The sequence below is a fragment of the Ambystoma mexicanum genome, chromosome 4p (genome assembly GCF_040938575.1).
Source record: "Ambystoma mexicanum isolate Mex_15411 chromosome 4p, UKY_AmexF1_1, whole genome shotgun sequence".
Classification (NCBI taxonomy): Eukaryota; Metazoa; Chordata; class Amphibia; order Caudata; family Ambystomatidae; genus Ambystoma; species Ambystoma mexicanum.
The window spans coordinates 240,609,606-240,681,694 of record NC_090927.1 but is presented as its reverse complement, the minus strand read 5'-3'; positions in this window follow the sequence as shown (position 1 = coordinate 240,681,694).

The window sequence follows — 72,089 nt, the reverse complement described above, 5'->3', positions numbered from 1 at the left end:
ATGGAAGAAGGCACTTGCACAAATAATTTCTCAGAATTTGAAACAATAAAGATACGCCCATTTTAATAGTATTTTATCAGATTTTAAGCTATGAAATAAGATTGTAATGATTGGTATCAATATTAAAAAGGGTTGGATTCAACATATAATGATAATTAATATTATATCTTATCATAATTATTTTAAATGGATTTTATAATGATCTTATGCAAAGTTAACATACTGGTGTGTTCTTATGCATTTTAATGTGAAAAAATGATCAATTGAATGTCTTTTTCAATCTTTGAGATTTCATACACGTGGAAACATACATGCACTCTCTGCAACCTTGTTTCACAAGAGCACATCCCTAATGAACGATTTGTATATGTATCCATACCAAATTGTCAATCCATTCCATTTCACCAGCTTCGGCGGAATGCAAATCGTGGCATATTATGCCTTTTTTGCAATTCAGAGAATTGTTAAAGCACACAAATAAACTCACATAACCAATATGTCATGCTAATAACTGTAAATGCCCTAGCTTTACACATGGCCAAGTATTTGTTGTCAAGAAAACCTTCACAACACTAGGCATACTATACCACACTGGTGCCACAACCACTTCAGGGCACTATACTGTCATCCGCCGTGCCGAGTGGCGGTTACTTCCGCGTTGGCGGATTCATCGTGGACGAGTGCATCGCTAGTTCTGGCACGTTTTCTTTCCATACGTGCAGTGTAGGTCTAGTGGTTGTCCAATATGGCGGCCGCCGGGAAGTATTTGTTCGTTCTACTTCCGGCGACCGTTGCGTTGCAACCCCTCAGTTTAAGCTTTTGCTCAACTTTGGGTAAGACGCTAGTTTTCCTCTCTCGGCGTATACTCTGCCGCTCTCTCCCTTATTGGATACGCTCCTCTGACGTTTCCGTACCTCTTCCTCTCATCCTCTCCCCTTACTTATTCCTCTGTTGTTCTTTCTTGCTCCGCTCGGCACTGCCGCCTATTGGACTCTCCTTCCTCCTGCTGCTACATTTATTGCATCCCGCCATAGCCTCGGCGAGATCCTTCAGCTAGGAGCCGGGTCCTGTTCCGCAGTGGTTTTCCCATTGCCGGCTCCACATCCCGTAGCTGGTTTATTCCTCACCTCATTGGAAGGTTGTTGCTGCAAAAGGGTTTTTTCTGCCGTTCCGGCTTTTTCACTTTTTTCTCTGTCTGGCCACGGGAACGGGGCCACAGGACTGCTGGTTTCTTAGAGGTCACTGTGGCTTCCCCTCGCGGCAGGCACACACCACAAAAGAAAGAGAAAGACTACCTGACACGTCGGCACCACAGCCCCGAAGATTTGGAGATCAACTACTCAGGTGAGGGGAGTGGGGAGGAAGAAGGGCTAGAAGCTACAAATCAGGACATACACTGCAAATGTTGAAAAAAAAGAAGTGGTTGGTTTGAATGTAACGACAACTCCATTACTCCAAAACATAGGTTACCAGCAAATCTAACAAATGCCTACTTCATATTCTTTCAACCCAAATCTACCCACCAGTTATCTAACTACATCCAAAATACTACAATAGTACTTTTACGCACAGTGAACCAGCCAGTGAAACATTCAATCACTCAACCTGCACCCCTTATAGGACGTGTAAAAAACCCTACCCCGCCACTAACAGAAATGAAACTTTCAAGACAGCCGACTTCAGTGCAAAAGGGCAACAATGAGTACATCTCAACCAGCACAGAGGACCTACTAAATCTGACGACGTACACGGACCAGCATGATGAGGCTCGCACTGAGCAAACTCCTTTTTTTGACTCAAGCCTTATTATTGTGGATGAATATGTACCATCCACATATCAAAGTTTTGAACTAACATGCGAGGACATATCGGATGAATCAATGCTAGACGAGATATCATCTTCCACCAAACAATCGATCGGCGATGATTCTCCAGATGTTGTATCATTGCCCAGAAGAACCAGAGGACCCCACAAGACAAGCTCTAGGAGCCCCAATAAAACCATGTATGTCTCAGACTACGTCATGACTCCCCGACAAACATCAAAAGGACAAATAGAAGATCTGCACAAAACTAATCAGATCAGCTGCCCAGAGTTCATTAATCCAACACCAGATCGATCCCAATACATATTGCAGATAGAAAATCAAACCACCAAAAACAAATGTTTGATATTGAATTGAACCAACATGCTTTTACTCTTAAAGACAATACCTGATCTCAAAACAATCTCATCTCGAGACATCAAATTTATAATCTTCCAGGACAACACTCAACTTGACAGAGTATCACTGGAATTATGGGATCATGTGACAATGGAAATAATTCTTGCACAAGCAGAAGTCCTAGATATTCTGGGCTTCAGCTGCAACCAAACGTCATCTGAGACAACACCTGATATACCACGAAAGTGGAACAATTACACAAAGTCTTCATCTGCTAGAAACCAGGAGAGTGAACGTTCAATTCATATAAGATATGATCCTTCCTATAGGCCTCCTGACCATCCTGAATCTCAAGAAATGATACCAGAAGATACTTCTTACGAAAGCAACGAGAACTATCCATTCCACCATGATTACGCTGAGGACCTAGACACTACGCGAGATATATCCTCTGTATAATAACCACTAAAAATACAAGATTTCCATGAGGTCATTATGCAGTTGGAATACAAGGGGAAACTCCCACCTATTCAACTACGCAGAACCGGAATTCGAATTAACATCTATAGTGTACCTACAAGAAACTTGGCTTACGGACCTTCCAAGCTGCGATGGCTATATTACTCTCTTGAATCCTGCAATAAAAGGTGCCTCCGGCAGACCAGCATCCGGACTGTTGACATTCATTCAAATTCGACCACAATGGTCAATTGTCGTGAACAACAACATAAATCCTTGGATACAAAACACCATCATTCGATTACAACCTTGTGGCCATAACAACCTTGACCGCCTCATATCCATCATGAACCTGTATTGGAATCCAGCATCGTTAAACGATAGCAATTTCCTAGATGGTGTGTTTCTAACCATCGATCAAACACTCATAGGCCCTCATTACGACCCTGGCGGAAATCGCGGTGCAAAATGCACCATGGAGCACGGCGGAAAGCTGCCGATAGCGCCATGGGGGTTGGCGGATTTTCCGCCCCATTCCGACCTTGGCGGGGCGGTAAATCCCCATCCCCCATTTTACCCTTCCCCATTCCCATTTTTGCCCCATAGGGTATAATGGGAGTGGGGAAGGCGTTAATTACGCCACCTCAAAATACGGTGGCGTAATTAACGACAAGGTCCCGTAGCGCCATGGATTTCTCCGCCCGGAAAAACCAGGCGGAAAACACTCCATGGCGCTACGGAAACTCGTAGTAGGGCGGACGGGTCCGCCGCGAATAACGCTGGCGTAAACCCACTCCGCCAGGGTCGTAATGAGGCCCATAGAACATCAACATGTGGAATTCATTATATGCAGTGACTTAAATATACACCTATATAATATATTAGGCCAACGGATGGAGTTCATCGATTTGTCAATTCGGGCAAGAAAATGGCAAAAGGAAATTTTGATTCATAATCTGAAACAAGTAGAACAACCGAAAGATGCCACAGGGATAACCATACCGACATGGTATGGTGCTAATACGACAGCAATAATAGATTATGTATATCTGTCAACAGATCTACTGGAATCAATTACAGAGATCCAAATCAATCTATCAACAAGATGTGATCACCACCAACTAATAGTAACTGGTTCCAGATCCACACAACCAAAAAAGATTGACTTCAGCATACCGACAGAAGTCGCTGGCAACAATCGCCAACTGCGAATAACTCAACAGCAAATAAGAGATCTCACAGACCGATTACACTTGACAACAATGCCATATATTGACAAACTTAAATATGATACCTTTCTGATTCCCTTCCTAAAGCCGAGGAAGAACCAATCGAAACTATACAATCATTATTACGATACTATAGTTGCGCAGAAAAAATAAACAGATACGTAAGGACATTCACAATTTAAAACCCACAAATGGAATTTCAATATCTGCACAGAAGAAAAAAATAAAACAAAAATACACAAACTGGAGGAAATCATACCAGGCAACACTGATACAAAACGATGCAGAAACCATGATGAAATCTTACAAGAACCACAACCCAAGACAACTGTGGAATCTGTTGAACAATAATGAAAGCAACCAACAACTCTTGATAGCAAACGTGACCAAGCAGAAATGGATAGGCCACTTTGCAAATATATGTAATGATCCAGATAATACCATGCCGTGAGCACTACAGACTGTAAATAAAGCATGGAATGTTCGCTACGAGAAGGAAGAACTGATCCTGACGGTCTGTCCAACGCAATTCTAAAACAAAATGCGGAGCTGTGGATTCTCTTCATGATGAGACTCATAGAAACCATCAACAAACAGAATACAATCCCTCCATCATGGAGAACAGCGATAATCGTCCCCATATACAAACTAGGGGCGCGGGACAATCCGCATAATTTTAGACGGATCGCAATACTAGACCCATTGGGCAAGATCTTCGCCGCATTGCTCCTCAAAAAACTTAAGGAATGGGCTAAGAAAACAAAGCTATTGGCAGCGAGATAAACAGGATTCACTGCTGGCATTGGTACTAATATAAATCTCCTTATAATGAACTTGGTCAAATATGAAGCAATAGAAAAAAAAACACAGATCTATGCTGCTTTCTTGGACCTACATATGGCATTTGATTCCATACCAAGAACATGACTATGGGAAAAACTGTCAGCGTGGAATTGTCCAGTGGAGATCCTCGAGCCAATAAAACTATTATATTCCAATACAACAATAGCTGTGAGACTTTCAAAGAATGGCACAACTACACCCATGATAAAAACAACGAAAGGACTAAAGCAGGGTTGTCCTCTCGCAGCCACCTTGTATAATTTATACACAGCAGATTGCGAAGAACATCTTAATGACCCGGCTCTGAACCCTCCAAAACTGAACTCTGTCCCAATTGCAACGTTATTCTACGCCGACAACATAATCCTATTAGACAAAACCATCTCGGGTCTACAACGGAGCTTACATCTTATGGGAACCTACATGAAATCCAACAACCTAAGGATCAATGCGGCAAAGACTAAAATCATGCCATTAGTAAACGTCCATTCAAGAAACATCCAGCGCTAAAATTCTCTATTGATAACATTTGTCTACAAGAAGTATCGACCTTCAAATAGCTCGGCATTATTCTAAATCAATCTAAAATAGAGAAACAGTGGTTCAATAACCTGGAAATGAAAACCCAGACATTAGCCAGACAAGGCTGTGTCCTACACAGGAAATATGGCAAATTTTCCTTTAAACCTGTCATAACATTCTACAGGCAGAAAGTAATCCCGGTAATTACATATGGCAGCGACACAATGATCCACTCACAATCCAACAATTGGGCGAAACTAGAAGCTATATTCTGGAGAAAGATCTTAAGGTTCCCAGAATCTTATCCGATGGCTAGAATTCGCTATGAGGTGGCAACCCAATCCCTATCTTCGATAGTGACATGGAAACAGCTCGACCTACTAAGAAAACTTCTGACAAACGATGAAACACCAGCAACAGCAATTTTGAAAAATAATCCAACTGCTCTTCATAATACATTTTTAAGGAAATGGAAAGATCATTTGCACCAACAATTAAAGGATGAAGAAATATCACTCGAAACCCTCATGAACAGACAACAACATGCAAAACGCAAATTAGCAAATAACGACTGGATCTGAACATGTCATGCCAAAACCCTATATTTAAGAAATCTTCAAAGCCAATTGGACATTCGAGCACTAAACGAAATTCCGAAGTACATGGAACAATTTCCTGATAACAATATCCGTACAGTGTACATGGAAATTTGTTTAAATAACTTAACTACAAGAGACAAACTGCCAATGATACGACAAATCCCGAAAAGTGACAACTATTGTCGTTTCTGTAAAGATAGAGAAGTACCAGAAACAATGTATCATCTAGTAATGATCTGCCCAGAATTAACGACCAAGAGACTGAATTTTGGTAACTTTTTCAAAATATTGAGTCAACAGATGGACACGGATATGCGTTGGTCTTTATTATTGAACGGACGTGAAAACAAACTAATTTTTACGATAGCTCAATACTTACAACATATCTTGGGATTGCAGCCTGGAGTTCAACAGAAAGCCAAGTGAAGATACTGACGACTGGCCTAATTGATGCTGAAAGTGTTAACAAGAGATCTTCTTATTGTCTCTACATTCCTTTTGTTTCTTATCTACTCTCTCTAGCTCTCAATTGAACTGTTACATTTTATAATTTTGTGTATCACTGAGTTTTTAAAAATGAAATGAAAAGTTTTTAACAAACTAAACCATTTTAATAAAAAAATAAAAAATAAATAAAAAAAAAGTCAATCTAGTTAAAACACACCAACAGGTATCTAGCTATTTACAAACATACCCTTCATTGCAATGCACTTCAAATATGCCATCACAATTCTTGTTATTGAAAACTTCTTCTAAAGGCTAACATAGATAGAATACACCAACAGGTATCTAACTACTTTAAACATTCCCTTAATGACAACGCTCTTCAAACATACTATCACACTTACAATCACATCATTATAATAGTTTTCTTTTTTAATCCTGTATGGATTTTCTTTCACAATGACCCAATGATTATTTAATGTTAATACAACAACAGTGTATCATACAATAATGTTGCACCAAACATAGTACATAGAATGTACTATTTATCAGGGTCAAAAAAGTAAATGTATATGTAAAAGTGAATGCAATTAAAAATCTTAAACTATCCTGCTTAACACATTATACCATTTTCTTTTCCATTGAAAAAGAACCAGAGATTCTGGCTTCATTTCTGTATGCAACTAAGTAGCCACACCAAGTATAAACAAATACATACTCCATAAGCACTATCCTCAACTGCACTACAATTCATTTATATAATTCGACCATAATACAAACACTTCATACTCCCACTACATTACCTATAATTACTATACACATATTACTACTGTGGTGGTCATGGCCAGTGGCAGGATTCTTGGCCCTCAAGAATCTAGCCACTGGCCACAACCACCACAATAGAATAAAACCATATAACAAGTACATACAATACACCTTCAAAAAACAAAACTCACCCTGACTCCTGTGCAATTGAAATCATGTTTGTGGGCACCAAAACTTACCACAGACTCGACAGCATCTGCAAACCCTTTTTTCACCAATAAAAACAACTCCATATCATCTTTACTCCACTCCCCTAATCATTCCACTCCCTCTTTCAGCCATCAAATAACCTCAAATGTGTTTTCCAGGCTGTTCTTTCAAGGCGCTGTCCATGTACTACCACAGTGTCTGCAGAGCGAGCAGCACATGCACCCACTTTTTTTCACCTAGAAAAACAACTCCTTGCCATCATTATTCCACGCCCCCACCCTTTCCAGCCCCTATTTTGACCACCAAATAACCCCAAATGTGTTTTCCAGACTTTTCCCCCAGTGGACTGTCCGCGGTCAGCAGCAGCTGGCCGCGTATCAAACATGGTGACCATTTTTAAAAATATGATGCACCTCACTCTTTTTTACATCCAATCAGCAGGCGCGCCCGATATCTGCGGACATCATGCCGAACCATGATTAGTCCCGGGGAGTGTCCACAGACCGAATAGGTACAAAAGTTTTCAGACCAGACCCAGATATCACTAATTTCTTTGTACCTACTTTCAGTCATTTAAAAAAAAAAAAAAAACTACTGAACAGATTTACAACAAATTTACTAAAGCATGCTTTCAAGACCAAACCGCAGCTCTTGCTGCAAAATTTGGGAAAATCCATCCAGCGGTTTGGGCTTTAGGTGTAAACAACATTGCTTTTCCATTTTGTCTATTAAGGTTTTCCACACATTTTGGGACCCCCTCTATCACTTTACAAAACTGCACCAAACTTTGTAGAATCATTCCAAGGGGGCCATATACCTTTTTGGAAAGTTTAGTGAGGATTTGTCAAGGGGGGCGGGGGGCAATGTTATAAACCACTAAAAAAGTGCTCTTTCTATGAGTTGAGCAACTTAACTATAACTACAGGTCTGCTACCGCAGGCCCTGTAGTATTTATATATCCTACCTCCAGAGCCTTGCCTCCGCCCAAAGCGAGTGGCCAATGACACACCCCAACGGGAGCTGTGGTGGGTGTAGGGGTAGGGAAAAGCAAGTACCTGGCACTGCGCAACAGAGATGAGATCAGGCAACAACACCTGCAGTAGGTAGATGCTCACAATTGCCAACACAGGAGAGGTTTACCAATGTCACATATATTTATATTGATAGTACATTGCTCACTCCATCCATTGACCTTTGTTGGGTATTAAAATGAATTGTACTCTGTATAACACATCAATACACAGTTGCTAAAATGGATGTCTCACACGTAATATGCATGCGCAAAGTCATCTAATAACACTCAGTAAAGAACACTCAAAGAATTCGTCTTAATCTCTCATGTAAAAAAAACATTGTTTAATTATGAAAAATGTGTATTATAGCAACATCATCAGTATTATTATCACTGTACACTACACACTTAAAATGCAATAAACCATGAATGAAAATGCAGAACCATTGTCATTTGCCTCTACCTCAAATCAAGACTAATACTGATCAACCTCCAAGAAATCCAATTTAACTTAAAAAACAACTACCTGCCTCACCAGAATGTGATAGGCAACTTCATATTATATGTTAGGCTGTCTAGCACCTGCATCACCAAATCATAAGAGGCAATCTCATAGAGACCCCTGCCTCGATCAATAATCAATACCTCAATACCTTCTTCAATGTGATATCAAATGCAGGGTAAAAAAGAAAAGAGGCCCCTTATACTCGGTAACATAGAAAGTAGGGAGTTGAAGAGGAAAGATGAATGCCTGGAGCAAATAAAAAATGAAAGACTGAGAAAAGGCAAAACTGGACAAGAAATCTCAAAGGACACCTATTAATGCACCATGGGCTTTTCATCATTAAATAAGGACAGAATAGGCATATATTGCACCAGAAGCTGATCCTCTGTGCATTGGGAGCCAAGCATAAAAAGGTTTTCATGCCCTGTTCTAGTTACATAGAGTTATCTATTCAAAGTGACATGCAACATAGAACATAGGACATTGGAGTATGTTTCGTAAGTTAATTCACCATGTATAATGGCTGATGCATTTGACTAGAACCCTGGCCAAATGAGGGGCACTAACTAAGCAATCCTAGGTCCACAGGATAGAGTCCGATGGGAAACAGATAGAAAGCACAGGAATCTACCCAGGCAGCACAAGGGCAAAGCCTAGGGGAAGAAATCATCTAGTGAAACCAGGAAACATCCAAGACAGTCCCCACAGATGACAGGATATCCTGAACGCCAAAACCAAGGGAAAATTCAAACACATATCCTTTGGAAAAATAAAGAGTCAACAACCAAAGAAGACAACAGTCCATGTTAACAGAGCCAGGCAACTTCCTAATTGCAGTCCAAAGGCACAGCAGGGTCACAATACAGGTGAAAAGACAAGGAGAGGTCCAGAATGCCAGAGCCAAAGGACAAATCAGATGAAAATCCACAAATAACAGGATGCAAAATGTGAAAGAGCCCCTCACCGGTATCCTATCTTTGAGAAGCATCTGCACGATAGGCTTTAAAGAATGGGAAGTGCAGGCTTCTGATATCTGCACATCTCTTCTGTGCCGCGATGACATCATCACAGTATCGGCATGTCCTCCATGATGACGAAGTGCTTGTGGTGAGGCAGCACTTCTTCGACCTCTGTGAATGCTGCCACCATCACCACGGCAACCACCTCAACACAGTGACTTAACCTTTTCACTTGAACACTCAAAAATCAGGTATTTTGTATCCTCTGGTTATGGCGATTCAAGGGGCAAAGCTTCTGTGGATTTGTCTCCACTACAGGAGGTTTTCAGTTCTTATCCTTCACACCAGGAGGAAACCTGACAATTAATAGGATCAATGCCTTTTGAAGATCCTGTAAATGTATTGACAATTGTTTTTTATATGATGGTAAGGTGAGTGCTTAGGTCAATGAGGTAAGTATTTGCTTTTTGTTTATTTATAAAGTGCAGCCAGGCCCTGGGGCATACGGGCACATCAATTTAAATCAGGTTGCAGAATGTTAAAGTTACATACAGATAGGGAGGCACATTGGTATTACAGATACATACATGTTACATTGCATACCGTAAACAAGGATGATACAGTTTAATAATATAGTATAGTATTTACAATAGATACAGTAGGGCAAGCAGTAAGTCTAGGATCCAGGAAGTTAAGCTGTCCTTGAATCTAAGTCCTGAAGCCAGCGCTTCGTGTTACACTAAAATAAGTGGAAGAATGGTTCTGATCTGAGGGGAGCGGGGAGTGTGTTCCATAGCTTTGAGGCCTGTACTGGGAAGCTAGCTCCTCCTGAGTTATGGAGTTTGACTCTCAGTATGGACATAGTGTTAGCTTGAGCTGCTCTGAGTGGTTTTAAGGACGTATGTGGAGTGAGTTGGTTAGTAAGGTAGGCTGGTGCAAGGTTGGCCCTGGCTTTGTGTGTTAGGGCAAGGGTTTTGAGAGATATTCTATGCTCTAACGGGAGCCAATGCAGATTGTGTCTAGTCTCAGAAATATGTGACTTCTTAGGGATGTTGAGGGCGGCCCTGATGGCATTATTTTGTATCACTTGTAACTTGGTAATGTTTTTTGTGGCTAGTACCTAAATAGAGGGTGTTACAATAATCTAATTTGGACAGAACTAAAGTTCTAGCAAGAGTAATGCAATTAGGTGTGGCAATGAATGGCCTGCAGGCGGTGATAAGTATAAGCGGATGATGATGCTACCGCATTAGTTTGTTTGGAGAAGGATAAGGTGGCATCAAGGTAAATGCCAAGGGGTCAGTGTTGTTTGATACGGTGATGGGATTGCCATCTATAGTAAATGATATGAATACCGTATTTAGTTTTTTTAGTTTAGCGTGAGTACCAGGGATGAGCAGCTCAGTATTTTCATCGTTAAGACAAAGACCATGTTGTGCCATCCATGCTTGTATTGCTGCGTAGATTTCATTAAGGGTTTTGATGTCAGTTTGCTGTCAGTTGCATAGTCTCCAGAGATAGGAATGAGTATCTGAGGTTGTCTGCATAGTTAGTATACGTGACACCCAGATAGTCAGGAATATCAAATAGGGGCTTCGTAAAGACATTATAGAGCGTAGGGGACACGCAGGAGCCTTGTGGAACCCCACAAAGTACCGGGGAAGGTTTGGCGGTGTCAGTGGAGAGGAGACCCTCATGGTTCTGTTCGCCAAGAAAGAGTTGATCCACGATGTGGCTTAGTCAGAGAAATGTGCTGCAGATTTCAGGTGATGACATAGCATTTGGTGGCTCACCAAGTCAAAAGCAGCTGACAGGTCAATAATAGGAGGAGTGCTAGTTTACCATCATCTTTTAATGCTTGGATTTGGGTGGTGAGATCTATCAAAGCATTTTCGTGCCGTGTCTTGGTCGGAAGCCGGATTGCCTTAGTCCCAATAGATTGTTAGATTCTAGATACGCCTGTATTTGCAAGTAAGATGCTCTATCCAATATTCTTAGTAAAAAGGGCACTGTAGTTATTGGTCTATGGTTGGACAGGTTAGCTGGGTCAAGGGTTGGTTTTTTGATTAGAGGAATAAAGCAGGTCTTTTTTAAGTTATCAGGCACTACCCCAGTTTTAAAGGAGGCATTGATAATGTTAGTGATAAATGGGGCGAGGTAATGTGCTGCTGCTTTGATAATCGGGGCAGGGCATGCATCGCCTTGGCAATTCGAGGGTTTGAGTTTCCTAATGATGTTTTCCACTTCCCAGATTGACAAGGGTGAGAAGCTGAACGGTCTACAGGTCGGCTCAGTGGTGGAGGTCTTATTAGTGTATTGTTTATATTTTGGGTCAGAAGTGAGCGCACATTTTTTCATGTTGATTTTAGATTGTTGCAAGGCTATTTTATCTAATAGCGCCTTCTGAATGTTAGTGCACCATGAGGCATCTGTGATGCATTTGTCAACGGGGGCAATCATAGATTCCAATTATTTAAGGATCTTAAAGAGTTCTTTTGTGTTTGTTTCCGCTTGTATGATTATTTTTTTGTTAGTGTCTTTTTTAGCATTTATAATAGCCTCTTTGTAGTTGGAAGATGCTAAGGTTAGCTCATTCATATTAGTTACTAAAGGGCACTTTTCCAGTGTGCTTCTGCTGTTCTTTTAATTTGACGTAGTTCTCTTAGATGTGGCGTGAACCACGAATTCAGATGACGTTGAGGTTTAGGTTTCCACAATTTTGAATGGGCGATGCTGTTCAAAGCTTTAAGTATAGCCTGATTGTAAGTGTCCACTAGGGCTGTGGGGTCAGCGGAGGCGGTATTATTGAGTAGAGGGAGTAGTAAAGGGAGGAGTTTATCAGGCGTCATGTCTTTCTTGTTCCTGGTGTGGGTGGCTGGAGCAATGATTGGTGCAGGACGTTGTGTGGTGGCTTTGATGGAGAAGGTTTTTTTTTATGGTGATCAGACCAAATACATGGTTCGTTAGATAGAAGATCAATAGTACAGTTGAGGTTGGTGAGCCAGTCCAGTGTTCTTCCTTTAATGTGTGTGGGCTCATGAATGACATGGGTAAGACCAAGGTCAGATAGGGTATTGGCTAGTTCAGTGGCGTTAGTGTTCAATGGGTCATTGAGACCTAGATTTAAATCCCCAAGTAGGATGCTTTGTGAGTTGGGTTTTGTATTTGTGGATATAAGGGAGGCAATATCCTCTGTGAATGTGGAGGACGGTAGATGAGGTGCACTGCTGCTGTGTGGTTAGGTGATAACGGTAGTTTGATGCACAAGGATTCAGCAGAGGGGATTTGTAGGTCCTGAATAACTCTAATGTCAAAGGCGTTTTTGTAGATGAAGGCGAGACAGCCTCTCTTCACCTGGTTAGTGTTTCTATCACATCAAATGATAGCGTAGTTGTTTGGTATGGCTAAAGCCAAAGCGTGCCCGGAAGCTGCATTTAGCCAAGTTTCCGTAACTGCAAGGAGATCCAAATTTTCAGAGGTTATAAAGTCAGCAATGTCCTGTGCTTGGGCAGGGAGGGACCTAGCATTCACCAAGGCTGCTTTGATGAAGGTGTTTTTTGCAGGGGTTTTCTGTGGAGGTGAGGGTGAGTCTTGTAGAGTGATAGGGGTCAGAAGCGTGTCTGGTTCATTAACCTGATTGGCTAGGTTGTTGGGCAAGCGCACATGTTTATTTTTCTTGTAGGGGTGAGGTTGGGGTGTTTTAGTCCACAGTCAAGCTCAACTTTGGATGTTGATAGGGCCAACTCAGACCTTCATTCATCTGATTGGGTAATGACAAGAACTATGAATACAGAGCTTAGAAGCTAGAATAATTCAGAACAAAGTTCTGAATAGAACCCCTATCTTATCAAATTGTAGGTGAGGCCTTGAAGTTTGTCACTATTTGCATGTTGTAATTTGTAGCATGCAACCTATATGTCTTTTTACTGCTAGTTAAGAAGGGATAATTATTTAATGCGCCAACCAGTATCTGTAAAGTTAATGCCAGTTATTGATCTAGCAATTTGTTACGTTGTGTTAATAATTAAATAACAGTCCGGATAAGTATTGGTTCCAAAAAAGAAAGTTTTTATTCCTAATCTTTCGACACGTGTTTCACCATTTTCTATTCAATGGCTCATCAGGAGACATTACTTAGGTTGTTCTAGAAAAAACTATTTGAGCAATGTATTACATGGTTACATAAATTACTTACTCAAATGACAAGTAATGTACTTGAAAATAAGGGGTAAGGTAATAACTCACCCTTTGGTTTTGTAATCCATAAAAGATATTTCTTATTTTGACATTTTGGTCACAATTTGTTTCAATATTCAAAATGTTGGGTCTTCAAACTGGCAGTGAAAAGGATACCCCAAAGAAAAATGAGATACAGAATAAAGAGAAAGGAATGCTTACCTTTTAACTATTCTTGTTTTCAATTGTCTTTAGTTCGCCTGTCAGCATGCTGATGTTTCCCTTTAGGAGGCACAGGCGCTGAGAGAGAGTTTAAGCATTTTATAGCGCAAGCCTGGCGCTGTGCGTGATGACATAATGCACCACCACGCTTGGTCACGCGGCAGCGTAATGACGTCACCACGTCGTGTAATTGCAGCCATATTGAATGTTTCTATTAACAGTGCACTAAATTATATCTGTTTAAACATTCTATGCTAAAAATTGTATACCTTTGATTTGGTAATACTTTCTGATAGTTGTGGATAGATTCACTAATATTAGGAGGTTAACCTCTTGTTCAGAAGGAGAGATTTTTTCTGTTAGTCTATTTTGTTCTTGGTGACGTGTGTCACCTGTTGAACTATTGAGGTGACTGTGTGATGGTATAAGTTTAGAATTTAATCTTCAGTAATACTTGATTTTTTGAGCCAATTGTGGTCACAATGACAGAAATGTATTTTGATTTAAGAGAAAAGGAAAGTAAGTGAAGGAAGATGAAGGACAAGGTAGAAGTATTAGAAAAAAGTGTTTTTGAAAATAGAGGGACATTACAGGTGGCCATTGAAAATAAAGTAATGACATTATTTAAAGTAAATTGTACATGTCTGTGTCACAGTTTAGACCACAAGTACATGTATCCATAACACAAATCCATCTTGCTTCTTTTTGGCGTAGGAGGATATCCTTATTTCCTCCTCTAGGAGGCTTTCTAATGCTTTTCAGTCTGAATATTTGAATTTTTTGAGATCTGTGAGTACATGTGCAGCTAGAGGGTATCTTTGAACTTTGTTCCTTATTGCCTTAAAATGCTCAAAGACTCTGTGTTTGAGAGCCCTTATAGTGCTCCCTATGCAGGTTTTTGTCCCATAGATAATGTATTTGGTGTTACAGTTAATATATTGTCTAATGTCTATTTGGAAGTAGAATGCCCATCATACCATGATTTATCAGGGGACAAAGTTTACAGTTACCACATTTGTATTGACCCTTTATTGGGTTTTGCTTAAACATTCCAATTGGAGCTGATCTTTGATTTGGGCTAAGGAAACTAGTGCTAATTTTGGTCCCTATAGTTGGTGCCCGGCGATAACAGATATTAGGACAGTCTCTCAGATGTTTTTTTATGTTTTGGTCTGTTTGAAAAATGTTCCAATGTTTTTAAGTATTATTTTGATTTTTCTGGCCTCCTAGTTGTATGTTGTTATAAACTTTCGTTTTGTGTTTGTGGTGGCCACCTTGGTTTATCTGTAAGAAGACAGTCCCTTGAGATATTTTCCACTTTGCGCACTACTTCTCTTATAATCCTGGGATTATATCCTCGTTGTTTAAATTTTGCTATAGTTGTTTCAAGGTTTTCTTGGTATGTTGTAGTTGTACTACAGTTTCTTTTAATTCTCAGACTCTCTCCATAAGGAATGTTGTTTATGACATGCTTCGGGTGGTTGTAAATTGCATAAAGGAGACTGTTTCTAGCAGATGGTTTTGAGTAAAGTCTTGTCTGAATTTCTGAACTTTCTACACATAGTTCCAGGTCAAGGAATTCTATATTTATTGGGCTCTCTTGTTTGGTAAATTAGAGGTTGTAATCATTAGTGTTGAGGTAGTCCATATATGTTTCGAACATTTTAGTATCTTTTTCCCAGATTATCAAAATATCATCAATGAATCTTCCCCAAAACGTAATATTGTTTGTGAATGATTTGTGATTCCATGCGTGTTTAACTTCAAAATACCCCATGAAGAGGTTGGCGTAGGCAAGGGGCAAACTTTGACCCCATCGCTGTGTCCTGGAGTTGCCTGAAAATGTCTTTTTCGAAGCAGAATATATTGTTATTGAGTGATAAATGGAACATTGTAAGAATCATATCATTTTGTTGTTTATATGATATTGATTGTGATTTCAAAAAGTATCTTGCACTTCTTATTCCCTTGTCATGCTGGATGTTAGTGTATAAGGACACTACATAAAGGGTGACAAAACAATAATTTGACTCCCATGGAATAGAGTTGAGCTGCTGTATGATGTATTTAGTGTATTTTACAAAAGATGCCAGTCCAGATGCAAGTGGTTGGAGATAAATATCTATATAGTGTGATATCTTTTCTGTGAGTGACCCAATTCTATTTATTATTGGTCAAAATGGTGGAAGATACTTCTATTACTTGTGAATTTTTGGTAGGAAATAGATTGTGGCCCTGATGGAGTCCGTGCTTTGCATGTATAGATATTCTTCTTCTAGTAAAGGACCTTGTTCAAACCATGATTTACTTTTGAGATTCCATTCTTTTTCTAAATTAGGAAGGGATTATTAGACAATTTCTGAGAGCAATTTGTATCACTTAAATGGGCTTTACCTTCTCGTTTGTAATCCAACCTATTCATTAGAAAGATTTTTCCACCTTTATCTGCTGATTTAGAAATGATAGTTTCATTTTTAGCCAGTTTTTCAAGAGCAAGCTTTTCATTTTTGTTAAATTGCTTTGTGTCCTTGTTTTTATGTTTTTAAGATAGTTCTCACATCTGTCATTAATAACAGCCTTCCGGAATAAGTGGATGACATTCTCTGAAAATAATCCTGGTACACATTTGGATTTAGGTCTTAGTGAGGTTTCCTCTGATAAATAGGTTTCTATTCCTTGTTCATCCAAAAAGATTTCAGTAGTGTATTCCATTAGTCCTGTGATGTTTAGCAGGTTATTTGTGTCTTCCACCAATAGTTCTGATGGAGGTGGTTTTGTTATTGATGAACTGACATTTCTCTTTTTGGGAGTTTCTTAAAAACATTCTTTGAGCTTAAGGCATCTACAAAATGTATAGATGCCTAATTGGGTTTCGGAAATAGTCTCCTTAATAAGTGTGACTGGATGATAAACCTTTGCTTAAGGCTGTTGTTAAAGCTGGTGTGACTTGAAAATTGGAAAGGTTGCATTTTTTGTTACCTCCCCTCTTCCCTCTGAGCCTCCTCGTTATGACATGTTTAAAGAAATCTGTTTTCTGTTATGTTTGCTTTAATATTTCAAAATATCTATTGGCCTGCTTCTCAAATTCAGTCCAATGACTGAAATTGCATTTTATCTCCAGGAACTCGTATTTTAGATATTCTTGATCAGCCTTGTACACATTTCCCAAAATTTGACTAGTCAGTCTTTCACTTGTGTACCCCACTATGGACATTAACTTAACAGATGCATAGTTTTAAAGAATGCCTCCGGAATCATGGTCTCTTGTTTTTAATGATTGAATGATTTGCCTCTATAATTAAAATATGTGGTTGTTACTTGTATGACATTAAATCAATCAAATACTTTACTCACTGTGATGGGAGGTAATGGGAAAGGTTCTACTATGATTGACTGAATGGAACATGTTCAACAAAAATATGCATAATCAATAATGACACAGAATTCGCAAATGATAAACAATTGACTGGGTACATTGTTAAATAATGGACATGTACTTAAATAAACAATAACACTGATAAACCTACATGATCTTTAAAAAGCAATAAGCACAACCAAAAGCAAAAGTCAATGTGGTATTTTCAATGATTTTTCTTTTTTGCATGTTTCATGCATCAAAATATTTGATTAATGGTCTTCAAAATCGTAAATAGTATCTGTCATCACAATGGAATGCTCAATCCTTAAAACACATAATTACATGAATTACTGTTGAAAAGGTCCATTGATAAGATGCTCCTATGATAAAAAGCACATTGGAAAATGAAATAGTGGACATAATCAGATGGATTACATAAGACATCAAAGAATGCTTCTCATGAAGTTGAACAAGAAGAAACTTCACAATACAAGGAATCAAGCAGATCACTGATTCCGTAAGCCTCACTGCTCATTGAAGTCACTGAAAGAGTTACCCATGGCTGCATTTCTCCACACGGCTTGCTCTCATTCCCAGATCTGAATATGCAGCACGCCTGTGTAAACCAATGTCTAAATACTCTGGATCCGTATTCACACATTCCCCTTAGAACAACATAAGCCATTGGTGTATTCTTGGCTGCACTGATCCCAGCAACCAAATGTGTCTGTCCCAGCTCATCTTTTCGACTTATGTCTGCTGATATCTATGACCAGGTCCTCAAGCCATTGATCAAGTCCTGCTTGCACGTAACCAGAGTTCCTCTGCCTGTGTTAGTTACCTGCCAGGCTGTCCAACTTGCTGAGTTAAGTTTCCTTGAGACCCCCATCCTGAGCACATTCACAGTAGGGAAGGCTCTACAAAAGTCTGGGGACTGATTCTACTGCATATCTCTTCCAGCTCCACTTGCATTACACTGGGAAGCTATCCGTGCCAGCACTTCCTGCACTCTATGACAAACTCTTGAGGAAAAACACAAATTTTTGTTCGACCCAACGTTTTCTGGCCTCTTCTCATTTCTGATTCACCTGGTCATCTGCTTAGATTGTGTTTGTGAGGGGGGAGTGTCTGTCCCAGAGGACATCCTTTGCGATACTCGAGTGCCCAAAGCCTGACAGTTTGAATGGACAACCTTTTTCTGCACCAGAACTGATGGAACTTCCCTCTGTGCTTCAACAATGAATGCACAAGTCCAAACAGAGGTTGCACCTGGTAGCTCCAAAACTGCTGTCACTTGTGTTTCAGTTAAGGCTTTGCAGGAGAGAGTCAATAGGAAACATGGTAGGCTCATCCTCCGTGCCAAGCTTCATTCAGGTACACAGCAATGCAGCATACATGTTCCACTACTGGAATTAGTCTATGGTGATCTGAATAAGAATGACCTTTACCTAGACCTGTGCCTACTAGATTTTGTCCTAAACCTTTCCCTCGCTTGGAATGCCCACTCAAAGGTTGCATTCATTCAAACTTGAGCAGTAACACATTAAACTGGACCTTTACTCAGTTCAGATGATCCCATTCTTAGAGATTATACTTAATGTAGTGTCGTATTTAAGAAGATGTTTTCTAAATGTTGTATTTACTTCTATCTATGTAATGGCTCTATATTTCTAACATTTTATTCCATTTACAGAGGAATATCCCTGATCTACTACCCCACCCCATCACAATCACACCCTAAAATGTAGGACAAGACAGAAGCTGTTTTTAATCGGAATATTCGGTTTTATTACAAGACATTAAAAATTGGTCCCCTAACTTTCAATGCTGGGGAATTCACACACAATATTCCATATTCCATGCATCTTGTCTACAGAAAAGAAACACAACCTACCTACTGTTGTCTCACTTAGGTTGACACTCACAATACACGCTCATATCCATACATGTGAAAGCAAAGCTGAATAACCTTTCGAGACAAAAGAATGAAATCCTTTCCAAACATACAAATTGTCATTGGTTGTCGGATGCAATATGACAAACCATTCTTAGAATAAAGTTTTTTTTAAAAAAAGAATTACCTTAGTTTTCTCTGAAACAATGAGAGTGAGAGGAACATAATAGAGTTGGATATAGATACAAGAAAGTTTGGTGGGGTTGACTTGGTTACACTTATTCTAATGTGTGTGTAGAGAGTAGAATAATGTATTATGGAGAGCAAAATATCCAGTTGTATGAATGGGTCATCCAAGCATCAAATTATGATTTGAAATATTAGAGGAATCAGCAAGTAAAATGTAATTGGCATTACAAGTCAACTTAAGGTATAATAATTATATGGCTGCAGAATATTTCTTGGGAATATGACATTGGAAATACAAATTGACATTATTTTATTGGCAATGCTGTGAACAAACAAACCTCCTTCCTATTCCACTTTGAGAAGTAGAAAACTCTATTCAGAATGTTTTTGTGTATGTAAAATATGCTTTTCACAGGTCCTGAAATGTATCAATCCCTACAAATCTGTGAAACATGTACACCAGCCTCACAAACCCAGGTATAATTTGCTCACTGGAAAACCCAGAGAATTCATTGTTAATTTGTTTCTGTTTGATTAAACTGCGTCCGGTGCGATTCCGGATTCTAAGATTAATTTAGAGACCGTCCCGCTTTAGTGACATAGCTTGTAAACACGATTCCCCAAAATACTTTCAGCTGCCATCTGGAATTTAATTAATTGTTAGGATATTTATCTAAATATTCTGTGGTTGTTATACACACATGTGCTTTGTTGTTCAAAGGATTAGGGCAGGTAGGGCATTAAACAATTCAGGGCAACTCGGTCTGGCAATTCCTTTTAGTCTGGTTACCTACTCTCAAATTTGGGCACAAAGCGTTGACTTAATTGTCTTGACTGGTTTGGGGTAAATCCTCCAGTAGTTTTTCAAATGTTCGACAGAGAAAGGGGTTTACCCTGCACTTTAATGCCTTTTTTGGTCTTGGTGCTTTGCAGCAGAGAGGCTGAGCAAGGCTTATAACTTTTGACTTGATGTACAGATTTTGATGACATTTTCTAAACCAAGGTTTTTTCATGGGCCACCCCCAACAGCTGGACATTTTGGGACCAATTGATCAATAAAATGAAAAAGGTTATTAAGAAAACATATATCCACTGTTTTTAGCCTACTCCCATTGATTTTCCCATAGAGAAGAAGTGCAGTTTTTGAACAGCAGTAGCGCAAGGACTGCAGGGTTGAATTGGATCAAACTTTGGAATGAACTCCTCCATGGTCTTACAGAGTCTAATAACATTCTCGACATCGGAAATAGATTCAAAACTGCGTATTTAGTCACTCCTAGGGGAACACTGATTGTTTTGAATGACAGTGATTAAATGTCCTGGTTGTAGGCCTTATTTAAATAGCAATAGCAATAGCAATCACAATCACATCAGGTTAGAGGTTGGGAAATGGAAAGAAGACATCATGTGAAGTTGGGGATTTGAGGGTGTGTTAGGGAGCTAGTTACGGGTCGAACATTTTCAGTTTATCAGGGGAACACTGCGTGAAACGCACGTGATTACAGCAGCACTGCCACACGACATGCTCAGAAATAAATAAGTGTCACACGAAGCGATGAGTGATATGGGGTAATGGGAGAGAGTTAGAGAGGGAAAAAGCTATTGAGTGGGGTGAAGGCACCTGTAAAAAAGAAGAGGGACACATATTGAGTGCCTGTGAAGGTGTGGAAGACTTTAATGCTGAGCAATAGTTCCTGTTATCGCGGGAATCAGCAAACTGCCACTACTGCAGGTATTTCTGTGATTGGAAATGATAAGTTTATAATTATCAAGGGAATAAGGAGTTAGACAAAAAGGTTTTAACTTCTACAGTTATTATATATAATGGGAAGGAGGCAATAGAGGTTTGGTAACACATAAATAGTGTGACATTGCCAGTGACCATGGCTAGTAGGCCCAATGGAAAGATATTGTGCAACACATACAGAAGCCAAGTTAGGCTGTGGCCACTACCTAAGGCTGAAGGCCATGGCTAGTGGGCCCAAAAGAAAACATGGCTAATGGGCTCTGAGGAGACTAAGGTTGAAATTCAGTGAAAAACCATTTGTTAAGAGAGAGTTAAGGTTGTCAGATTTAAAGCAACAAAACCCCTAAAATCCAGCACTCGGATTTAAATCAAGCCCACCACAGAGAAGAACATGTTTCACATGAACCAAACAGTGATGGGGGTAATGGTGACAGGTTCCCTGGTACTCACCATGTATCAATGTTTGCTTACACCATATTCACCATGTGTCATAGTTGTTTGCTTCCACCATATTCACTATGTATCCAGTGACGTATTTAGGCTTCCTGCTGCCCTACACCCAAATAAGTGCATGCACCTCTGCAATATAAATCCACCTTGACAAGATTCCACGCTTTCAACAAACTCTGTCCGCGTTGCCCAAACAACGCCACTTCACCCTCCTGTTGGCCCCATAACATTATAAGGGCATTTTGAAAGTTGCAGGGATTCAAAAAGTTATTGCTTTCTCTCTATTAATTCAGGATGGTTATATTCGATGTTATGTTAGTTGAAAGAGTGTTTTCAGATCTCTGCTGCCCAGGAGATTTGAAGAGGGCAGTGTGTTCTTCTGTTGAGTGCACTAAAGGTACTTCCAACTGAACACAAGTGAGAGAAGGTTGGAACGAGGAACTTTGGTTTCAATGTTAATATCTGGTTTCTCTCAGAAATTGCCTGCTGTCACTCTATGAGCAGCACCAAGAATGGTCTGTAAAATGAATACAATATAACTACATTTCTACTTCCTGTCTTCTCAAATGGTACATTTTACATATGAAATATATGCAAGTGGTACAGGCACATTTTTGGTTGTGCATCCTCATGGTGGGGTAATAGATAAGGGCAACACTGAACATTCATGTGTGGGAAGCAACTGCACTGCTCGTAACTGAACATTATAACAAATTAAGTGGTACATAGTGTTTACATCATTGCTATTTATGCCATTGTCCAAAATACCCAACACTCCAAGAGTAAATCTGAACAATGGATTGAGCATTCCAGCGCAATATTACCTTTAAGACTTTGGGTCTTGCCAGCTTGCATTTAAGGTCATTTCAAATGTTTGTTAAGGAAAGGAACATTTTGAGATTTGTGGGTATAGGTTCCGGCTGTCATTGGAAGTACTGATTCACAGTAAAAGTCCTACCTTGTATTTCATATTTCATTAATGTAAAGATTACTTATAAACATCACAGTTATGCATTGTGTGACATACTTTACAGTTGGTTCCCCAGGTAGTACTGAGCGTGCAGAAGAAGGCCATATAAGACACATGAAAGGTCCAGCAGGGATGCTATTTGCCTGCTTAGCACTGAGCAGCTTCTTTAAAGATGGCTGAATGGATATCTTTACGGGACACCTTTATAGTTGAGAAACAATGTGTACATTTGGCACACAGTTTTTGTTCTTAGGCTTCTATGGCTTAGGGTATCCTTCCACAGGTTTCTTGATACACTTGTGCATTTAGATTTACTCTTTGTCATTTTCCCTTCTCTATGATCTATTTCATGCTTGCACCTTTTGGGCAGCCACAGACCTCTGAAAACTCTGTACTCAGGTTTAAAAAACTTAGGTTTAAAAATGCAAGCCGTGTGTTTGGATCTAAAAGTGATTGCTTAAAACAGTGTATGTATGAACTGATTAAAAATAACTCCAAGTGCACCAATAAACCCAATGAGGTTTTGGCTGTTTTGTATATTAATATTAAAGAGCAGTTTGGGAAGATAAGAATGACCAACAAGCTTTATATCTGTCATATACGTCTGTAAGAGTTGTATGACTGAATCACTAAATACGTAAAGCATGCTGTGTTTGGTACATGTTTCCTTTTATTATATTTTTTTTTATATAAACAAAAGTCACCCTAATAATAAAGCTTTTTTAAATGTCAAGCATATATAGGTTTGACCAGGAAAGACACTAGCTGTCACAGTGAAATCACTGCTAACAGCTCATAATTATTCATGCAGTGTTGTGGATCAGCCAGACTTGGAAAAACAAAATTGGCTTATATTTAAAAAATGCAACCATTACATTGAAAATAAAATGCCACTCCCTGGCAATTTGCCCCCATAGGCCTGGGCATAGTCGCCTTTGTTGTAAACACATCTCTGCGATATATGATAGTTTGATATACCCCTTTCTGCTTTGTAGGAATTGCAAACACTGAGAGTCACATTGTAATGAGTTATTTTTATATGTGCTCTAAGTTGATTGGCCCTTGACCTGATTCATTCAGAAGGCTGGGGTCTTCCCTGTCCAAGATGGAGAGAAGAAACTGGACTCCTGATTGGATGGAGAAGAAACAAAGGACTAGGCAGAGCATTCTAAACTGCCTTTCATTAAGAATTGTCAGTGGAAAAGGTCCTCAATTTAGACCAGAAGTGCAATTTGTGAACAACATGTTCATCAGAAAAAAAGAGTAGAAGGAAAGCACCACTGAATCCAGGGAAGCAGGAAGAACTGGGATCACCATTTAAAATAAGTGCTACAGTGAAATAAGTCGACAGCCTAAAATAGTTTTCAAAGTAGAGTAAATAGTTTACCTTACAGAGCTTTCTTAGAAAATCCCTCTCAGACGTATAATTCTGTGGTGGCCGTGAGTGTAAATTGTGTTTTGTTATTTTTACAACTTGTGAGAGGAATTAAAGCAGAAATCCTTTTTTTTGTGTTGCTCTGCGCTTATTTATTCATTAATGTTTGCATTTGTTGCAGCGCACTGAACACTTAGGTATCTAGGCACTAGTTACTTTGGATGAAAGAATAGATAGAAAGTACATGAGATATTATACACATGTAGTACACAAAGGTTTATGCAGGAAGTACATGGGGGAAGGCCAGGGAGGAAATATCTACAGTCTAGCTCAAGGAGCTTTAGGTGAAAAGCCAAGTTTTTAGTTTTTTTCTAAAGATCCACTAGGAGGGTTCCTTTCTCAGGCTGATGTGAAGATAGTTCCAGAGTTTATCAGCAATGACGGGAAAGCTTGATCCTCCTGCGGTCTTTCTGGTGAAGTTAGGCACTTTGAGGAAATGTCAGTTTGTGGATCTTAGTGGGCGAGGTGGGATGTATTTTTCCACCAGGCATGAGGTACTCTAGGGCAGTGTTGGTGGTGTACTTGTGTGCAATGGAAAAGTTTTTGAATTTGATCCGTTCACGAATCGGAAGCCAGTGGGCATCTTTTCTGGCTTCTGAGACATGATCGTACTTGGACAAGCCTAGGGCGGCCCAGAGGAGATTGTTTTGTATCGTTTGTAACTTGCCCAAATTATGCTCTGAGGTGCTTGTGCGTGTCATTTCCCATAAGGAGGTCATTAGCATTTGTTTTCTGTGCACTAACTGTGCAAATGACTGACTTCTTACTCAACTTACACAGTTGAAAGAACCAGTATGGTGTACCCTTGGTTTCCTCGTTTGGTTCTCATTCGGGGAGACGGAGAGAATAGAGCCCGTTGTTGCTGGCAATGTGATCTGTGTAGAAGAGAGAGGAAGACTTGTGAGGGGAGATTGTTGGTGATGCAGAGCACAAGATGAGAAGTGCAGCGTTGTGTGTGCGGCGACTGTGTGTTATTAAGGTTTACTTTTTTTTGACAAGCGTGTAGTGCAAAGGGTCTGACATGCATTTCAAAAGTCCTTTCTGAACAGCCGCAAAAATAGTTTGAGCATATTTATTCTGAGTTTGAAAATTGAAAATCAAATCCATTATGAATAGTTTTTTTCCCATTAAATAAGTTTTGCTAGGGAAAATATAAGAAAGGTCAGAAGTACCAGCCAAAGCCAATTCTTGCATGAAGGCAAATTTAATCAGTCGTGAGGAAACCTTCTAACAGGGAAGTTGTTGGGATCAGAAGTTCAGAGCATCATCTGAGGAAAGACTCTAATGAATTGCAGCCATCTTTTCTAATCAAGAAGACTAATGATTTAATTTTGAAGTTGAACATAAATAAGGAGGCAGCTCCAGATACAGCCATTATGAAAATTAAGAACTTCACAGTCAGTAAGAGAGTTTTGTTCTATACCGGAGTTTTCTGACCAAAAGAATTTCCTCCAGGCAAACAGCAGAGGAATCGCAGGTACAGAAGTTTGCTTGTGAGTTGAGAGTGGGTGGAGAAAGAGAAGGATAGGCACATTCACTTTGTTGCCTTTTCTCATTCATGCAGATTTCAATTCTTGAGAGGAGGCTCCATAATCTGGGTTTGTCATTTTGTCCCATTCTCCTTTCCCACATGGGGTGTTCTGAACACAGCTGTGAATACAGTTTGTTGAGAGCGAAACGCTTTTGTGGGTGTGTGGGATTCAGCAGCTCCTGAGGAACGTCAATGGCAGAACCTGACAATGGCCAGGAGAAGGCCTGGGAGGACAAAAGCAATTGAGGGATTGGAGGGTCCATGGAAAGAGGATGGGGGCACTTGGTAGGTGTCTATGAGGACAAGGAAGAGTTTTGGTTTTTCGAGCATTATCGGGGGAATACTGGGGAAATTCTGTGGGCATGGGTAGTTCAATGCTGCTGTATGTGTAGCTTGTTGCCATTATCTGGGGAATATATAAGGGGAATCCTACGGAAATGGGTAGAGAGTGAAATAAAAAAAAGTAATTTCACTCCTCAATGATCACATCTCCTAGGCAGGGGGCAATGGGTCTCTGTGTCGAAGGTCATGGATAGTGGTCCTAAAGAAACCTATTGGTGCAACATGTACAGAGGCCAGAGGCAAAGGCAGTGGCCGCTGGCCATGACCAAAGGGCATAGTTAGTGGGCTATGAAGGAACTATTAGTGTAACATGTACAATGTCCACGGCTGAAGGCCATGGCTAGTAGGATCAAAAGAAACGTATTGGTGTCACATCTACAGTTTCCATGATGTCATCCTTGTGGTCATATGCTGCACATCTGGGGGCACATTGTTAAGGTGGACTTGCTTGAAATGCGATTTCTCAATTTCAGGGGTTTTGTTGTGTTAAATCTGATCACCTTCACTCTCCCTCAACCAAGGTTTTTTTCACTGAATATATGCAGCAGAGCCTGCAGTAGCAGCCCTGTAGCGGTGGTTAAGTTGCGCAACCTATAGGAAGAGAAGTTTTTGGGTGGATTATAACTTTGGCCCTGCTCGACAAATCCTCACCAAACTTTGCACAAAAATATATGTCCACCTACGGAAAATAAAATGCTCACACCTACAGCCTTAACCACTGGATAAATGTGCACCAAATTTGCACGAGGAGTGGCAGCCTTGTCCTGAAAGCATGCTTTTGCATATTTGGTGTAAATCCATGCAGTTGTTTTTTTTTTTTAAATTGGCGAAAAGTTGGTCAAAAAGAATTAGTGATATCTGCGCCCGATCCATGGACTTACTTCCTGATTCTGTGTCCGCGGACACCTCTGGACCAATCAGAGAGCCACATTACTTTGCGAACATCATATGCACCCACTGATTGGTCATTTAAAAACATGAGGTCCATCAAAACGTTTGAAAAGGATGCAAAGTTGGGTTCACAAACTGAGCCCGTAGTCCGTGGACATCGCTGTAAAAATATATTTAAAAACACAACATTAGACTTGGCAATCTAATGAAAGAATTTCTGGGGATGCGAGGGGTGATGATGATGAGATGGGATAGGTACATAAAAAGCCATAATGTGGTGTTCCCAAAGTCTGAAAACTTTTCAGATGTTTGGAGACATTGATGGGTTGTTTCAGAACTTGACAAAAGTCCAGGACATACATGCATTTTTCTGCATTAGTGGGTCGGTGAGGAGCAGTTTTTGGGTGGCTTAAAACATTAGCACCATTCAATTAAACTGCATTTAATATTGCAGTGTCAATTTTGACCCAACATCAAATTCTTTTGCAAAATTTGGTGAAGTTCCGTAAAGGGCGGGGGGAAATTAGAGGGTGGGTCCAAAAATGGTTGAACCGTTTGATGCCTTTGACGAATCTGCATACAAGTTTGCAAAAAGAGTTTCGAAAGTTTGAACGTTTTTGGAAATTTTGGTTGGATATTGTCAAGAGGGGCAAAATTACAGGGGGTTCGCAACATTCTTAGAGGGGTTATAGTTTTGATGGCATTTGACGAATCTTCACAAACATTTGCAAATAGATCATAGACCCTACCTTGAATATTTGTACAAAGTGTGAATGGATTTTGTGAAGTGAGGGCTAAGTTATAGTAATATTTTTTGTACCTACATGAGGATTCTTTTTAAAAAATAAAGCAAGGACAAACTTGCAGTTTTCCTAAAAACAGCACTGCAAATATCGAGTAACAAAATAAGGAACGCAAGATGGCTTCCGCAAGCGACCAACATAAGGACGTCATTGTGAAGACCAACACAATGACTTCACATGCCCGCTACAAATAAGGGCCATCTTGAAAAACACAGCACAACGCTGAATGTTTATTCAAAGAGAAAACATAGTAGGGCTACCATACCCAGCGCTTCCCTCAATGTAGCTTTTTATTAAGAAAACTTTTGAAAACTCTCTCTCGTGTATCCTCTGACTGGGCCAATCATACAGCTTTCAAACAGTAAGGGTCTCATTACAAGTATGCCGGTTTGGAAATAGAGGTGCTGATCGCACCATACCAGCACCTTTTTCTGGTCCGTCATACTATGAGTTGCGATGCCGTCAACACTGTCACCTCAAGTGACCTACCGCATACGGCATTACCATGACCTGAATATGCAGCAAGAGGCGTCGGCCGTGCCTAAGACAGCGGCATGGCATTAGTACGTGCACATTCCGAGCTCCACGCAAACGGAAACACTGGCATGGACATGCCGGTAGCCATGTGAATTCCACGCTGGAAACACTTGTATCGCGGTTCAAGCGTTAACTATTGTCAGGTGTGCAGAAACAGCCGACTGGTGCCAAAAATCAGCCCAGTTGGCCCGAATGAGCACTGCAAAAGCACAAAAGGACCACTCCCACAACCCTTCCCACACTACCATGCTAGCAGTAGCAGTAGCAGTGCTGGAGCTGGAGGCCCTGAATGCAGGCCTACTACTTGAGGAGGCAGGGAGGCAGATCATGTGGCGACGGGCTGGAGGAAAAGGATGGCCAACATGGCCCTGCAAAACAACAATGGCCAGATGGTAGCAGCCCACAGGCAGCCGCCTATACCTTGCATAAGAGCCACAACCTTCAACCGAAGCCAAAGCAAGATCCAGATCCTTTATGGGCTAGACAGGGAGACCATCACATCCATAGTGGACCTGATCCATGATGACCTGGTCAGCCTCATACAGATCCATACAGTCATCCCCCTTTGCTCAAGGTAGTGTCTGTGCTACACTTTCTAGCCACGGGCACCTACCAGCAAACTGTGGGTAAACTGCATAGGCTATCGCAGCCCTGTTTCTCGTGTGTTCTCTTTCAGGTCATTGATGCACTCCTGCGTCACGTTGGACATCACATCGGCCTACCCAGAACAGCTGACCAGGCCAATCTCACTAAAATTGCTTTTCATGCCCTAGCAGGCATGCTCAGTGTGATAGGTGCATTTGACTTCACACATGTGGAGCTGGGGCCAGGCATGCCGTTGAGGCAGTGTACCGGAACAGAAGACTCTACCACTCACTCAATGTGATGCCCGACACATCATCGCCCACTGCTGTGCCAGATTCCCTGGTTCAACTCACGACCCCATGGTGCTGCACAACTCCACGCTGCCAGGGTACATGGCAGGTCACAGTGGAGAGCTTACCTGGCTGTTGGGTGAGTGTATCTACCAGAGCATGTGTATTGTTCAAAGTGTGGGGGGGGGCGGAAAACACCATAGCATACCTGGCTGTTGGGTGAGTGTATCTACCAGAGCATGTGCACTGTTCAATGCGGGTATGTACAACACCTATCAGCAGTGCATGTGTGCAATACAATGTGCAACACAGTAATAGCATGCCTGTGTACAAGGCCTTGACTGGCGTGTCTCAATTGACCAAAATAATCATGTGCATGCATAACACCATTAACTCCGTACAGGAACATCAAAAGCACTGCATGTACCAGAATGCATCACACCAATGTTCCAAAATCCAGCAGAAACACAATCAGCAGAATCCACACCACCTGATGCACAGAATGATAATACGTATGTAACAGAATACCCCACCTCCATACCAATAGTTTCCCGCAGACCAAGTAGCCAGGTCCCCTGTCTGTTTGAAGTGCACATACACATATGCATGTGACCTGAAGTTCAAATTTGTCCCACACATATCTATGATTGTGTGACATGCCCATCATAGGAATATTGAATGTGAACACAATAAGAACACACACTAGTTTGATTTGTCTGTGTTGTAGTGAAAGGGTCAGAGGTCATGGTGGGTGTGAATGGGCCATGTCAAAACGACTGCACACCACCCACCCACCACGCATATCGACAAGGCATACTGGCTTCATGGCAATCATTAGGCTGTCATTGTCTTCTCCATCCATCCAATTCCTCGTATGGTATCTCTCTGTGAATATGTCCACATCCATCATTTTTAAATAATCATTGATGCTGTTCAACTACTCCCATGCAGCACGTCATGTACCTCAGAATGCAAGTATGCCTTCAGGTATGTACAGATAAAAATAAAATGTAAATCTCATCTCAACGCAGATTAACGTCATTACATGTGTCATCCATGCCTACTAGGACTGCGGCCCCCAGCAGGGTATGCTGTGTCAGACACACCGGCTGTGTCAGGCTGAAGACTATTTTCCAGGCCGCTAAACAAAACATTGCCACCTGGTAATAACTCCCACACACTTACACCTGGACAAGCCACAATTGCATTTACCACTTGTTTATTACATTGACACTGATGACTGCAGACATATATCCCTAAAATCAGCCTGATTGTATGCAAAATGGTCTATACAATGCATGGACATCTATTCACATTGAAAATGCGCATTTCAACTTGCCAAAATATGACATATGCTAGTGTTACAAGCAATTAGCATGTGTTATTTTGCATTGTTTAGTGAACACTATACAGACTGTAGTAACATGATACGGGCACAAGAGTGACATTATACACTTTCTGTTGCTCCCATGCAGGTGATGCTGGATATCCCCTGATGCAACGGCTGATGATCCCCATGAGGCAACCACCCAACCAGCACAAGCAGGGATACAACCATGCCCATATCCGTACTCGTTGTACAATAGAGCAGACAATTGGCCTGTTGAAGGCAAGGTTCCACTGCCTGAGCAGATCGGGTGGTGCTCTTATGTACAGCCCTGTGAAGGTGGGAAAGATAGTCCTGGCCTGTGCCATGTTGTACAACATGTGTATCAGGTGCAACATCCCACTGCCCCCCGACATGGACATACACCCACCAGAGGTGAAGGAGGATAAGAGTGATGATGAAAAGCCATTTGCACTTCACTGTGATGGCATGGATGGCCGTGTTGAACTCGAGGAACTGATTTACCACTATTTCTGATCACTTCACACAGGCAAGTGGAACAGGCCAGCTAGCGCACTGGGCACTGCACAGTAAATACATCATCCTCTTACACTGAAAAGCAATGTCCAGTCATGATTTCTATGCAACACCAACTGTAATTTGTAGAATGAAAATATTTACAAATGTTGAAAAAAAACCTGGCAACACTATCCCTCCCCAGTCCCCCTCGTAAACTATCCTTCTCCACTCGTCTTCCCCAACTATCCCTCCCCACTGCCCCTCTCCAACTATCCCTCCCAGTGACCCTCCCCAACTATCCCTCCCCAGACTTCCTCCCCAATTGTCTCTTCACAACTCCTGTCATTTTCTGCAAGGATGACTTGCACAAGTCACAGACTAGGCACAAGTGTGTCTTGGGCCTATTTACGTCCCCTTTTTGGGTCAGGCATATGGTTATGTGCCGAGCGTGACAGCCGCATTGAACGCTGGCTTGGGCTGCTCTGCATGGATCTATCAGGCGTTGTACTGGTGGATGGTGCTTGGGGGAGTTCCGTGGGCCATCGGTATAGGAAGGCCTGGAGGAACATAGCCATTGTCTCAGCTATAGATGACATTACACTGTTGCCCTCCTGGACATCTGTACTATTGCTCATGTACAACAGCCAAGTGCATAGGCATTACGATGCCCACTAGCCTGGACACTCTCACGCATCAGCTGCACCTCCTGGAGGTGCTGTTGCACCAGGGTTCTCAAGGCATCCTGGCATTGTTACATGTGGCTGAGTCTGCCATCAATTTCTTTCACACTGGAGAAGGGTGGGCGTTGTGGGCTAATTCGGCCGATGGGGCTGAATAGCAAAGGCTCAGCAGTGCTGTGGTCGATGGTCTCACCCGTGTCCACTCCGAGTCCAGTTTCTTCTCTCCATCTTGGACAGGAAAGACCCCAGCCTTCTGAATGATTCAAGTCAAGGCCCAACCAACTTAGAGCACATATAAAAATAACTCATTACAATGTGACTCTCAGAGTTTGCAATTCTTACAAAGCACAAACCAGTATATCAAACTATCATACATCGCAGAGATGTATTTACAACAAGGACGACTAGGCCCAGGCCTATGGGGGCAAATTGCCAGGGAGTGGCATTTTATTGCAGTTTATTTTCAATTTAATGGTTGTCATTTTTTAAATATAAGCCAATTTTGTTTTTCCAAGGCTGGCTGATCCAGAACACTGTGTGAGTAATTATGAGCTGTTAGCAGTCATTTCACTGTGACAGCTAGTGTCTTTCCTGGTCAAACCTATATATGCTTGATATTTACAAACGCTTTATTACTAAGGCGACTTTTGTTTATATAAAAAAAATATAATAAAAGGAAACATGTACCAAACACAGCATGCTTTAGGTATTTAGTGATTCAGTCATACAACTCTCACAGACATATATGACAGATATAAAGCTTGTTGGTCATTCTTATCTTCCCAAACTGCTCTTTAATATTAATATACAAACAGCCAAAACCTCATTGGGTTTATTGGTGCCAATTGGATTTATTTTTAATCAGTTCATACATACAGTGTTTTAAGCAATCACTTTTAGATCCAAACAAAACACACGACATGCATTTTTAAACCTAAGTACCCATAGGTGGCACTAAAATAATGTTCAGAAAAAATCCCTAATTTCCCACTCCGCCCCACATTTCAGAGGTCTGTGGCTGCCCAAAAAGTGCAAGCATGAAATAGATCATAGAGAAGTTAAAATGACAAAGAGTAAATCTAAATACACAAGTGTATCAAGAAACCTGTGGAAGGATACCCTAAGCCATAGAAGCCTGAGAACAAAAACTGTGTGCCAAATGTACACATTGTTTCTCAACTGTAAAGGTGTCCCGTAAAGATATCCATTCAGCCGTCTTTAAAGAAGTTGCTCAGTGCTAAGCAGGCAAATGGCAACCCTGCTGGACCTTTCATGTGTCTTGGATGGCCTTCTTCTGCACGCTCAGTACTACCTGGGGAACCAACTGTAAAGTATGTCACACATTGCATAACTGTGATGTTTATAAGTAATCTTTACATTAATTATATTTGAAATACAAGGTAGGACTTTTACTGTGAATCAGTACTTCCAATGACAGCTGGACCCTATACCCACACATCTCAAAGTGTTCCTTTCCTTTATATTGCACAGTCCAACCAACTTTACAGAGTTAACAAACATTTGAAATTACCCTAAATGCAAGCTGGCAAGACCCAAAGCCTTAAAGGTAATATTGTGCTGGAATGCTCAATCCATTGTTTAGATTTACTCTTGGCGCGTTGGGTATTTTGAACAATGGCATAAATAGCAATGATGTAAACACTATGTACCACTTAATTTGTTATATTGTTCAGTTACGAGCAATGCAGTTGCTTCCCACACATAAATGTTCAGTGTTGCCCTTATCTATTACCCCACCATGAGGATGCACAGCCAAATATGTGCCTGTACCACTTGCATATATTTCATATGTGAACTTTAACATTTGAGAATGTAGAAATGTAGTTATATTGTATTATTTCTACAGGTCATTCTTGGTGCTGCTCATAGAGTGACAGCAGGCAATTTGTGAGGGAAACCAGATATTAACATTGAAACCAAAATTCCTTGTTCCAACCTTCTCTCACTTGTGTTCAGTCGGGAGTACCTCTAGTGCACACAACTGAAGAACACACTGCCCTCTCCAAATCCTGGGCAGCAGAGATCTGAAAACACTCTTTCAACTAACATAACATTGAATATAAGCATCCTGAATTAATAGAGAGAAAGCAATGGCTCATCAGTGCTGTGGTCGATGGTCTCACCCGTGTCCAATCCACCGACGTCTACTATGTCCTCTACAATGCACGCAGGTGCATGTGTCTGCAGTGGTAATGGTGGTACTGTTGCAGCTGGGGCTGCCTGGGTGGGTGGGTGCAGCTTGTGGGACTGGTGGTGGCACAATGGGTTGAGCTTGTGGGACCGGTGGTGGCTCAATGGGTTGAGCTTGTGGGACCGTTGGCGGCTAAATGGCTTGAACTTGTGGGACCGGTGGTGGCAGTTGTGCCTTTTGAGGCTGTGGAATCCTGGGTGGAGGATGTGGTAGTAGTGGTCCGTTGGGTCTGGAGGCGTCGATGGCTGGTGCCCCTTGAGGTGCTTGGATGGGCCTCTTCATTGTCAGATGATGAGCCTGAGGGAGTCAGAAAGGCAGGCTGTCAGTGAACAGTGTGAATTGATGAGGCAGAGATTCATGCTTTATCTTGTTTGTGCATGTGCTGTGTCGGGGACATGGTGGGGGACATTGCATGGTGCACATATGCTTGTGTCATGCGTACTGTGCGGGCAGATGTGTGATTTCCGTACATGGTAGGGTGGTGTGCCGGAGATACTGATGTGGTCTACTGACAATTGCTGGGTACGGTGTTAGGGGTGTGGCCTTCACACTATGAGATGTTGGGTTGGGGAGGGGTGTGCCATGGATGGGGTCACCATGTGCCTGCTGCCTGTAGCACTTACAGGGATAGATGGCCTTTTCTGCTCATTGGTCATGCTGGCTGGGACAAGGGTGTCAGATGTTTCCTTTGTGTGTGACAATGGTCGTTTGTGGGTGGAGAAGGGGCTTAGCACTGATGTGACTTTGTGCCAGGGGAAGCACGGAGGGCACCCACAACTTAAGCTCTGGCAGGGGATTGTGTCTGAGTGGCAGAAGAAGCATGTTCTGTTGGCAGTACAGGGTGCCTGTGCTGTGTTCTAGGAGTATTAGCGGCATGAGTGATGTTTTGTGGGTGTATGTCAGTGTGTGCATCCAGGTTGCTGGTCTCTGGGGGGGCATGCAGAGCTGCATTGGTGTTGTGGACGATGCACTTTACATTCTGTAAAAGTATATTTTGCATGAATACCGCCTGATAGTAACCGATTGGCCTAAGCACATTCGCATCGCACTATAAATCACATTGAATGAACCAGGCTGACTATGCCGCCATTTTGTTATCCGCCATTTTGATCACCTCTTTCTTTCTGTCCCATGTTAGAATTTGTGTTTTCAGCTCCAGCAGAGCAAAATGAAGTTTGTACTGTTTCCATGATGTCAATGTAGATAAGCATGTTGAAGCTGCTAAGGTGGATTGTTTGTCCTAAACTGAAAGAATCTTGAAGCTAAACAAAAGCCGTATTAATCAGTAATTTAGATACCATCTGTACCAACAGTGTCTTCCCCGTTAAAACACAAAGTAGAATGATGAATAGCTAGACGTGTGCTTTTGCAGAAATCTTTGTTTTTGCTCCTTGAAACTAGGCTGACTTTAAACTCAAGAACAAATGGTACCAATTTCACTGGGAACATTTACTGAATCTGCTCCATTTCTATTGACGACAAATTGTGGCAAAAATTAGTTGGGATTGAATTCATTAAAAAAATCGAATACTGTGATTTAATGTTCTTCAGATGGAGTGTACTTAACGATTTCGCCACAACAAACTTCTGTTCCACAATTTCTGTCTATGCCTTTACCAACTGAATTGAAAAAGGTTCCGACATGTTTATGGGCAGTTAATGAAAATGATGTTGAAATTTTACAGGTTGAGCCAGTTAAAATTGTGTTGAAATCAGGTGTTAATTTGACGCGTATTCCGCAGTATAAGATTTCGGTTGAAGGTGAACAGGCTTTGAAAAGTGACATATGTTAATACAGCAGTGGGTGCAGGGTGGACAGGGATGTTGGCATTACATTGCTGTTACATGTACTCACCAGCCTCTTCAGATGTCCTGGCTCGGCCTCTGCAGCACTGAACCCTTCGATAGCCTTGTGGTGCAGCACACTGATGCACGTCTCCTTCAAGGGCAGCAGGTGTATTGGGGATGCTCTCCCACCACCTGTGGCCATGCCCTGTCTGCACTGGGCCGAGAGCAGGTTGTGCACCCTCAAGCGCAGGTCATCCCACCTCTTGTGGCAGTCTCGCACTGTGCGGGCGGTTGTGCCAATGCAGAGACTTTCTGTGCAATCTCCTCCCAGATGCTCTTCTTGCATAGCTGGGCCTGCCTGTGCTGGTTGTTTGCAACCCACTTCCAACCATTCCCCGTGCAAAACACAACCTCCTGGCATCGCTATGAGCAAGCTTTATCAACCATAACCAACAAACTGTGTGCTCGAAAGGCCTGCTAGTGTTTTTTCAAAGCAGTCTTCTGAGAATGAATGACTCAATTGGAGCAAAGTGGTGCATTATTGCCCAGCCTGGGGTATCTACGCTGGGCGGAAGGCAGGAAAAGATTGAAGGAGAGGACGACTTAGACAAAATAGTGTGCTTTTATTTTATTTGAGCTCCCAGTAGTCAGATGCCGACTCTGCAAAAGCCCGAGCGGTGAACAGCCTGAATCACCACCACAAATTGTTGAGAAATGCCTTCTACAAATGCAGATTTCTGCTGATCTGTGCTCAATAAATAGGCTGTTGCATTGCTTCTTACATTCACATGTTTGTAAGGCAGGCTACATACAGACCTGCAGACCTCTGCAAGCCTATCCCTCTATGTAGGGTCCGTAATGTGTTTCTAACTCTCTTCTTCTCTGTTCTACCTGCAAACGGCCATCCATTTCCTGCAGGTGGCATGTATGATTCATCAGCTGCTGCAAAGTGTCTGCTTTAATCAATATGTTTATAATAATGGAGTTACCTCTGACCACCCATGACTGGGCAGAGTTCTCTCATAACAAAGTAGTTGTTTACTTAGGAGTGAGTAATTTAACCCTATGAACACCAAGCATAAACCTATTGCTTGAATTCTTTCCAGTTTGAACCACATATTGGAAAAGCGTGCTTTATTTATTTATTTATTTATTTATTTATTTATTTATTTATTTATTTATTCACATTTGTTAAGCGCACAGCACCCCGTGGGCATTGTGGCGCTGGTTATAGTGGATATTTATATCTTAGTTACAGTAGTAACGTAAATACATACAGCATGAGATGGCATTGCGGCTTGTAGCGCATAGGTGCAGATATCATAGTAGTGCGCAGGTGTATAGAGTGAGCTATCAGCTAGTTCAAGAGTGTCGTTTTTAGATTTTTACGGAAGGCCTGAAGAGAGGTTTCCGCTCTCAGGGCTGTGGGTAAAGTGTTCCAGAGTTTAGGTGCCAGATAGGGGAATGTACTGGTTTTCACCTCGCTGTAGCACCGCGAAATACACAAGCAGGCCAAATGAACAGCAATCTTTCCCATCTCGACATAGATATTGATATTGAATTTTATTTCTATCGCACTCGTACACATGTGTTCATTTGTCCATGGAAAGAGGCAGAAATGGCAAGGAGCATGCCAGACGAGGAATAGAGCCCACCAATGTGTTTCACATCATCTTGGAAGTGAATTTGCAAAAGGCTGTGGGAACTTTGAATACGAGGCCCCGCAGACCATGGCATTCGTGCTCTTGGCTGGATCAAATTGTTATAGCGTTTCAAGGGAGGCTTTGCCTTCTTAATGCTGCAGTCTACATTGCCACTAACCAGAAGGCGCCATAGGCAACGCGCCTAACACCCTGTAACATAATTCCTAGCTTTACAACGTACTTCCCTTCTATGGCAGTTAAACATGTTTTATGTTGATACCCTGAAACGAGTGCAGAGATTCGGGAAAAGCATCCTTTGCCTGTTTGCGCTAAACAGGGTCGAACTGGGAGAAGAAATAGGCCAGAACACTCCAGAAAAAGTGTCCCACCACTCGCCTCAAAAAAGTGGCCCACCAATTTGCCTCAGGACCCTTGAACTCTGATGACATCACCAGAAGTGATGTCATTTGACCCCACCCGAAAGTGACATCACGGAAAGCGATGAAACATGACCTTTCACCCCTTGACAAAACAGGAAATGGCATTGTTGCTAAGTACACTACGAAAAATATGGTTATGATTTCACTAATGTGATATACATTTCATACAAGAATTATCACCATATGCGTATAGATCATATTGTTAAATTACTGTGAATGCAAGCAGATGTCCAAGGACAAATGATAAAATGTTATTGTACAGGACTTACGCTTAAGCTATTTTTTATAGAACAAATATGCATACAATATCACCCAACCTGTGTTGGCACTCATTTATCGACCTTAGAAGGATGAAAGGCCGAGATGGCTTTGATGGGATTCGAACCTGCAACCTGCAGATCACACACACGTAGCAGCAGCGGGCGCTCAACCCACTGAGCTCTCATATCGGCTATGGTGAAATGAGCAATTATTCTGTACTGGATACTATTTAACTGGTAACTGAAATTTAACAGCAGACCAGTTAAGTTCATCTGCAGGTCTGGTGCAAAGTTGGCCGCATGCCAAGGCTGCGTGCATCTACTTTGAGGCCTCAGAGGTTGGCAAAATAGGGAAAGCAGCGCACTCACAGGACATCCCATACTCTGAGCACTCATTACTTCGTACTGTATGAAGTAGCAAGTGCTCAGAGTATGCAAACAAATGTCCTGAACAGCATGCCAGGGAGATGGGAAAGATAGACACATTACAACAAAGCATTTGTTGTGGCACAATGAAGTCCATGGCCACTTGATGTGCTATGGTCACATTTTTCTACACTGTACAGAAGCTTTTAGGCACAAGGATTTTGTCAAGTGACCGAGGACGCTGAGATGAAATGTCTTGTGATGATCGTAACAGAGACAACGGCAGAAAAAAACATCCTTTTGAATGTTTTTATTTTCCAATTTCTTTTTTTTTCATTTTTTTTCAAATCGGCCCTGTCGTGGCCAGAATCCAGCACCCAGGGACTACACATGATTTCTGCCCGGCCACGGGCCGAGTGGCCGCTGGGCCAATCCGACTCAGGCGCTAAAACGTGATTTCAAAGGCTTATGAGTAGAGAAAATGTGAGGTAAACATAGGATCGAGTGCAATAATGTGCAACACACACAACGTTAGTCTTGGCCGCTGACGGTTTTGAGGTGCTGGCTTATTCTGCTCTTATCTTGTCTGACAGCCTGCATTTCCCAGATCAGTCCATTGCTCCTCCTTAATGTGTACTGTGCAGTCATGTTAAAGAAAGCTTTACCAATCCTTATCTGGCCTCACGGATAGACACCAGAGCTTGCAATTGTGCAGCCCATGCAAGTGATTGTGAGGGCCCGCAACAGTACCACTGCCATATTAGTAAAGATCTGCAACAGCACTCTCTGATGTTATCCACATAGAAAATTACCCGCTGATACTTTAGGTGCTGGTTTATGCCTGGAGCCAATCGGGCCTCATGCCTTGTTATACGGGTCCTATATATTTCTTTTGTACCCCCGCGCCATGTCCTGCATTTTCCGCCCCCGCTATAAGCTCTGCATCACTTCTGTGTGTGTTCTCAACTGACTGACAGGAATCGGGCTAGAGTCGATTGAACACTTTCATGTCCTCACATCTGGACTGCATTTGTGTTATTCCTGGCTGCTACAGAGACAAATATATATTAGCTCAAAGTGAGGTGACTGGTAAAATGAAGAGGGAGAGTACTGTGCTACGTTCTGATGCTATATGTGGTGCGGATGTTGAACAAGGAATTACCGCATGTGTGGTTTCAAATCATGGCAGCAAGAGAGAAATATGGGCACATCATAAGCTGCGTTTTCAGCAAGGCCAAGAACACACACGCATTGTTACACAACTACCCAGGAAGGACATTGCAGGTATTTATGATGTCACACAGCTCTCCAGAAGGGGGCATTTGCTGCCTTACTGATGTCACACAGCTGCACAGGGAGACATTATTATATGTGGTTGAGAAGTGACTTCCTTTGCCTCTGATCTGGGGGGAATCTTCAAGTGACAGATAATTTGCGGTCTGAGCAAATGCAGTAAACTCCTTTAGGTACAAACATTGTGGTGTGCACTGGATGATAACTCCATATAATTATGTGCTGTGTGCTTTGTGCTTTGGACTTGTAATTACATACTTTTGGGATTTTGAGATTTGGTCTTGAATTTGGAGGGCTCATGCGATTTCTGCTAAACAGCCAGGAGCATATTGAGTACTTTGTTGCTGTGCACGTCTTGGTCCTACTATTGTGCCCATATAGCTTTCAATTTATACTGAGGTGACAGTAGTAGGCAGACATTTCATGTTGAGTCTGTTCACGTGGATGAACGACATTTTTTTTTACTGCTGTAAAGTTTCTTCATCTAATAATTTTTACCGTTTGGGAGTACATGGAAAAGGGGGATTGATTTATTGAATGTTGAATGAGGCGGAAAAATGCAAATAGAGATTAATTGGAGCAAATTATGGGTGCTCGGATTGGGTTCAATTGGATGAAAGATATTGGTTTGGGCGGGGTAATAAAAGGGAAAACATGCTTCAACTTATTGCAATAAGAGGGAGGACAAATATTGGATCCTACTGATTGACATTATAACATATACTGAAGTTGTCAGTGATGTTGGAAGTATTGAGTTTTTGGGACTATGGTAGTCATGGCGAGTATCCAAATGATAACGGTGTGCATGTTGCCGGGCCTGGATTGTTGTTGTTGGGTGTACAGAGGTTAGGGATATGTTTGGTTTTACATTGAGCTAGGATACTGACTTATGGTATTGTTATGTAGTTGTGATTGCATGCAGGGATGTTTGGTGGGAGGACCATTAATTGGACTGGGTTAATCGGGACTGTTGGGAAAGGTTGTGTTTTTGACATTATTTATATGAGGAGAGAAGGGTTTGTCTATTTTGTGAATATAGTGTTTGAACATTTGAACATAGAGAATGTGTATGGCTTGGAAGGGGAGGGTCAAGGATTGTTTGATGTATAATTATGGTTTTATTGTTCAGTGGGTTGGATAGATAGGAATTGTTAATTTGTACAGGATTATATTGGAAAATAGATGCAGAAGATGTGATTATTGCTAATTGCTACCCTTGACATCTCTATTTGGATTTTTATTTTCAGGGCAGCTTGGTGATTCCATATAGATTTAGTTAATGTGTTTGGTGTTGGGGGATCTTGTTTCATAGTATTCTAGATATGATCTGATATGCTAGGTAGGATGATATTAATTTAAGAGGTTAAGTAGTCATTAATTTGAGATATTTCTGTATGTGGATGAGTTGGGTACAAAATGTAATGGAATTGTGTTGGGTGAGAGAAAAACTGTTGATGAGGAACTTAGGATATTGGGCATGGGTAACTGGTAGGTATAGTTCAAGGCATTGTTAAGATTTATCTACAATAACTTATAAGATGTCTGATGGTAGTCAAAATTTTCTGTTGGAATTGTTCTTATGTTTTCTGTTGATTGGTTGTTTGTTTTTTTGTGGTGTAGTGTTTTGTCATTTTTTTATTTTTTTTATTTATGCATTTGTTATGAGGTGGACTTCATGGTTGCAGGGTTTAGAGTGAAGCATGCTCTTTCTTTACTACTGAACAAGTTGAAACTAACCAATCGGACAGGATGTCGTTGAAGTTTGTTTCTTGAAATGTGAAGGGAGTAAATTGTGCATTTAAAAGGAGGAAGGTTTTAGCGAGACTTTGGAGAAGTAAAAGGGATGTAGCGTTTCTTCAGGAAACTCATTTGATTGAGCAATCTAAAAAGTTTCTAATTAATTCTACATTTGCGCAGGCAATATCTAATTGCTATGATTCAAAATTGAGGGGTTTGAGTATTTTGTTCAGGAAAGGACTGGCAGTGGCAATTGAAAAACAGTGAAAGACGATCAAGGCTGTATATTATTAACAGATATAATACATAATGGAGAAAGGATGACTACAGGGTCATCTATGCCCCGTGTTCACCTACTGTACAGTTTTCTAGCAAATTGGGTAAACTGTTAGAGGAAATGTAAGGGGAAAGTAGGATTTTAGGTGGAGATTTTAATACTATACTTGATAGTAAACTAGATAGGAGGTCAAGTTGTCGATATGGTGGGGAAGGTAGTAATAGTGAATTTAGGGGGTTCATGCAAAAATTTGATCAGATAGATATATGGCAGGTATTGCAACAGGTAGATAAGTCATACACTTTTTATTTGCCAGTGCATGAATCGTATTTGCGAATTGATTATATACTTATGACTAATTGATTGGTGTGCAATGTGACATGCTCAGAGATTAGGGAAAGAGTGATTTCTGATCATTCACTTATTGATATGCAGATGGCAGTCATGGATTTGAAAGTCAAAATGAAGAGATGGAGATTACAAGCGGGATTACTGAAGAATACGACAGTTAGTATGGGATTAGAGATGTTTATTAATGAAAATTATGAGGATGATATAGATACGACTGATATCAAAGTTGTCTGGGATTGTTTTAAAGCAGTGATAAGAGGAGAACTGATAAGTAGGTCGGCTAGCACTAGAAGAAAGAGCTTTGATAAAATAAAGAAAATGGAAGAAGAACTTAGGGATCTGCAAAGAAAATGTGTTTCTTCTGATACAGGGGTAAATAGGAATGAATTGAGAATGTTAGAGGGGGAGATGAGGAACCTTTTGGACACAATGGCTGAGAAGGGAAGGTTTTAGAGTAAACAAAGGTTTGGGGAGTTTGGGGGAAAAATGGGAGGATGTTGGTAAATAAGTTGAGAGATATAGTGGAGGAATTGTGTGTTACATCATGGATAACAGATGATGGGACAGTATTGCTAAAGAAAACTGAGATGTGTGATCATTTAATTTTATTCGGGACTGTATAAAGAGGACAATTCTCCAAGTAAGGAGGATCTGGAGTCATTTTTTGATAAGGAGAAGCTCCTGAAATTGTCTTTGGAAGGGAATGGTAAAATAGAAGCAGATATCGAAATATGGGAAGTGGTTGAGGCAATAAAACATCTTAATGGGGAAAAGTCACCTGGGCCTGATGGGTTAATATCAAAATTTTATACTATTTGTGGATCAATTAGCGCCGGTATTGTGCAAAGTGTTCAATGATTTCCTATTGTCAGGGACTTTGTGTGACTTAATGAAGGAGGCTTTAATAATGGTGATTCCAAAGCAGGATACAGATAATCGGAGGTGTGAGAACTATAGGCTGATATCTTTGTTGAATGTGGACATGATGCTATTCACGAAGATATGTCAAATAGATTATATGGCTACACGGGGGACTTGATTGATAAATCTCAAGTGGCCTTTATTCCAGGGAGGTATGGGTACGACAATATTAGAACACCTGAATGTAATACATTCACATAATGATAGAGAATCGGGAGCCCTATTGGCCTTTTTTGATGCTGAGTAAGCTTTTGATAGGGTCAACTGGACATTTTACACATTACGAAAAATGGGATTTGGTCCTAAATTCATTCAGGCGATGGATTGCATTCACCTGGATATATCTGCAACGGTGCAGGTTAATGGAATTATATCAAGAGCTTTTTCTTTAACAAAAGGTACTAGGCAAGGCTGTCCGCTATTGCCTATTTTATTTGACTCGGCACTAGAATCCTTAGCTGTGCATATTAGGCAAGATTTTGCAATAAAAGGGATTCAAATAGGGGACACTGAGCTGAAGATAACTATACTTCTTTCAAATCCTTTGGAATGTGGCCCGACTCTGAAAGTAATGATGGAAGAGGTAGGAAAGTTGTCAGGTCATAGGATTAATCGGACTGAGACTGAAATCGTTCCCCTCTCAGCAGTATAATATAGGGGAGTGCTGGAATCTCGGGATTGCAAATGGTCCCAGAGGGGAGTGAAATATCTGGGGGTGTATATTGTTAGAGATTCGGAGGAAATTGTTAAGTTGAATATTGATAAGGCTGTAAGTAAAATTGTATTGGCTGTTTAATAATGGGACAGATTGTCCCTGACTTTGTGGGCTAAAATAAATGCAATGAAGATGGTGTTACTGCCTAAAGTGTTGTGACTTGTTATGCAATTACTTCCTTTGTTAGTTACAAAACAGAATTTGATGAAAATTGATAAGGCGAGCCTCTCCTGAGCACACTAGCAGCAACCAGCCAGCAGAACTGGCACATCATCAGGGTCCAGCACAGTGCTATGAGCTCCACGCACTTCACAATGGGAAAAAGCAGTGTAAAATGGGACACGCCCCGCTGTGGCAGCCGCCCCATGATGGGCTGGTATTGTCGCCACAGCGCCCCACCGCTGCTGGCAAATGCAAACAGATTCAGAAGAACTCCTTCTAAATCTGTTAACTACTGGAACACTCACACCTGATGGAAGGCCCTAGGCGGGGGGCAGCGCCCTGCCGCCCTATGTTAGCGGCGACCACCGGTTAGGGCTAGTGGGCCGCAAAGAAACCTATAGGTACATCATGCACAGTGGCCATGACTGAAGTCCATGGCTAGTGGGCCTAAAGAAATCTATTGGTGCAACAAGTAGAGTGGCCATGGCAGTAGGCCATGGCTATCGGGCCACAAAGAAATGTATTGGTGTATTGGGCCCAAAGAAACATATTTTTCCAACAAGTATAGTGACCAAGGCCGAATGCTGTGCCCACTGGCCATGGCCAGATGCCATGGCTAATGGGCTGCAAAGAACTGTTTTGGTGTATGGGGCCCAAAGAAACCTATTTGTGCAACAGGTACAGAGGCCAAGTCCATGGGTAGTAGGCCCCAAGGAAACCTATTGGTGCAACATGTACAGTATCCAAGGCCGAAGGTCATGGCTATTGGATCTCAATGAAACATGTTGGTGCAACATGTACAGTGGTGAGAGCCAAAGGCCAAGGGCTTGCTAGTGGGCTCCAATGAAACCATAGTATATCAAAAACTGGAAATTCAGTGAAAAATCTTTAGTTAAAAGAGAGGTAAGGTGATCAGATCTAACATGAAAAAACATAGCAACAAAACCTTTGAAAAACTAGATTAAGAGAGAGATAAGGTAATCAGATTTAACACAACACAACCCTTTAAATTTCGCACTCACATTTCAAGTAAGTCTATCTAAGCATTAAACCGCCTTTTGCACAGTATATGAAAACAATGATGACATCACTAATTACAACATACATGACATCGCTGATGACATCACTGATGGCATCACTAATGACAACATTGTTGAGATCAATAAGTACATCATATATGGCATTACTTGTTATATGTTAGAGTTGTGTTGTTGCCCATTTTGGATACATATTGTAATTTATTATATTTAACACTAATAACAACATGACATGGAACAAAACAGTCATGATTATTTGTGGAGTATTCATTTGTCGCACTTATCAACTTATTCAATTTAAAATTAAACTATGTTATGTTATACAAATGGTTTAAATTTCATATATTACTAAGCAATTACAATAATTAATTGAAGGGAAAGTACATGATACAGCTTAATGTACTTCAGGTATTTCAAAGATAATACAAGTAGATGTAGTAGTAAAGAAAATAATAATAGATAGAAGTAGAAACATCTTTATAGTAATTGTTATGGAAATAGTCAATGTTCACACTTAAATTAACAATTCGCTTTACCATAATAACATTACATGAACACATTTCTTCTAGATGACATGTTTTATAAAAATAATCACATATAATAGAAAGTATGTTCCTGTGTGCATTGTGATAGTATAGAATCCATGAATTCAAAGATGGATTAATATACCAAAAAGTGATTTACTTCTACTAGATAATTACATTTATAGACAAGAAATGAAGATTGTAAAGTACATATTTAATTATAAACATATACATTGTATTGGTAATATTGTTAGTAATTTCTTTGTACTCAGAATACATGTTTAATTTAAACATAACAGATTTCCTTCCAACGTACATAAATGCTTACATACTATTCTTCTTTGTAATAATGTCTGTATGTACCAAGACTACCATGCACTGTTTAAGTATGAAATATATACATATTTGGTATGTAACAAAGCAGAGTAGTCATATTTCAAAATATAATGAATCAAACCAGTGATATCAATGAAGAAATGTATGATGGCGTTAGTGATGTCATCAGTGATGTCATCAGTGATGCCATCAGTGATGTCATCATTGTTGTCATACGCTGGGCAACATGGGGCACAACGCTAAGGTGGGCTTGCTTGAAATGCTAGTGCTGAATTTAAAGTGTTCTGTTATGTTAAATTTGATCACATCAACTCTCTCTTAACCAAGGTTTCTTCACTGAACATATTCACTGAAAAACTTTAGCTAAGATTCAGGTACATTGTGCAGATTTAACGCAACAAAACTCTTGAAATTCAGCAGATGTGGGAAGTTGTGACCAGCTTCACTGGGAGCGCTCCACTTGATGTCCGCAATAATGAATGCTATGTCCCCCATAATGCCATTTTGTATTTCATTGTGAATGATTTCTCTTATAGTGTGTATGTGCTTATGGGGTTTGCAATGGGAATGTTCCAAGTTAAGCTGGTCATGACTTCCCACATCTGTTGAATTTCAAGGGTTTTGTTCTGTTAAATCTGCTCAACTTAACTGCACCTTAACTAAAGTTTTTTCACAGAATGTAAAGGGTTTGTTATCCAATAGTACTTTTAACAGCCACTAGCGATGGCCTTAGGCTGTGTACACTGTAAATGTTCCCTCAATATGTTTCTTTCGGACCCACTAGGTGGCCACAGCCTTCGGTTGTGGCCACTATACATGTCTTTTGGGCCTACTAGCCATGTCCACTGGACATCTTTCCGCCAATACGTGTGACTTTTGGGTCCAAGGCCTTCGGGCCTGGCCATTGAGCATGGCCTTTGGCCATGCCCACTGTATATTTTGAAACACTACCGGGCCACTAGCCATGGCCTTTGGCTATGGCCGTGTCCACTATATATGTTCCACTAATATGTTTCCTTTGTACTCTCTAGGTGACAACTACATTCAGCAATGGCCACTAAGATGTCTATCAGGCCCACTGTATATTTTAAAACAGTTCCGGCCTATTCAGTTCTCTAAAGTAACCCAGCAGCCATATTCTTTTTTTTTTAAATAAAACTTTTTTATTGAATTACACATATTCATACCGTGAACATACATAAGAGTGAATAAAAGGCGGCACCGTCAAGTGGTGTGTTCAGCATATCAGTAATGAGAGGCATTACATAGGTACACTGAGTCCCTTCAGGCAGCAAAAGAGGGGGGAATGTGGGGGGGAAGTTCATTGGTCATCCATCCATTTCCCCCATATTTTCTGATGTTCTGTTCATCAACTGTACATATAAATGTAAACACTTTTAAAAGTTATGCAAATATGCAAACATAGTTTTTTAAGAACAGGTTTATTTGGGGGGAATGTGGTTGCACACTTTCTTTTTATTTTAATTTCTAAACATAATACATTATTTACTTTAGCCCTATTGTCTGTATTATTAATGTCTATTATGTGTAGAATAACAAAAACCCTTGAAATTTAAGGAACAAACTTTAGTTGCAGGGACGTTAAGGTGAGAACGTAACAAAACACCACCCTGAAAATTCAGCTAAAGCTACCTTAACTTTGCGCCTCTGTTGTGCAGCCTATGACCACAATGATGACATTACAGATCACATCACTGATGACTTCTCTAATCACATTACAACAGTAACCAGCATTAAAGATGGCCTTCAGCCATGGTCAGTGTGCATGACCAAATATATTTTAACACATTAATGGGCACTAATCATGGTCTTCTTTTTTAAAAATTTAATTTGATTTAGTTGATACACAACTTTTCAAATATATGCAAAAATACAAAATAATACAAAAACAACAACAAAAAAGAAAAAAGGGAATAAAATACCAAGGGTACAAAAGAAAAACATATGAAACAACAACAATGAATAAAAACAAAGTACTTTACATTTCATATACCTTGCAGATGATTTGAATACAATATCAAAAAATAAATAAGGGGTAAAATGACCAAACCAAACACCCCATACAAAATTAATTTGAGGCGGCTACAACAGGCAAAACCATTCTTAAGTATTGGACAATCGCGATCTGTACTTTTTCTCTCGAGGTCGAGAACATAGTTTGCCATTTGTAGTCACTTGAAGTGCATGTGTGAAAGGTGACAATATTCTGAAAATATCTTTCTCTCACCAACATTAGTGACGGACAATCTACTAGCAGATGTTGGAGAGTTTCTTTTTGCTGAACATCAGTGCAATATCTGCAGTAGTTTTGTTCCTGAGGGATCAGTTTCCGTCTAGATAATACATCTCTCGTACCCCATAGATTAATTCTAAACCGTTGGAATTTGGATCGTATAGCCGGAGATGGACATTTCAGCAGGTACTGAGCAATGATAACATAAGGCTTCAGACAAAACACCCAAACATTAAAGTCTTTATAACTAACTTCGCCAAAGCCCCCGCCCAATCAGCGCGATAGAATTTTACTTTAGCACGGTCAGGGTTCTGGAGTAACAGCTCTATCATTACATTTGCCTCACTCATATGGCTAAATACACACTTCAGCCATTTCATTGGATATGTAATACATGATTTTAACAAGGTCAAGGCTAAAACCTCTAGAATTGTTCCACTATTTATACCCAGCAGGCACTTCTGTAGCAGGGCACACTGTCTCCACCTTACCTGTGCATACAAAGACACTAACCCCAACTAATATCGCACCATAGCGGTCGGCGTCGCTTTAGGTAAGCCTAAGATCGCCTTCCAATACTTAGCCTCTAAGGCCTCCCATGTCGAGCCTTTGTCTAACACCATACTCTCCACACCATACAATACAATCGGCACGACTTTCATTTTGTAAAAATCGACTGCATGTTTCAGGGAAAATTTACCAAATTTTGATATGGTAATTCTTGACTGTGAGATCAATTGGAGTAGCTTACTCTGCACCATTGTTCCTATGTCGCCCTTAGATTGCCTGTTTGAGATTTCTATCCCCAAATATTTGTATTCCGACACCTTTTCCAACTTGATGTCTTGTATCGACCATGTATGTGTAAGGGGGGGGCTCCTTTTACTTCCCCACTTGGGAGGACAAGCAATTACTTGTGATTTACTGGCATTAATTACCAATCTGTTTTGCAGGCGTATTCCCCAAGCCTTACAAGCAACCGCTGTAGACCTTGTGGGGTCTGGGACAAAAGGACGAGGTCGTCTGCGTACAACAAATATGGGAACTGCTGGGCACCAAACCTTGGCGGATCACCATTACAATGCAGAAATTAATTCCCAAGATCTAAAATGAAGACATTAAACAAAAATCCAGCCAACGCACAGCCCTGTTTCATGCCACGTAATGTTTCAATGTCTGGAGACAGCTTCCCATCTAAGCTCATGCGAACCCGCATCGATGTATTAAAGTTGAACAAAATGATCAGGGACAGTAGGGATATCGGGCACTCATACACTTTCAATTTGGTAAACAGCAGATCGCGATCCACAGAATCAAATGCTGCCTTGAAATCTATAAAGCCCATATATAAGGGTTGAGATCTCTCTAGCTGCTGTGCCTGGAGGAGGTTGAGTATCATTATGTTAGGAATTATTCCTAAACCCTTTACAAAGCCGGATTGTAATGGATCAACCAGTTTTTTAGACAACACCCAAGCTTGTAGTTCCTTCAGAATTAGCTGACAATATAGTTTTCCCGGGACATCGAGTAGCGCGATTGGCCTATAGCTGCTTGGTTCCAGTCTATCCCCCTTTTTATAAATGGGGATAGTAGTTGCTTGTGTCCACGAGCTTGGAAGGCACTGCAATGCATTTATAGTCTTGAAGATTTTATAAAGGACTGTCGCCCAAATTTTAGGGAATTTATTTAGCTCGAAGTTTGACAGACCATCAGGACCGCAAGCTTTTGAGTTAGAAGCAGTAACAATCAGATATACAATATCATCTAAATCAAATGCCGGATAGGCGGTTTAGGTTGGGTATTTTTCATCTGCTTTCCCCTAGCATGCATGGGCTTTTCTTCTATGTGAGCGCGAGGACCCTGCAGTCTCTTAAGGGCACATTCGATCAAAGAAATAATCGGCCCCGTTATTTGTGTCAGATCCCCAATATTATCTTTCTGGGCCGGATTTCCTTGAGGTTGATCTGCCAGGCCAAACACTTGGGGGTGATTCGCTTCCACGGCCCTATCAGGGATACTAGGGGGAGCTCTTACCTGACTTACTTTTTCTAAACTCAGATTACACGGTTGAAATGGCTCAGCATCCACAGCCCTTTCCAAGACCAATTTACTTTGCGCACTGTTGGCCTTTTCGATTGCACTCACCAAGCTCGGTTTATCAGGTGGCAATAGTATAGTGTGTGATGCTTTTGCCATATAGGCATCTACCGCTTTCCTGATCTCTGCCCGATGTGCGCTGAGGGCAATATCCTTGGCTTCCAACTCTGACAAAGGTTTGAGAGGGGGATTTACCGAGTTGGCTTCCCGGGAAGTCAATTTTTCTTCTAGTCCCTTATCTGAGATTGCCAACTCCCCCACTAAATCATCTAAGGGTGGATAGTCCAAGGCTTGAAGGGGACGAAAATTTAGAGTCCCATTTACAAGGGCTCGGGCTAAGTAAAAATGTTTGACCGACGATTTTCCTATCGGTTTAGGGGTCTGTTGGTTTTTTGGTAATTTTTTCTCAGGTAGTTTTGGAGTCTGTTTTCCTTGCTTGCTTTTCTGTTTATCAAGGCATATAACTACTTCAGGCGTTTTAGCTTTCGGCTGTTCCCCCTAGATTTCCTCAGTGGAGGATTGTAGCATTTTTAAGCTATCTTCCCCTTGGGCCAACTGCCCGCCTCCCCCTCTCGAAGATGCATATATAACATCATCAAAATACGGAACACTGATTCAACCACATTTGATTTTAAGGTCACATTTCTAACATGATTCTCTCCTGTATTAATGTCAGCAGGCTTGTCTGTTTGAACCGCCACAGTGATTGCTTGTGGTTTCAAGTCCCTTGCTGCAACCAAGAAGTCCCAGATTTTAGTTAAGGCAGCCTCATTCAGGACTTGCCCTTTCATAATTTTTTCCATACATTTACTCTGGAGATTTAATTTCTGTTCACATGCTAACAAAGAGCTTGACATTCGGTTAAAGCAAGGTTCATAGCCTGTAAAGCGATCCCCCAACCATTTTCCGACTGCAAAACTACCACCGACGTGGTCATACTCTGTTTGTGGGTTGACAGAGTTGTCACTTCTTGTTCATCATTAATGGTATTGGGTTCTCTTACTGACATTACTGACTCATTTGCCCGACCTTGTTCCTCACTCCTGGAGAGGGCTGCACTTATAGAACTCTCCGAGAACATTACCGGGGAGGCTGATAAGTTCTCGGGGAGTACATTGTTTGAGAATACAGAGTCGTTTGCCTCCAAATCTATCACAACAATGTCAAATTTCTGTCCCTCCGAGTTAGGGAGTTTGCAGGGACCAAGAGCCAGGGCACCAGTTGCCGGTATTGATTCCAATAGGGCCGTGTCCGATATGGAGGAATCCTTCAGCGTGCACTCGATAGGTGGCTTCATTAGTTGGTCGTGTGTTTGCAAGTCAACAGGGTTGTCACTTAATCTGTTATTCAGGCCTGGTAGGTTACCACTCTCACCACCATCCTTCTCCAAGGTTTAAGTGTCGTGGACCCAGACTGAGCCTGGAAGGCAGATAGAGACCCATTGCAGTATTCATACTCTTTAGTGGGCTCCTTCCGGCATACCCGATTTTAAGGATATGCACATACTGGGTAACCTGTTCCTATCAGCCAAAACTAATCAAATTGGGGCTAGCGCCCCTCCCCCGTCACGGATGAGCACGATTAAATAGGCCCTCCCAGCAGTGTATAGCAGAATACCTGCTGGAAGTTAAAGTTTGTTTGAATCGGAGAGCAGCTCAAGATGGATCCACAGGAGAGGGGCTTCCCGGATAGGTCTTTCTATTGATCTCCAGGCAAGCCAGCTAGCGGGTCAAAGGCTTAGATGCCCGCAGTCCCCGTTGAATAGCTGCTATCGTGCCGGACATCTGGGCCCTAAGGCTCCAATGACCCACAAAACAGGGACAGCAGAGTTCTAGCAGGCAATGTGTACGGGACTTTGGAAACTAATTCCACTCCCCTCACAGGCCCCTAAATACCCGCTAGCCCCCACTCTTAAGGCAGGAGGCAGGGAACTCTCCTTAACTCATCCGTTGCATACCCGTTACACTCACATACTCCCCCACTGGAGACTGACCGGCGCTGTGGGATGATCGCCAATAAATTCTGGGCACTCGTATGCCCTCCGATGCTCGAGGGCAATCCAACGCAGGGCCTGCCGAGCTGGAGCTGATGGAGGCTCCTCTCTCGTCACCCGCCGCTTCAGCTCACCGCTCGCAGCGTCTCAGCGTCTCCGCTCGTCTCGTCTCAGTTCACGCACTCGCACTCACGCGCTCAGGAGACAGGAGCCAGGAGACAGGAAACAGAGGAAAGGACCCTCTGATGCAGGGAAATGCAGGGAAGCGCAAGAAAACGTGTCAAGCCGCACCTCTACAATGACTCATGTCTCACGAGTCAACCACCGTGGCCGCTACCGACACAGTTTCACAAAGGTTTCAGAGTACTGATGGCAGGAGCTCATGCCTGCATGCAAATTTGCAGCTGGATAATCATGGCCTTCAGTCAAGGACCCTAGCCATAGCCTTCGCCTTTGTGCACTGCATATTTTAAAATATTAACAGACCACCAACCATTGACTTTGGTCTTCACCAATGGCTACAGCCTTCAGTCGTGTCCACTGTATATTATATACACTAACCAGCAACTAGCCTTGGCCTTAGGCAACACTACTGGCCAGAAACCACAACCTTTGATGTGTCTACCATATATTCTAACATATAAATGAGCTACTTGACATGACCTTTGACCATGTGCAGTTTGTACAACTTTTGTCATTGTCCACTGTGTATTTTAAAATACTAACATACCAGAAGTGATGGCCTTCAACAGTGCCCATTGTGTATTATATAACACTAACTAGCCACTAGCTATGGATTTCGGGTGTGCCCATTGTATATTATATACACTAACCAGACGCTAGGCATTGTCTTGAACACAATAGTAGCCACTGGCCATTGCCTTTGGCTGATCTGACTGTATATTATAACATTTTAATGGGCACTAACTGTGGCTTTAAGCCAATACTACGGACTGCAGCTTTTAACATTGACCACTGTATTTTTTTAAAAAGTGATGGGCTATTAGGCATGGCTTTTAACCATGCACATTGGTATTTTGCAACACTACCTGACCACTTGGTATTATTTAATCCATCGCAGTGGATGCATGGGTTAAATTCAAAACCCTCTTCATTGTCCACAAGGCTTTCTGGGGCCTTGGTCCAAAATACCTTCAGCTATCCCTCTGCATATACCTCCCTGTTAGGAGGTGTTTAGACTTACATCATTGTGTTTATACTTACATCATTTCAGCTGCTGCCATGTAACCTAGTTACCAAAGAATCTTTGTTGTTATGATTAAGCAAGGGTTCCAGATTCGAGCAGCAGAGAGAGGATTGAGAGCAGGAGGACAGCCCACAGCTGGGGGCCTTTCTCTTGGATGAACTAACTAAATAAATCCTCACTTAAGACAAGGATTGCAGTGAAGTGTGGTCATTTACTTATTAACATTGGCGACGAGGACTGGGCCAAGGAGAAAAGGCCCCCAGCAGCAGCAATATTGATTACAGTTTGGATGCAACCGGACGGAGTGGCACACTACATGTGTAAAAGCAGGCGAGAAACACGGCCATTCTCCTGGAGCGGAGTAAACCAGTAAGGTGTATCCTGGAGGGGAGTACGAATTCTGAGGAAGAAGTCAGTGCCTGGGAGTGAAGTGAACCACGAAGGAATCCTGGAGCAGAGCACGAATACTGAGGAGGTTGATTTGAGGTTTGTGATTTGCAACTACGAGAGACTGCGCTGACAACACCAGCAGAGGTCCCACCTGAGGTCACTCACTATTTGGTTTGCCATTGCCTTGATTACTCACTGTCTTGCCGTTACACACACGGCTGCGGCTTGCAGTTGTTTATCTTTGAATGGAACCCGGCTGTCAGGTGAACGAATAGTCAACCAAGCGAGCGAGGAATTCTTGGAATGTTGCAGCCTGGGGTCACGTCAGCACGCAAGTAGACCAAGGGACGTGGAAACGTGGCGGCCATTTTTACGTCGTGTCAATAATACGTTTCGAACAAACGAGACTGTCGAGTACTTTGACACACAGCAACTGGTTGTGCAGTTGGACGCCGGACCTGGAACGGTGGATCACACAGGAATCTACCTGGTGGGTGCACACCTTGTAAAATTAAGTACAGTTGAGTGACATTGTGGCTGTGCAGGGTTTGTTGTCTGGGCGTGACATTCTTTAATTCACAGCATGGCAAATGTCCCAGCCCCAGTTTTCTTCCTTCCTACACCAGGTGAGCCTAGAGTGCGTTGGATAGACTGGAAGGAGGGATTTCAAAAATATGCACTGGCAGCATTTGGACCCAACTTCTCCAATGAGCGCAAAGAGGCGCTCCTATTTCACTGTTTAGGCACCGCAGGGCAGGAAGTGGTCAAAAAACTACCAGAACCTCCAGACATTCCTGATGGGGGGCCATATGAGAAAACATTAGCAAAATTAGATAAACACTACTGTGTTGAAGAGAATATAATTCTTGAAAGGTACAAATTTGCTACGAGAGCTCAGAAAACTGGAGAGAGTATTGAGGAATTTGTAACTGCTCTCAGAGGCTTAGCCATTAAATGTAGATTTGACCATTGTCGAGATGAGCATGTCAGGGATCAACTCATGATTAAGTGTTCTAACGATAACATCAGGAAGGAGTTATGGAAGGAAAGAAATCCTTCTCTTGATAGAGCAATTGAGATAGCGAAAATGATAGAACACACAGACAAATGTATACAAATGCTTCAGTTGGATAATACATCTCAAGATAAGCCCAAAACAGATGACAATGAAGCTGCCATACACAAGGTTTCGAGAGTAATGCAGAGAGGTGCGGCAACTTCGCGTCGCCCTTGGCAAATGGGTAGGAGACCTGAGGGTCGCCAAGGTCCCTCTACCAGAGCATGGGGACAAGGATCATCTACCAGAGGGTCGCCCAGTGAGAATGTTACATTCAGGGGTGGCAGGGACTCTGGTTATCCTAGAGGTGCATCAACTAGGAGGTGTTTCAGATGTGGGAGTCTATCTCACAAAGCATCTGACAAAGAATGTTTTGCAACACACATTGTATGTAATGAATGTGGGGTCAGGGGACACATGGCTAGATGCTGTAGGAATTTTTATACTGCCTCAGGTCAAATACATGAAGTCAATGCAGATCAAGAATTTATATCAATTGATGATGCTGGTAGGGAAGTTATTTTTTCTGTCAATGCCGTCGATGGGAAGGTCAGGAAAAAGAAACCATATGCAACTGTGTTAGTTGGAGGGGTGCCAGTATCAATGCTCATGGACAGTGTGGAAGGAGAAATTTGGATGTTGTACATTGTGGGAGAATGTAGTCAGAGCAAATGCTTATGGAGATGTGCCCATAGAAATTTTAGGGTGCTTTAAAGCCGAGCTCCAATTCAAAGACAGGAAGGCGATAGGGACTGTCCATGTGGCCAGCAGAGGTGGAGAGCTGTTGTCCTGGAGTGATCAGGCAGAGCTCAAGATAAGACTTGAAGCAAGCCACCCAGAACAGGTGTTGACTGTGGAAGGTGGAAGGTGAAAAATCTGGTGGAAAATTGGTCTCGAGCACTGTTATGGAAGGGGCCAGAGGGCAAATGAGTGTCACTAAGTTAGGGTGCTTGAAGGGATTTGTGCACAAATATCGTTTGAAAATGTGGCCAACAGAGGTGGAGAGCTGTTGTCCTGGAGTGCCCTCTTGAGCTCTTTGCTCCTCTACCTCTAACTCCCTCCGGGTCAATCGTTTTTCAAAGAAAAAACCTGGGGGTAGATCTCTATCTTCGGCTGGGGCCTCCCTCTGGAACAGCCTCCCTGCCACTCTAAAACTTGAGGAGAACCATCTCCGGTTCCGGAAGCACCTCAAGACTTTCCTCTTTGCTTCTGCATTCGCTCCCCCTATCCCCTGCTGATCTGCTCTCTCTTGGCACTGTGCAACTGGCCACCCTCTGTCCCCTGGGCCCAGGTGCCTACTCACCCTGCCACCCTCCTGCACTGCCTCCTGGCCACCCCTTGCACTCAGGATTGTATCTGTACCCCTACAACTTCCCCTTTTTTCCTTCTTTTTCTGCACTTATCAGACTTACCCATTCTGTTGCCTTAAACACAGCACTTGCCACTTGCTGGCTGCACTACCACTGTTTATTGCCTCCATTTTATATTTATTTTATTTATTATCATTTATCTGCTCTCCTCTGCTCCTTACTTTCCACTCTCCCCCTTCCATGCACTTTTTCCATTTTCCCTTTCCCATGCAGTTGTGTGTTCTTAATGTCACTGGGCCTAGTAACATCGTTGTTTTGTTGTGTTGTTTTTCCCCTGTTCCCCTCCCGCGCTCTGAAACACCTGTGTATGAGCACAATACAAATAAAATATCATATCATATCACTACCTATGGCCTTTTATGATGGCCAGTAACTACAACATTTGTCATGGCCAAGTGCACAGCCCAAACTGCTATTAGGATGATCAAAGTTTTTTATAAGATAATGTATAAACTATGTTATGTCTAATGCCATTACTGATGTATTAATATTGTGACCAGTGATGTCATCAGTGTTTTCATCTGTGAGGTCATGATTGTGGTCATAGACTGCCTAACAGGGGGAGCAAAGTTAAAGTGGCTTTAGCTGAATTTGCAGGTTTTGTTGCGTTAAGTTCTCACCTTGACATCCCTGCAACTGCAGTGTTTTTCTTGGATATATACATATTTGTAAAAGGGACTTTATGGTTAAGTTGCACTAATAAAAACCTACATAATTCTGTGAAAAAATGTTGTTAAAGGGACATTTGGTTAAGTTGCACTAATAAAAACCTATGAAATTCAGTGAAACAACTTTGTTAAAGGGACGTTATGGTTACAGGTAAAACCGAAAAACCCCAGTAATTCGCCAGTTATGATAAGTTAAGCAACCATAACCTGTGCCACCACCGGGAACTGCTAAGACTAACACCTAGGACATCAAATATGAAATCACAAATGTCATTGATGACATAACTGATGACATCACATATCTAGGCAAGGGTTTTTTGTTCACTGACGGTCAGAATATAAAACTAAATTCAAAAGGAGCTATATATATAGACCTTAACCTTGTTGTATGTTCTTAAAGTACTTTTCTTAGGGTTTGGTCTCGGCTCATGGTGCACATACACAGGGCAATAAGCAGGCCTCAAACACACAATTCATTTGTATACATGAAGATAACTTCTAATGTTATTGACATTTTATGGTGTTGTTTCTTTCTTCCATACTTTGGTTTCCCTGCATGTGCCTCTGATTTGCATGCATTGTGGGTCTTCATATGTATTGTTTGTACTAACACAAGTGTGTAGTAAGTCTTGAGTTGTTAGCTATTTATTCCATGTTTAACATTACTCAAATCTCTGATAAGGTAGCATTCAACAAGTTACTATCCAAAAATACCATATTAACAATGTTGTACTTCTTTGGTGCATGCTGCAGTCATTGCCTATGCGTATGTAGGATTAAGTTCCTTTATTAACTCCAATATAATGTTTTGTGTAGATGAGTACATTTTTTAATACATTAAGTGGTTCATGATAGGTCTCCCAATCACCCCTGACATTTTATTACCAACATTATAAACAAAACCCCTTGAAAGGACTTTTCATCAAAATTAATTTCATATGTGATGTCATCAGTGATGTCATCAATGAATGAAAAATAAAAGGACCCTGTGGTGCCGGTTCCCGATAACGAAAGTGAATGGGAACAGGCATCGTAGGGACACAGCGAGTCAGCAGCATACAGCAAAGTGTGCCGCCGCAAGGTAAGTAAGGAGAGTGGGTGGGAGTGGGTAATATATTTGATTTGAGTTGTTTTACTGTAACAACGAAACCGCATTTTCAGCCAAAACCACAGAGGTCTTTTCAGACACGGTTTGTTCCGTTATGGTAAAACAACCCAAAATCGAAAGAAAAAAAACACAAGACAGATTTGTAAAATCATACTTTCAGGTCCTTGCTGATGCTCCTCATGCAGATCTGTGATAATCCAGTCCAGCACTTCAGACTGTAGCCACAAGCAGAACGTTTTTTCTCATTCAAACCTAGGGTTTCAACCAATGGTGCATGCCCCAATAAGCAAATCCGAGTACAGATTTGTTCTTGCTCAGGGCCAGGCCCTTTGCCCAGGCACCTAAGTTATATAAAAAAAGTTTGTACTTACATTTTGACACTTTAGAAAAAATGTAGGACAGATTTGCAAAAACATGCTTTGAGGTTCTTGCTGACGCTCCTTGCAAATGTTTGCTGCAATCCTGTGCAGCACTTTGGGCTGTAGCCACGAGCTGAATTTATTTCCCCATTCAAACATATCCTGATTTTGAAAAAATGTACCCATGTGGCCATGCCCATTTTAACCCCATTGCCAGTCCCTCGTGGTCATGCCAGTATCCTGATTGTCAGGAACATGGCCTTTGATCATGACCCGGATAATCTGGCCACTGCCCATGGCCACAAGCTATACATCAGTCACCAAATTAATTTCACTGTTTTTGTACCTACATCATTACAATTTTCTAAAAATAACACACAGACACATTTGCAAAACCATGCTTTCGGGTCTTTGCCAAAGCTCCTTGCATGAGTTTATTGCAAATCCGTCCATGTTTTTAGTCATCTAACTTAGTCCCCACTTGACAAAATCCATTTACACATTTGCAAAAACATTCACGGTTGGGTCTATAATCTTTCTGAAAACGTTTGTGCAGATTGTTCAAAAGGTACCAAAGTTATAAGCCATCTTAAAATGTTGAGACCCCCCCTGTAAATTTGCTCCCTCTTGACAAATCCCACCAAACTTTGCAAAAACATTCAAATCTGGGTCTACAATCTTTTTTCAAACTATTGTGCAGATTCACCAGACAGCACCAAATGTATAAGCCTTTCAAATATTTGGGGACCTCTCCTCTAATTTTGCCCTCTCTCGACAAAACAGCTCTAAACTTTGCATATCCATTTAACATCAGGTCGAAAATGCTACTGCAAAATTTCATACAGTTTCATTGCGTGGCGCCAAAGCTATAGTCCACCCAGAAACTGCTTTTTACTGACTCTGTAATGCAGAAATATGCATGGATGTCCCCAAACATCTGGGATGTTCGCGGACCTCTCAGGTATGTCTCCGAACATCTGAAATGTTTGCAGACATCGGTGAAGAAAAAACACTTTACGGCCATATGCCATGCCATCCTTATCGCCCCTAAACTCCCCAGAGAAAGTTTCATTTGTTTGACAAGTGCAATGTTGTGTTTTTTACCGCAATATCCGCAGACTACGGGCTTTGTTCACTTATCCAACATGACCGCCGTTTGAAAGGTTTTGACGCACCTTATGTTTTAAGCTGACCAATCAGCGGGCGCTTACGTCTGGGAATGTCATGCTGCTCTCTGATTTGTCCAGTGACTTCTATGGACCCGGAATCAGGAAGTGAGTCCGCGCAACGGACCCAGATAAGAGTAATTTTTGTTATCTACTTTTTGGCCATTTTTAAAAAACTACTGGATGGATTTACACCAACTGTACAAATGCATGCTTTCGGGACTAAGCCAATGCTCCTTCGAGCAAATTTAGTGAAAATCCGTCCAGCAGTTTGGCCTGTAGATACGAGCAAAATTTTGTTTCCATTGCATCTATGAGGATTTCCAAAAGTTTTGGGACTCCTCTTATAGTTTTGAACCCCCTGGACAAAGCCTTAGCAAACTTCAAAAAATAATTCTGAGTGGGCCATATACATTTTTCTTTTTGCAAAGTTTGGTGAGGATTTGTCCATGGGGGGAAGTTATAGGCTGCCCAAAAAGTGCTCTTTCTATGAGTTGAGCAACTTATCCATTACTACAGGGCCACTTCCAAAGGCCCTGCAATACCCACAATACCTTGTTAATGATGCTTGAGACTGGAGGTGTACTTCCAGCGTGGGCTGCTAGGTGGTGTTGTGGAATGTGCGACTTGGTTCAAATGGACTGTCGTATGGACTGTCGTACTCATGCATTTCAGGTGAAAGGTTTTTTTTTCAAGCTTTTTTCAACGCACCCTAACTTTCTTGGTGTGTTGTATACATGATCCAATGTTCCAACCACAAGGCTGTGAGGACTATAGTACACTGATCATCCCTAATAAGGGGGAGATATGCAATTTTCTCGATAACCTGGTATGTATAAAGTATCAATGGCCACAAAGACAATTTCCTGAAGAAAAAGGTTTACATTTGGTCTAATTTCCATTCCCACTGTGCCTTGCTGATGTAGCTTGAAACTGGAGGTAAACTTCTGGTGAGTGCTACTAGATGGTGTGGAATGTGTGGCTTGGCACAAATATATATCTTGACTGCATGCCCTCCATTGTGCAACATCCTCCCCTGGCTCTTTGTCTCAATCCTCTGTTTACTGCTCTAATTGATCGTTCGCTCCAGACTGTAGGGCATTTCCTGATGTCTGGTTATTTTTCCACTGATGTCAGAAAATGTGTATTGCTAGTTGGATTGTCTGGTTCATTGTTCAATCATGCAAGAATGTTCTCTGAGTTCTTCACATGTCTCCTATTGGGCCTTGTGATAAGAGTACTGTTTATGGGATAAATGAATGCTACTCTCGTGACTTCTGTTTCAGAGCAGTGAACACCTACAAGAAGCAGCACTTGTAAACACTGTCCAAGGTGGTACTGCAAAACTGTCTACCAGGTATTTCCAATAGTCAACTGTCCGAACATTGCAGACCCTTGATATTTTCCAACACTTTCTTTGCTTCCAGTCCATCGTTACAGTGTGTAATCTTCTTTTTTTAGTCTGTAGTTAATTAGGTCAATGATTTTAAACCAGAGTTAGTTCCTCATTCTTAGTACCGGTGCACAGTTTAGTCCTCAGTTCCTCGCTTCAAACTCAGTTTCCAGTCTCATTTTACAGTCCTCATTGCTTAGGTCAGAGGCCTTCAAATTGTGGGGCGTGCCCCCCCTCCCACAGGGCGCGGCCACATCCCATGGGGGTAGGGCACGAGAGCCCAGCAGGCAATGTAAAAAAAAAAATGTTTCTTTTTAGATTGAAGGAAATGGGCATGAGCAGCTCACATGGTTGTACTGGACCATAAAACTGTCTCAGGCACCAATGAAAAAGTGGCCCGCAGTTGCATTGGATATTCATTTCTTTAGTCACAGACTAAAATATAAGGACATTATGATATTTAAAGAATATTTATTCAGCATGGTCAAAATTACTAGCTGCATAGTGAAGTAACTCATCAGACTGACCCACATTGGCCAAAAAAGTGGCACATTTAAACTAGACTACACTAGCAATTTGCATTTTTGGTATGGGCAATGCCATATTGACCTATTGGCCAATCCGAGCCTGCCAGCTCAGCCTGCCAGCTCATCCATAATGGGCGAGAGGACATCCACCCAGTGACCCCCTCACCCATTATGGAGAAGCCAAGGAGCCAGCCCAATGAAACAGTGCTTTTTGCAGCTGAGGGAGTGCTCCTGTGCGGGCTGTTTCCCTTTGACAGTTCAGTTCCCCAGCCGCACATTTTCACTGAACCATGCAAGACTGGGGGTGTTTTGCTTTGCCAGCCGTGCATAGCACAATGGAAATGCTGGCTGGGGCACTGCATGTCTGTATGTGTGAGAGGGAGCTCCTGCGCCTCCTCGCACATACCGACAGAGAAACCTGGAGCGGGGCATCTCAGCACCTGCGCGCAGGCCCCTGCAAAAGGTATGTTTATGTTCATTTATTTTTTATTCAAATATGTGTATGGATGCGTGTATGCTTGTGTTATGAGTGAGTGTATGGTGATGGGTATTTGTATGAATGATAGAGTGATTGCTGTGTGAATGTGTGTGTGTGTGTGTGTGTATGTGTGTGTGTGTGCTTGTTTTGGTCTGTTGATCTGATTTTGGCAAGTGGGGGGGCAGAGCGGGGAAGGAGGGTTGTACAACAAAGGCATTTTAAAAATGCCTTTGTTGCACAATCCCCCTACCCCTCTGCCAAAATGTGCTCTCCTTTGGAGATGCTGTGGAGCCCAGGGGATAGGGATGCTATTTTTTTTTTACTGGATATCTATCATAGATGTCCAGTAAAAAATACCATGCTTTCCCCCTTGGCCCCCAGCACCAATTGCAAACGGTTTGGCTTTTTACCCATGTTTTTTTAAAGAGTGCTCTAAAATGCAACATTTTAACCCATTATTTAAAAAGATTCATGGGGGGGAAACCCCTGAACCTCCCCTTGATTAGTTCAGGCTCCCTCACTGCACTCGGTTGTAATGGCATTTTTGTGGGAAATACTTAAACCCCTCAACTTAATAAATTCACCAGCTCCCACTGGCCCTCAGACTTAGTTGGGAACGGGGTGGGTGGAGCCCAGGGACTGTGGTGGAAGTAGGATTGGTGTAGAATCACTGGGATAGTTGAGGGAGCAGGGTGGGGAGAGCCCGGGGTCTGTGATGGGTTGGGTAGAGCCCAGGGACTGGGTAGGAGTGGGATGAGGGAGTACCGCGACTGTGATGGGAGCAGGTGGGGGAGCCTAGGGACTAGGGTGCGGTGACGGCAAGCCATAGCTCATAGCCATTTTTACATACTGTACATTTGGCATTTTTGGGGGGGCCCAGCCTGCCCATATTCTGCTAATGGGGGCCCATGCCAAAAAAGTTTGAAAACCACTGATTTAGGTTCAATTTATGTTGCTTAAGCTCGCCCTTCCTGTTCTGTCTTGTACCTTGTCACTTCGACTTCCTCTTCTTCCTGGGTAGGTTTGCATTCATGCACTCACTTGTGCTTATGTCATTTCTTTCTCCAGAGTTTGGCTGCTGGGTTTAGAAGCTGCCGATCTGGTTTCCTTCTCTTTATCATGTCCCAGTATGGTGTTTTGTCCCGTATTTGCTAACAGTGTGCTGGCTCCTGTTTCAGGGGGCAATCCCTTTCCTGTCGACGCTGTATCCGTACAGTCTTTGGCTTGTAAGTGTTGCTTACATATTTGTACCTTAGGGCCCAGATACAGAAGCCCACTCCTGCTGCTCCTTTCCATGAGCATTCAGAGCGAGACACTAATAACTTGATCCGAAGGCTAGCGATCCCCCAGTCCCCCGCAGCACTATGGGAAACACTGCCCCCTTTCTCTCTACACCCCAAGTGGGAAATCAAGCCTTCTTGTCTCTTTTGTATTTCCCGCCCTTTTCTCCCCAGTGCCTTTGGTGTTTATCCTTAGTTATAGGCTACCATTTCTTGCCTGCAGAATTCATTTAATTTCTGATTCCTGTTCACTATTCTCATTTCAGCTTTGAGGCAACCAGACCCCCTAGGAGCCACTGAAAAATGGTTAAATGCCTTCCGTTGCATGCGACACATCGCTTGCCTCCGTTGGAACCGTTTCTATCACTCTCAACTCTTGTAGAAACACCTGTGCTCCAATTGACTATTACAATATGTTTGGCACGGTGCAAACTCATTTTGCCTCAGGCATAGCCCCCCCTTCAAATGACGCTATATCAATGCGCCTTGTGCCTGAAATGCGCACATTTGAAGACTGCGCATGGGCCTTCAGCCATTTTTCTTTACGTTTAATCTTAATATGAAACGATTGTGCACTTTTCTTTGCCAATATTGAAACGACGCGAGTTCCAATCTATGCACGACTGAAAGAACGTGCGGATTGCATACTGCTCGTTACTCTACACAAAGTGGCCGCATCTGTATTCGCAGAATAAAGTGCAGCGATGTTCTTACATTAAATGCAAAAGAGCAAAAAAGTGACTCTGCACCAGCCGATGAAATAGACCTCATTACAGGATGTGAGCAGAAGGAATAATCAAGCCTCCTGCGGGCTGATCCCAAGTGGCCGGTACACGCCCATCACACTTTCCAAGTTGACACAGACAGAGACCCGCGCTGATAGGCGGGGATGCCTGCACCTGGCCTGGTTATTAATACATTGCTCCCACTAGCAGATTGCCTTCCCCTATAATGATTGCTCAAGCCCGGTGCCGCCTTATTAATACATTGCGCGTGGCACTTGCCACGAGACGTTATGCTAACAAAGGCGCAGGAATCAGACACCCAAGACAGGCTTCACACTTAACCTCTCCCTGTAGAGACACGATCATCCCTTAACAGTTCTCGCCCGATGAGCGGCACCTCGTGAGTGACTGCTGGTTGGAATTCACGGCATAATTGAACTCTTCGTTCACGGCTGCCAGCTAAGCAGGAATGCGTCAGCCAGAGAGTGTGCGACTTCTCGCAGCCAGAATTAGCATAAGGACTTCTCCCTGGCCGAGGCATTATTTCACACGCTCCGCAAAAGATTCCGAATGGTTAGAAGGGTATTATTAGCACGTGATATGTCATTTTTGCAGGACTCACCTGGGTCTAAATTGCATGAAACTGTTAAAACCGAATGATTAATTGACTCCATTTGCATGGGCGGTTTCGGTGGGCCTTCCCGCTTCCGTTATTTCTCAAGACAGCCTCTCTTTCCTCGCGAGCAGATGTTTGAAATCCTCCAGGAGATTTTTGCAAGACTATGGAAATGAACTTGGCACGGGCACCGGTCTCCCAGGTGGAGCGGGTGCACACAAGCCTCCTCAGAAGTCCTAGATCAAGGCTAGTCGGGGAGAGCAACAGAGCCCAGCCACCAAAAGCCGCGCGCTTTGGTGACTGACAGGTACAGGCTCCATCTGAAGAATGAAAGGGAATGCAAAATGATCCCACTGACAGAATAAATCTTCTGTTTGTTTGGTCTGGACCAGATGTGTTACAGGCGGATGTGGAAATGTCTGCTGATGCCGGTCTCAGTTTAAATCACAGTCCTGTCCGTGGGGATTCAAAAGTAATAAACTGATTGGCCCTCTAAGTTAATATCTTCTAGCTCTGTGTGTATCATGCGGGCCAAGTTAATCTCTCAGTTTTACTTCAAGCAAGTCGTTCGAAATTTAGGATGCTAAACTCGTGTGCCCAGTAAGCAAGAAGAACAGCCTCTCTTTACTCTCAACTAAAGCACGTGGCCAGCTGTACACACGAAGCATATTTCACTACTGTCTCCTAAATTCAACCCTATTACTCCCAAAAGGGAGGTATTACAGCCGGCTGTGCAGTACAGCAGTTGTTACTGGTACACACACAAAACATTTGCCCAAATGAAGCTGAGTGTGAACAACCAGGATGTCAGTTGGGGGTCGCCAGGGGTCGCAGCTGCGACCCCTGGGGTCTCCCATGCTACCCCCATGCTACCCCTCTGGTCTCCCTTGCTACCCCTAAGACAAATAAAGACATTTTTTATTTAAAAACATTTTCTTAAAGTAGGCTCCTGGGTTGTGGCCCGCACCATGTGGCTCTTTGTTTCTGTCTTGTTCAGGACTCCTAAAAAAACAGGGCATTTCAAAAGTGTAACACTTTGAGTAGTGACTATAAATAAGAACGAATAGGAATAAAAAATAATTTGTCTTTCTGGAATTCTATTCAATAATTGCTACACTCATTAAAAGGTTTATTTCGGGCACACTGCAGGGGGTGAGTCACTGATTTAGTCTGTTCTTAAACACCTCAACTCAGCCATTCATCCTTCTGAACTTGATAAATGCATACCAACACAGGTTGGGTGATATTGTAAGTATATTTGTTCTGCATAAAGCACTTCAGGGCAAGTGCTATATAATAACACATCATTATCATTTGGACTTGACCGTCTGCTTGCATTCACAGTAATTTGAGAACATGGGCCTAACACACTGATATCAACCATACATATAGTGATCCATTCTTGTATGAAATGTAGATCACATTATAGTGATATTGTAACCATATTTTCGTAGTGTATTTAGGAACAAAGCTACGTGCTGCCACTTCCAGTTCTGTCAAGGGGTGAAAGGACGTGTTCCATCACTTCCTGCAATGCCACTTCGGGGTGGGGTCAAATGGCATCACTTCCTGTGATGCCATCAGAGGTCAAGGGTCGTGTGATGTCACTACCGCTACCCCTGGCATTTTGGTGAAATGACGTCCCTGAGAACAATGAGGGTACGTGACAATATCACCTGCTTCATCCGCACCACCAAGGACTCTAATGCCTTTATGATATGGCAACACACAGGCAACAAACAAACAGGTAGAAAGGGTGCTTGGAGCCTGGAAGTGAGCATTAGCAAGATGTAATGTGCTCTCAGAGAGACAAAGAGCAATGATGCACTATGTTGACCAAGAAACAGCAGGCCTCGTAGTGCAGTATTAATATAAGTGTGAGGGCAAACAAAGACTGCAACAGCCCGCAAGCCCAAACATGGTAGGTCCAAGTGCAACGAGGCCATCTGCAAGGGCTTAGTGTCATTACCGGCATTGTATGGCCTCACACCTGGCTATTAATGACCTGATTTACAGAGCGTTATTGAATGAGACTTTCCCCGTGAAAAACGCTTTTATAAAAATGGCCCTAAAACTATTAACAACATATTCAACAGACTGGGTGCTAAGAGCCTTTTTTTCCTATAGGAACATGTTTTCAAGCGAGTGAGCATGCAGGGTGAATTCTCATAGAAAAACACTACACACAAGGATGGGTGCTGGAGAAAAGTAAGCAAGAGCTCTTTCAGGATCACCTTTCTACTTCTGCTGTGGAGAAGAGCACCAAGGTATGGAAATCATCAGAGTATGAGGCAAGTGGGGGCTTTGCGGGCAGTGTGTAGAAAGGAACGGGGGTTGGAACCAACTGTGGAGCAGTGTGGGGGCAGTGCAGGGAGAAGTTTGAGAGTGAAAAGCCATTCGCCTGCTCGGAATGTGCGTTTATACTGGGGATTCCAAACCAGTATCTGAGCAACTTGATTGGCGGCAGAAGGAGTGGAGGGTACTAACAGCCTTTAAGGGCTTCTGTTGACCATTGTATTGTAAGAGGATTCAATTCAACACTACAGCTAAGTCAACGCCTAGTCTATAATACTGAATGAAAACCCTTATTGATATATCTTTATGTCCAGTTCATGCGTTCTGGATGACTACCCCTATATAGCACCCCTCTCTCAGAATCCCCCTGACCCCACTGAGCCAAGAAGTAGTGCTGTTTTGCAAGTTTAAAAGGTTTATTTGATAATTTAAACAATAGATATATATATCACACTTTATAATAAATTAATAATTGGAGATCACACTTAATCTGATATGATAAAGATTAACAACAGAGAATCTGGCACTAGCACACTTGTGAATAGGAACAGAAGAAGAAGGTGGTAGAGAATGCTTTATATAAGTTCAGATGGATGTAATGTTGGATGAAAATGCAATACAGAAAATAACTTGATAGGATTTCAGCAAAAGACAATGTAATCACTTTCTGGGATAATTCACCCCCCCCCCCTTTTATGCAATGCAAGGAAATGGAAGGAAGGCACACAGTTCTCAGAAATTCAATTAAATGTGATTCAGTTCACCCCAGCAAGCTTAGACTACAGAAGTTGGAAACACAGGCCCAAAATGCTTTTATATGTGCTGGCAATGAAGGGAAAAATATGCTAAAATGCTTTTAATTCCCTCTAGAGGTTCAGGTTGAGGATTAGTTGGTTTAAATTAGTTGCAGGCGTACTTTAGCAATGTCCTAGGAATGATTAGCAGGTTAAACGAATTTCTGCAACGGAAGCAAAAACAAACTGCTGTTTTCACACGTGGAGAAATTTGCAAATCGTGGTAAAATTCGCGGGTGCGCCGGGCGTGATTACAGAGGAACTACAGGAACTAACACTATCGTTCTGGGGTTCTAGGACAGCCTAGGATCTCAGCTTCCAGATGAAAGTTACTGCAAGTCTCTAGCACAAACGGTCACGGAGATATGAGCGATTAAATAAAGGTCGTTTTTCAGATTTGAAATTTTAAAGTTCAAAAAGACAAGTGCAGCTTGCAACTAGAAAATGACAAGTGACAGCTTTACAAATGACAGGTGACAGTTAGGAGACAGTTCTACTTAGATTAAAATAGGATTGAATTATATTATTTTAACTAAGAGATTGGTTTTGCACAGTCTGCTAGGTACTCACAATATATTTTTTAAAATATGCCTCGCCACGGATCTGGTCAGGTTTTGGACTGGACTCCGGTCTGGTCTGGGTCTCTTCACAGTGATCTGGGTCAGCTCTGCTCTGCTGGTCTGGGTTTCTGGTTCTGGATATTGATAGATTTGAAGTCTGGATCTTTCTGCACAGCTTTCTCTAGAGATTGATGGAGGTAAAGTATGGATTTTCCAGCAGAGCGTCCCGCAGCAAATGGATTTGAAGGTCCCTATCTGTCCTGTCTGTCTGCTTTTATCTGTTTTTAAAATGGGTGTGTGTGCAGCATCACTAGGCTCTACCCCTCTCCACTTATCATTGGCCAAGCTTTCATTTCTCCCCTGATTGGGGGAGCTAAGTTGTGTCAGAGTGATGTCATTTTACAGCCTGCAGAAAGTCCACTCCTCCTGTCAACTTGCACACAAATCTAGATTTGAACCAAATACATATTTGCAGAGGTACATATTGTTTTAAAATTACACGCACCCATCACATATCACAGGAGGTATACCCTGTCCAAATCTGCTCTTCCTGAGAGCTTGCATTCAGAAATGGCAATATTTTGCACTTTTTAACTGGTTTGCAATACCGGACATTAACCCAAATTTACACACATGTGCGCAAGGAGTATGGACATTAGTTGATGAAGTGTCAGATTTTTCACATGCACACATTTTGAGTAATATCCTCTTTTCCGCTAAAACCCCCCTGAACATACCACCGGGTCCTAACACGTCTTAAAATGTGGGCAGAAAAATCACAAGAATTATGGTATCATTTAAATAATTTTCACAAGTCCGCTCTATGAATGATCCATCTTTTTAGAGTTATGTTCTGGCCCCAAAGGGGTGTGGTTTCCCCCCAGCACAAGGTTGAATTTCAGGTTTTTCCAGTTCTGCCAAGCCAGCTTGCTCTCACAGGCAGTGCCCCTCCCCTTTCCTTCCAGGAGGAAACTCCATTTACGACTCCCGCCAATAAAACATTTGCCTGAGTCAGGACAGGGCTTTGTTCAGAGCTCTTGTATTCTGTGGGGGCTCCCCTTAATTCAATTATCAGAGAGATGGCATATCCTTAGTGTGGCCAGCAAAAGGCAGATAGGCCTGGGAACACAGCTGTGACTCAAGTTTCACTCCTGATGGGGGGTAGTTGCCAGGCAAAATTGGAATCTCTTTAAGCCAGTTTTTAGCTACATGTCATTTCTGTTCCCCAGTTTTCTGCATTCAAATAAAACTAAACATGTTTACATATGCAGCTAGAATGCTGATTCTAAGTTTAAAACTATGACATTTAAACAATTGAAACCTATGTGACACTCAAAAGTAGGTCACTCAGTCAATTTAAACATTTAGATTTTTAGTGCCTTTCAGTCCAAATTTACTTAAACTGCTGAAATCCACAGCTCAGCCAGTCTTGTTATAAACCTTCAAGTCACTTCAGAATATAACTTTACATTGGATCCACCTCTCAGTAAGTCTTTCTTTGGCCTGCTTTGGGTTCATTTATTCAGTTTTATACAAAAAGTAAAATCTGGTGTTGTTTTAAAACGCCGGCTTTTGGATAGTGGTGAGTACTGGTACTGCACCCCTTTTTGGGATTTAAGAAAATGAATTCCCAACAGTTATGGGTTTGCTTTTGGCAATCAGCATTGCCACTCCCAATGGTTTCAGACTACTGTGTGGGTAGTCCAATGGTGGTTTTAGGCAGTGTCCTTCTGTGCCCATAACATCGGCAAAAATGAGTGGCAGCCTATTCTTCATGCATTTCCCTGTGCATTTTCTGGGAAGCTCTGGCCATCATGATGTTTTCCATGTCAGTACTGCACAGTTTTGTGGTAGGGCTTGGATGCGTGGATAAAAACATCCCACAGTATCTTTAACCTGGCTCACTGATCCTTCATAATACTGTCAGTGGCACAATGTTCATGTTATTTTTGTACCATTGTAGAAGCACTTGAAAATGATATTGTCACAGGAGAAAAACATTGTTTTTTTAATGATAAATTCTGCTTTGAAAGATAGGGTAAATTATACCTGTTGATCCAGTTTCCTACAATACTACTTTATAAATACTCCTTCTCATGAATGTGACATAAGACAACGTTGTGATGCTACATTAAAGAAAGATGTTCTATGAAATGGATTATATTCTTAAATGCTTTGCATAATTCCCCCATTTTTATGCCCAAAACTGCAAACTACATGATCTATGAGTATGTACCCTTGATAGGCCTTCTTGTACCTCTACTGCTATTGTCTAAGGTTAAACCCTCTATGTTATAAAGTTTATGAGACTCAATATGACTCTTGTTTAGCATTGTATGTGATGATTCAATAAAACCTTTTAAACAAAGCAAAACAAAAAAATATTTTACTATTACTTATACTACTTAAGGTATCTCTTTCCGACGAGTGTTCAACCAGAACGTTTGTATTGAAGGGCTCACACCAGCTGTCTAACGCGCTTCCTGGAGGAGGCGGAGCTGGGTTCGGTCACGTGACCTGGCACGTGACTTTTTGTGGATAGAAAACAGCAAGGCCACCAGCAGAGCGGCGTATCTCTTTCCGACGAGTGTTCAACCAGAACGTTTGTATTGAAGGGCTCACACCAGCTGTCTAACGCGCTTCCTGGAGGAGGCGGAGCTGGGTTCGGTCACGTGACCTGGCACGTGACTTTTTGTGGATAGAAAACAGCAAGGCCACCAGCAGAGCAGCGTATCTCTTTCCGACGAGTGTTCAACCAGAACGTTTGTATTGAAGGGCTCACACCAGCTGTCTAACGCGCTTCCTGGAGGAGGCGGAGCTGGGTTCGGTCACGTGACCTGGCACGTGACTTTTTGTGGATAGAAAACAGCAAGGCCACCAGCAGAGCGGCGTATCTCTTTCCGACGAGTGTTCAACCAGAACGTTTGTATTGAAGGGCTCACACCAGCTGTCTAACGCGCTTCCTGGAGGAGGCAGAGCTGGGTTCGGTCACGTGACCTGGCACGTGACTTTTTGTGGATAGAAAACAGAAAGGCCACCGGCAGAGCGGCGTATCTCTTTCCGACGAGTGTTCAACCAGAACGTTTGTATTGAAGGGCTCACACCAGCTGTCTAACGCGCTTCCTGGAGGAGGCGGAGCTGGGTTCGGTCACGTGACCTGGCACGTGACTTTTTGTGGATAGAAAACAGCAAGGCCACCACCCTCGCGGCGCTAAGCCCGTCAGGAGCAAAGGGCGCCGACTGTTCTATGGCTGTTCGACGCGGACGGCGCGACCAGTGATCGGGAGTCTGCGGCGGATAACCACAAAGACACCTTGCATAGCCAAAAACACAGGGTAAGTAGACACGGCGTAGTAATTGTTTACCTTATTGCATTTTCCACGCGTGTATGGATGAGGACATGCGCTTGCGAAGCTCCAAGCAAGGGGAAGAGTGTCCACTCAAAGAAGACCCAAGGTCCGTAACAAAACATGTCCCACATTCGCATACGCCATGTGGAACCAGCCCACAAGCGATGAGAGTGGAGGGCAGTTTTACCACCACCATCACCCCACAAAAAAACTGTTTACCAAGTGATATCCCTACGGATTCACTATGCTCAGGGGCGGCTAAGGACACCATCAGGGAGAAGGAGAAACAGGTTACAAATGAGACTATACAAGTTATAACACCATCTGGGGCAACACACGGCGCAGTGAAACTGGCCGAGTCGCAGTCTTCCAGAGGGGAGACTAGACAAAGCCTTACCTGCGACCCTGTACAAGCCAGGAAGTGTGATAAAGACCCACTCGTTGCACTGGGCCCGAGCAGCAACGCGCTCATGAAGTCGAACCGGAGCACAGCGTCCTCGTCAATCAGTGTTGAAGGCCATAAAGACAATGCTGAGCGCAAACAGCAGCAGCAAAACATAAGAAATAAGTCTATTTTAGTTCCAACAAGCAACGCGAAGGCCCAAGTTCATGCTCCCACTGACGAAGACACTGCACAAGTCTTGTCAGACCAGACAGGGACACCACTAGAACTACAAACAAA